At 47.4% G+C, this 71,520-nt stretch overlaps 1 protein-coding gene across 2 annotated transcripts; it reads right to left on the reverse strand.

Annotated features, from left to right (window-relative positions):
* Positions 1-15,680: 15,680 nt before the first annotated feature.
* SULT4A1 (sulfotransferase family 4A member 1) lies at positions 15,681-60,652 on the reverse strand. Of its 2 annotated transcripts, XR_008462915.1 has the most exons (8): positions 60,388-60,652; positions 34,252-34,382; positions 32,780-32,860; positions 32,512-32,638; positions 26,190-26,284; positions 22,115-22,253; positions 18,565-18,692; positions 16,857-16,967 (listed from the first exon to the last, which is right to left on the reverse strand). XR_008462915.1 is itself a non-coding variant. In XM_054173807.1 (7 exons), exons 1-7 carry the CDS (start codon positions 60,554-60,556, stop codon positions 16,855-16,857), a joined length of 855 nt encoding a protein of 284 aa, XP_054029782.1. In that variant the 5' UTR covers positions 60,557-60,651; the 3' UTR covers positions 15,681-16,854. The 2 variants fall into 2 exon arrangements, 1 of the variants encoding a protein (XP_054029782.1); XM_054173807.1 differs by lacking the exon at positions 18,565-18,692 and having other exon boundaries at positions 15,681-16,967; positions 60,388-60,651.
* Positions 60,653-71,520: the final 10,868 nt, after the last annotated feature.

Here is a 71,520-nt window from a genome sequence, read left to right on the forward strand (position 1 = left end):
GTCTCAGGCTGTGCCAGGGGAGGTTCAGGCTGGATGTTAGGAAAAGGTTCTATACAGAGAGAGTGATTGCCCATTGGAATGGGCTGCCTGGGGAGGTGGTGGAGTCACCATCACTGGAGGTGTTCAGGAGGAGGCTTGATGGGGTGCTTGGTGCCATGGGTTAGTTGTTTAGGTGGTGTTGGATTGGTTGAGGGGTTGGACACGATGATCTTGAAGGTCTCTTCCAACCTGCTCTATTCTATGTATGTATGTATATGTAAATCAAGTAAAGGAACACCCAACACCTTTCTGACACCTTAAGAGATCTTATCTTCATGTTATCAAAGTGTAACTAAGTAGACCTGAGTAGATTATCCCCATGGTGTAACAGGCAGCAAATTAAGCAGTTGCTGGGTAGTGTCCCTGGGTGTGGCAATGCCAGCGACGAGCAGTGTGAGCAACCTGGCAGTGCAGGCCTAGAGCCTGACATGGTGCTAGGCCATGCTCAGCATAAGTGCAGAGCCAGCTAGCAGTGTACCAAACAGTGCTGTGCCTGCAGCATGTAACTAAAACAGGACACTGGTAGCTATAAACACAGCAAGTTATCTTGGGACAACAGGACATGCACCTGCATCAACAAACCTCACGTGTCATCAGTAGTTGGGCCAATAATCTATAACAGTGTGATGTGTGGTCACTCACAGGGAACCAATGAGTCCATGCCAACAAGGCACTCCCAGTTTATATAAGTTGTGGAAGTTCCCTTGCTAGGCACTTCTGCCTTTCCTGTCCCTTCTCTTTCTATGCTTTACTGTGCTATACTCACACCTCAGGCCTGTGCCATAGGCTGCAATACTGGAATAAAGGATCGATACTCGATCATATTGGTCAGCTGTATTGATTCCAATCATCTCTGCCGCTGAAACCTGGGCACTGCACCTTCATTCTCCACATACTCTAATTGTTTAAATAGTTTCTGGTCCACTTTTTTTTAGCCTGCAGAAGAGAAGGCTCAGGGGTGACCTCATTGCCCTCTACAACTACCTGAAAGGTGGTTGTATCCAGGAAGGGGTTGGTCTCTTCTCCCAGGCAACCAGCACCAGAACAAGGGGACACAGTCTCAAGCTGTGCCAAGGGAAGTTTAGGCTGGAGGTGAGGAGAAAGTTCTTCACCGAGCGAGTCGTTCGTCATTGGGATGTGCTGCCCAGGGAGGTGGTGGAGTCACCGTCCCTGGAGGTGTTCAAGAGGGGATTGGATGTGGCACTTGGTGCCATGGTCTAGTCATGAGGTCTACTGAGACAGGTTGGACTTGATGATCCTTGGGGTCTCTTCCAACCTTTGTGATACTGTGATACTGTGATACTTTTGATCCAAGCCAAGCAGCTTCTTAGAGACATATCAGGAGTTAGCTTGGGTAGGAGCCATTGCCAATGGGCAGTTTGGATGCAGCCATCCTGTTACAGAGGGTGAGAAGTATTTGACAGTCTGGACATGGGCTATCCCATGCCAGTTCATCTCACTGCCAAGAGAAAGTCACAAGCACACTTAATTTACAAGCACAGCCCATCTCCAGCAGTACCCCTGGCAGATCCTCTAAGCTTTGTAGCCATCCATTAAAAGAAATCAGCCTCCAAGCATTCTTTCTCCACCATTCAGGTGGGAAACAACCTGTTCCTCTTCATCTGATACATTGATAAGCATCACCATGACTACAGCAATTTGGCTGATACAATTGCAGTGGCATCCCTGCAAATTTGGCTCCCTAGAAACTGTAAACAGGGAGGGTCCATTTCTCAGAGTCCAAGAGCTTGAGTGAATGAGTTCTGGCTGCAACATCTACTCCATCATAAATATGAGCAAATATGTAAGTATAAACATAAATATATAAATAATGTAAACACCATCACTAAGTGCATTTGAAACAAACAAATGCAAGCCACTTCTGCCATTACCTCCTCAGGCAGCACCAAGTTCTATCTCAGGTACTGGGGAGTTGATACTAAAGAGGCTGTGCCAGCTGTCTGGACCATGTCCAAGCCAGCGGGAAATTCACAGACACTTCAGAGGACACAGTCTCAGGGGAGGTTTAGGCTGGATGTCAGGAGGAAGTTCTCCACAGAGAGATTGCCCATTGGAATGGGCTGCCTGGGGAGGTGTTGGAGTCACCATCACTGGAGGTGTTCAGGAGGAGACTTGATGGGGTGCTTGGTGCCATGGGTTAGTTGTTTAAGTGGTGGTGGTTGATAGGTTGGATGCAATGATCTTGAAGGTCTCTTCCAACCTGGTCTATCCTATCCTATCCTATCCTATCCTATCCTATCCTATCCTATCCTATCCTATCCTATCCTATCCTATCCTATCCTATCCTATTCTATTCCATTCCAGTCTAGTCTAGTCTAGTCATTCCCTCAGAGCAGTGCAGAGGAATGTTGAAGGGAGGCTGCAGTCAGTCTGTCACAGCTCTTCTGTGGCACTGCTTCCTCTTAGCCTTCCGCTCCAGTGCCAGTCATCCCACATGCTACAGTCCTTCACAAACTGGTCCTGCATGGGCTCCACTCCTTGGGTCACATCTCCTACCAGGAGCCTGCTCCAGCATGAGCTCTGCATAGGCTGCATCTCCCTTCAGGGCATAGCCACCTGCTTTGATGTGCAGTGTTCTGTGGGCTGCAGTGTGGATGTCTGCTCTGGTGTGGCCCTCTCTGTGAGCTGCAGTGAAACACCCGCCTCACTGTGATTTCCTCCAGAGGCTGCCTCCTCTCCTCATTCTTCTCTGACTATGGTGGCTTCAGGACAGTTTCTCACACTTCTTTCTTTCCCATGACTTTTTCTCAACACACACTGTGCTCTGGGGGTTGTTTTGTTGTCTTTTAAATTACCTTTTCATAAATATGCTTCTACAAATGCATCACAGCTGATGTGCTCACCTGTGCCCTGCAGTGGGTCTGTTGGAGCGAGATGGAAGCAGCTGTACCCAGCAAGAAGGCAGAGGCTGCCCCTGCAGCTCCCCACTGCCAACACCTTGACACCTGCACTTGGTACACAGGGCATGTCATGCTGAAATCCAAATGACTCATTTCCCAAGGGCTTCCTGGGAAGTCAGTGTTACCTGCCACCTCACAGCTCTTCCTGGAGCTTCCTGCCTCTGAGGCATGCAGCATCTTCACCAGTGTTAGTTAGCCATGGGGAAAACTCCGGAGTACAAATGACAGAGTGTTCCCTGTAAACATAGTGTCTTATTGCCTTCCTTTGCTTACCTCCCTATCTACAGTTATGAAATCCTTCATTAATGTATTCTCAGTCTGAAGTTCTCTTTCCATGGCTTGAGAGGGAAAGCCTGAATCTAGAAATACCAGTAGCTTAGAACTAGATTTTTGCACTACTTGGATAACCAACACAGATTTCTCCTCACCTCATACAATCCAGGGAACACACCAGCAGCAGCTGCTTGGTGGAAAATACCAAACAGAAGGCATGAAAGCTCTCTCTAGAAAAAATGAACAATCACTTAGATACCATGCCTTCTCCTCACAGAACCACCAAGGTTGGAAGAGACCTCAAAGATCATCGAGTCCAACCTGTCACCACAGACCTCATGACTAGACCATGGCACCAAGTGCCACATCCAATCCCCTCTTGAACACCTCCAGGGATGGTGACTCCACCACCTCCCTGGGCAGCACATCCCAATGACAAATGACTCTCTCAGTGAAGAACTTTCTCCTCACCTCCAGCCTAAACTTCCCCTGGCACAGCTTGTGTCCTCTTGTTCTGGTGCTGGTTGCTTGAGAGGAAACCAACCCCCTCCTGGCTACAACCTCCCTTCAGGTAGTTGTAGACAGCAATGAGGTCTCCCCTGATCCTTCTCTTCTCCAGGCTAAACAATCCCAGCTCCCTCAGCCTCTCCCCATAGGGCTTGTGCTTGAGGCCTCTCCTCCATGTAAGCTGTCCTGTGTGACACACTAAGGCAGAGCTTTCTGGATTCTGCCACATACATCTTTCACACAGATAAACCACCTCCAAGGGCCTGCCCCTTAAAAGGTTTAATGCTATTCAAGTGGGTGAGCATGGTTACTTGTTCTCATGTTTATCAAACAAGGTGGCACAGCTGTAAGCACAGCCCCAGCTGATCAGGCAAGGACCTGGCACCACTCTTAGTCTCTGATACCCTTCTTGCTACAGCAGCTGATGGCTTTTCAGCAAATGTAGACATTTCCACTCCACTGAGAACAGGTAGTTCTGATTATCAGGACTTTCTTTAAGTTGGGCTATAGTGAAAGACTACTGGCCCATAAAGGTCCTGAACTACAAAGCCTCTCCACTTCAGGTACTCAGAGAAAATGTGAAAGAACTCCTGGTAGAGTTGCAGAATGACATAGATAAAGCCCAGATTCTTTTCCAGGGGCAGTTAAGGATGGCCTCCCTTCTCAGGCAGTTTCTTTTCTTTCTTTACTTGCTTTGAATGGAAGAGTGGATGATTTCCACAGCCACGCTTTCTTCTCCTCAGTTCAAAACTGCATCCCTCACCCTGGCAGAGCACAAAGTTCAAAAGCACCTTTCCTCCCACCCTTGCAGCGAGCCTCTCAGCTAGCAGTGTCCCTGACCCCAACCTTCAGGCCAGTCCAGTGCAAGCAAACCGCACAGCACTTTTGCTTTGGTTTAGGCTGTGAAAATGGAAGTGATTCATTGAAGTGATTAAAGCTCTCATGAAAGTGCCTCATTTGCTGTGCCTCAGTGGGCTGAGAGAGTGTGGCAGGGCTACAGATTTATAGAATTGTTTCAGCTGGAAAAGATCTCCAAGATCATTAAGTCCAACCATCATCTGCCTCTACCATGTCTGGTGCTAAAGCATCTTCCTTAGCACCACATCTCTGCTTCTTTTACACCTTCAGGGATGAAGATTCAACCACCTGGAGGCATCAACCGCCTGGGGAAAGGGGTCCTCAAGCCATCCCACATCAAAGCCAATGACACTAAGAGTCCCTCTGGGCCTGGAATTGGACCACAGACTGGGAAGAGAGCATTTGAAGTGCAGGGTGCGTGGCCTTCTACATCAAAGACCAACAGGAGTCCATGGAGCTCCACCAGGAATAGAAGAAGAGGTGACAGAGAGTTTATGGGTGAGGATTAAAGGGAAAGCAAGGGAAAATGGCATCATTGTGGGGGTCTGCTACAGGTCACCTGACCAAGTGGATGAGGCCCTCTATGAATACAGAGGAGCAGCTTTGTATTCACAAGCTCTGGTCCTCATGGGAGATTTCAACCACCCAGGTATCTGTTGGAAGCACAACACAGTAGGGAACCAGCAATTTAAGGGGTTCCTGGAGAGCACTGATGACAATTTCCACCTCCAAGTGGTAAAGGAACTCATACAACAAAAGGTGCTCTGCTGGACCTTGTCCTCACCAGCATGGAGGGGCTGGTGAGTGACGTGAAACTTAAGAGGCAGCCTGGACCGCAGCGACCAGGGAATGATAGAGTTTAAGATCCCCAATATGCCACAGAGAGTGCTAAGCAAACTCACTGCTCAGGACTTCAAGAGAGCAGACTTTGTCCTCTTCAGAGATCTGCTTGGCACAGTGCCATGGGATAAAGCCCTGGAGGCAAGAAGGGCCTAAGAAACCTGGTCAGTATTCAAGGACCATCTCCTCCAAGCCTAGGAGCAGTGCATCACAAAAAGGAAGAAGGCAGTCAAAAGAGTCAGGTGGCCAGCATGGATGAACAAGGTGCTCCTGGACTTACCTGGGCAAAGAAAGAGTCTATAAGCAATGGGAGCAAGAACAGGCCACAGGGGAAGACTACAAAGAGGTTGTCCAAGTAGCCAGGGGTGAGGCTAGGAAAGCAAAAGCACAGAGAGAATTAAACTTGGCTAGGGACATAAAGGGGAATCAGAAGAATTTCTTCAGGTACATCAGGAAGAAAAAGGAGGCCAGGGAAGATGTGGGGGGCTCTTCAGAAGGGAAGTGAAGACCTGGTCACGATGGATACAGAAAAGGCTGAGGTGCTCAATGCCTACTTTGCTCCAGTGTTACAGCATCACGGTATCACCAAGGTTGGAAGAGACCTCAAAGATCATGGAGTCCAACCTGTCACCACAGACCTCATGACTAGACCATGGCGCCAAGTGCCACATCCAATCCCCTCTTGAACACCTCCAGGGATGGTGACTCCACCACCTCCCTGGGCAGCACATTCCAGTGACAAACAACTCGCTCGGTGAAGAACTTTCCCTGGCACAACTTGAGACTGTGTCCCCTTGCTCTGGTGCTGGTTGCCTGGGAGAACAGACCAGCCCCCTCCTGGCTACAACCACCTTTCAGGTAGTTGTAGAGAGCAATGAGGTCTCCCCTGAGCCTCTTCTTCTCCAGGCTAAACAACCCCAGCTCCCTCAGCCTCTCCTCACAGGGCTGTGCTCAAGGCCTCTCCCCAGCCTTGTTGCCCTTCTCTGGACACCTTCAAGTGTCTCAATGTCCTTCTTAAACTGAGGGGCCCAGAACTGGACACAGGACTCAAGGTGTGGCCTAACCAATGCAGAGTCCAGGGGCACAAGGACTTCCCTGCTCCTGCTGGCCACACTATTCCTGATGCAGGCCAGGATGCCATTGGCCCTCTTGGGGACCTGGGCACACTGCTGGCTCATGTTCAGGTGGCTGTCAATCAGCACCCCCAGGTCCCTCTCTGTTTGGCAGCTCTCAGCCACTCTGACCCCAGCCTGTAGCTCTGCATGGGGTTGCTGTGGCCAAAGTGCAGCCCCTGGCACTTGGATTTGTTAAATGCCATCCTGTTGGACTCTGCCCATCTGTCCAGTCAGTCGAGGTCTCTCTGCAGAGCCTTTCAATTCTCTAACTGACCAAAATCTGCTCCCAACTTGGTATCATCTGCAAACTCGCTGATGACTGACTCAACCCCCTCATCCAGATCATCAATGAAGATGTTAAAGAGGATGGGGCCCAGCACTGATCCCTGGGGCACACCACTGGTGCCTGGCTGCCAGCTGGCTGTGGCACCATTCACCACCACTCTCTGGGCTCAGCCTCCAGCCAGTTCCTAACCCAGCACAGAGTGCTGCTGTCCAAGCCATGAGCTGACAGCTTAGCCAGCAGTTTGCTGTGGGGGATGGTGTCAAAGGCCTTGCTGAGGTCCAGGTAGACCACATCCACAGCCTGCCCCACATCCACCAGGCAGTCACCTGATCATAGAAGGAGATCAGGTTGGAGAGGCAGGACCTGCCCTCCCTAAATCCATGCTGGCTGGACCTGAGCCCTTGGCCATCCTTCAGGTGCAGAGTGGTTGCCTCCAGGATAATCTGCTCCATCACTTTCCCTGTTCACTGGCAAGGGCTCTGGCTGCACCACCCAAGCTCCAGAAAACAAAGGTGGGGAGTGAGAAAAGGACGATCCGGCCGCTGTAAGTGAAGAGCAGCTGCACCGGCCCGCGGGGCCCGAGAAGCGCCACCCATGGGTCATGAGGGAGCTGGCAGATGAAGCTGCCCTCACACTGGAAAAGTCCCTGGTGACTGCAAACAGGGAAACATGACTCCCACCTTTAAAAAGGTGAAAAAAGGAAGACCCCGGAAGCTCTCGGCCGGTCAGTCTCAGCTCTGTGCCTGGCCCCTTGTCGTTGCCGGAGGCCCGGGGCCGGCGCAGCCCCGGGGCAGCCCCGGGGCCGCTGGCGCCGCAGACGCGGTTGCCGCAGTGACGAGGCCCCGCGCGCCTGATTGGCAGAGCCAGGCCGTTGCCCTGGCAACAGCAAGGCGGAGGCCTACCGGCTGCGCTGCCGGGGCCGTGCCGAGCCGCTCCCTGCTTTGCCCAGGCCTGGCCCTGACTGGGCTGGGCCCCGCCGCGCTGGGGGCGGCGAAGCATCGGGCGCTGCCGAGCTGTGCCGACAGCTACCCTGGCTGCCGGCTGGTGGGGCTAGTGACAGTGCAGGGACCCCTGCAGCCGTCGGGAGGAGGCTGAGGCCCGGAGCGTCACGTAGGGAACCGGGGATCAGCCCCAGATGCAGCTTTAGTGTACCCGGTGGCTGCTCCCAGAACTGAGCGGCCGCTAGAGAAAGACCTGGAGGTATTGAGCTAAACGTGTCCTAGAAGGCTGCTCGTGTGGCCAAGGTGGCCAGCAGCGTGTTGGCCAGTATCAGGAACAGCGTGACCAGCAGGGCCAGGGAAGTGATTGTCGCCCTGGCCCAGCAGCGCTGAGGCTGCATCTCCAGAGAAGGGCAACGAAGCTGATGAAGGGTCTGGAGCACAGGTCTGACGAGGTGCAGCTGTGGGAGCAGGGAGTGTTCAGTCTGCAGAAAAGGAGGCTAAGGGGAGAGGTCACTGCTCTACACCTCCCCGAAAGGAGGTTGGAGCCAGGCGGGTGTTGGTCTGTTCTCCTCAGTAACAAGTGAGAGGATGAGTGGTCGTGGCCTCAGATTGCACATGGGGAGGTTTAGGTTGGCTGCTAGAAGAAACATCTTCACTGAAAGGGTTCTCAAACCCTGGAATAGGCTCCCCAGGAAGGTGGTTGAATCCCTGGAGGTGTTTGAAAGATGATGTGGTCTTACAAGACATGGTTAAGCAGCGGACTCGCAGATAGTGGTTGGACTCGATGATCTTAAAGGTCTTTTCCAGCCCCAAGGATTCTAGGAGGAGCGGCTGAGCAGGTGTTAGTACCTCCTCCCCATAGTTGGTGTATGAATGCTTTTGATTTATGATTTCATTGAGCATTTCAGGGAGAAATTGGGCTCTTTATGACTCACTATAAAATACAGACTTCTTCAGTGTGGTGACCCATATGAAGCATTGGTAGGGTGTTTTTCATCTTGATTCAAGTCCTTTTAATTCCAAAAGGACTGTATAAGTCATTGCAGTTGGACATGAGGAAACAAGCCTTATTCTCTGGCCTTCTATAAGCTTTGGTGTGTTTTTGATGTGGTGTGCTTTGGTTGGTTTGGTTTTTGTGTGGTTGGTTTTGTTTGTTTGATAAATTGAATGAGATTTGCTGAAAACTAAATTGTAGCCATTGTCTGGGAAAAAATAGTCTCTTGCACACTCCAGACACACTGGCCATGCATCAGCAGTTAACCAAGAATGCTTTCTATTTCCAAAAGTCCATGAACAAGTTTGGTAGTTCTTGATGTAGACTAATGCCTTGAGGGGTGTGTTAAAGCTTTGCATCCTACAAATACTTGTGTATGCTTACTCTAGGGACAACAACTTAAGGAAAGGCATGTAGGATTGCAGGAATGTAATGGCAGTAAGGTAGTGTTGCAGTTATTGCTAGAAGGAAAAAAAACCAAGGCAATAGTTTAAATATGATTTTCATTTAAAAGACTTCCTGTAAAATGATTCAGATTACTGAGTGGGAACAAAAAAGTGACCAACTGACCCATACTTGCATGGTTAAAACCCAGTGTTCACAGCCTGAATTGGGCCATAATGTATTTTTTTGTTCATTATCATCTTTCATCCTGTTTAGAATACACAGGGTTGCACAGATCTTCAATAATAAAACCAAAGTCAGGTCTAGTTGTGGGCTCTAATCTCAGTGGGATTTACTGAAGGAACAATGGAACTTGTCAAAAGAGGTCCAGCTGTTAAAAGGGTTCACAGTATTCACAGTATCACTAAGGTTGGAAGAGACCTCAAAGATCATCGAGTCCAACCTGTCACCACAGACCTCATGACTAGACCATGGCACCAAGTGCCACGTCCAATCCCCTCTTGAACACCTCCAGGGACGGTGACTCCACCACCTCCCTGGGCAGCACATCCCAATGACGAACGACTCGCTCAGTGAAGAACTTTCTCTTCACTTCCAGCCTAAACTTCCCCTGGCACAGCTTGAGACTGTGTCCTCTTGTTCTGGTACTGGTTGCTAGAGAAAAGAGACCAACCCCTTCCTGGCTACAACCACCTTTCAGGTAGTTGTAGAGAGCAATGAGGTCTCCCCTGAGCCTCCTCTTCTCCAGGCTAAACAACCCCAGCTCCCTCAGCCTCTCCTCACAGGGCTGTGCTCAAGGCCTCTCCCCAGCCTTGTTGCCCTTCTCTGGACATGTTCAAGTGTCTCAATGTCCTTCTTAAACTGAGGGGCCCAGAACTGGACACAGGACTCAAGGTGTGGCCTAACCAATGCAGAGTCCAGGGGCACAATGACCTCCCTGCTCCTGCTGGCCACACTATTCCTAATGCAGGCCAGGATGCCTTTGGCCTTCTTGGCCACCTGGGCACACTGCTGGCTCATGTTTAGGCAGCTGTCAATCAGCACCCCCAGGTCCCTCTCTGTTTGGCAGCTCTCAGCCACTCTGACCCCAGCCTGTAGCTCTGCATGGGGTTGTTGTGGCCAAAGTGCAGCACCTGGCACTTGGACTTGTTGAATGCCATCCTGTTGGACTCTGCCCATCTGTCCAGTCAGTCGAGGTCCCTCTGCAGAGCCCTTCTGCCCTCTAACTGACCAACAGCTGCTCCTAACTTGGTGTCATCTGCAAACTTGCTGATGACTGACTCAACCCCCTCATCCAGATCATCCTAAGCACGACTGAAGCAGTGTGGTTAAAGAATGGAACTGGTAACCCACAGTGGGTCTTTCTCTGTGAGTCTGACTGTGGCACGGTGCCAGTCCCCAGAACTGAAAATCTGTCGCAACATTTCCAGGACTATCTGTTTCAGTAGGGTGAAAACTGCCTTTTTTTGGAGGAGTTGCAGTACCAGAAGCAGTTAATGTGCAGAAGCAAACCAGAGTGGTACTTGAACGACCTGGGAAGAGTTGAAACGTGGAGCAGTGCAAGCTTTGAGTGGGGCTTGTTCATCGTCATCTTTGTTTCCCCTGTTAAATCTTTATGAATTTATTAAGCCCCAAATGTTTGATGGCGTGGTGTGTGGGCAAAAATGAAACACTGCCTTCCCAGTGGAGCTTGAAGCCTAAACATTTTCCTTGGGCTTTATGTTGTTCTGGCTGGCTCGTGCGCGCCGCGTTCCGAGAGCGCTCACGTATTTTATGGGTGACTCTCTCACGAAGCTGAGAAAGCAGATGTAAGGCCTGCGAGGGCTGAAGTCTTAGCACACTGTTACACCAGCTGTGCTACTGTTATCTGCATGCAAGGATTAAATTGTCATCTTATGTTCAGTGCTGGCAAAGGCTGAGTGTGTGACAGAGATGGTGACAGTGGATTTAACGTCTGTGTGGCAGTTACTTTGAATATCGCTCGTACCACACATATCAAGCAAGTTGGCATATTAGTGACTGTGATTGGAATCAGTCTGAGCAGTCAGATGCCATTACAGTACTGTTCTTTCTGCATCTTGCACGCTGTCACACGGCGTGTCTCATTGCGGCACTCACTCCTACAGTATCCCTTCACTCCATGTGGCAGTGTGGGTCTGTGTCTCCTTCTTGCTGAGGGACACAGTTCCACCTTCGTGGACCATCTTTCACAGGTGAGGCTCGGTCCATATGTGAAACAGACTGCTCCCAAGTAGAAATTGCCTTTGCCTGGTTGCAGACCTCTCACAGAAGAGCTGTGACAAGGGCTTGGGCATGCCAGGGCGGTACCCAAGGACGCGACTTTGCAGCTGCAGTTCACAAATCTGCCTCTCTTCTGAATCCAGCATCCAGATTATTGTAAATTAATATGCCAGCCTGTAAATTACAGTAGTTGAGGAGCCAGCACGCATTTGCTTCTGCTGCCTATCCTACATGATGGCCATTGCTGGCAGAGAGGTAGATTGGACAGCTGGAGGTGGTTGCATCTGAAACTATCCTAACATGCATTGCCAGGGCCTGTCACCTGTGCACAGTGAGGACTCCAGCAAAAGGCTTTGTGTGGCTTTGCAATTTTACCCATTGATGAAGTGTCAAACCCCAGAAAAATCATACAGGCACAGCTAGGCTCACCACAAGGGCTCACCACAAGGGCTCACCAAAAGGGCTCACCACAAGGGCTCACCACAAGGGCTCACCAAAAGAGCCTCACGGAGCTTCCTCTGTTAGCAGGGAGCACAGAGGCATCTCCTTGCTTTATTTTGAATGGTGCAGGCAGCTTCACTGTTTGTAAAATCAGTTTATGGTAGCGACTCCACTGCCAGGTGTAATCACCACATGCTGGCATCCTAAAGCACTGGAAATTGCCCTGGTTTTGTATAAACTTTTCTCAAATTCCATGACCAGCTAGCTCCTTTCAGAAGGACGCTGGATCTTACATGCACCTGTACATGGTTTGAACCTAAGAGCTAGAAAGGGTGGTTGTTCCAGTCTACCTGCTGAAATTGCCGTGCCTCTCCTGTCTTTTAGAGGAGTGATTTATATGCAGATAGTTCAGGGCAGTGGCATCAATGTTAGAAATGGAAATGGACAGTTCTGGGCCCCTCAGTACAGTTCTGGGCCCCTCAGTTTAGGAAGGACATTGAGACACTTGCCCAGAGAAGGGCAACAAGGCTGGGGAGAGGCCTTGAGCACAGCCCTGTGAGGAGAGGCTGAGGGAGCTGGGGCTGTTTAGTCTGGAGAAGAGGAGGCTCAGGGGTGACCTCATTGCTCTCTACAACTACCTGAAAGGTGGTTGTAGCCAGGAAGGGGTTGGTCTCTTCTCCCAGGCAACCAGCACCAGAACAAGAGGACACAGTCTCAAGCTGCACCAGGGGAGGTTTAGACTCGAGGTGAGGAGAAAGTTCTTCACCGAGCGAGTCGTTTGTCATTGGAATGTGCTGCCCAGGGAGGTGGTGGAGTCACCGTCCCTGGAGGTGTTCAAGAGGGGATTGGATGTGGCACTTGGTGCCATGGTCTAGTCATGAGGTCTGTGGTGACAGGTTGGACTCGATGATCGTGAACATCTCTTCCAACCTTGGTGATACTGTGATACTGTGAATAGAATCATAGGATTGTTTCAATTGGGAGAGGCCCTTCAGATTATCTAGTCCAACCATTATCTAATCACCAAGTCTGGTGCTTAACAGATTATCACAGAGGCTACTGCTCTCTTTGATAAGCATTATTTTGGCCTAACTAGCTATTCCCCCTCCACCCCCCGGTCACTGGTGTCCCTCTGCAGATTCTCAGTTGGGCAGTGCAATGTTTGTATACCTGGCTGTTAAAAAAGTGGCCTTAGAACGTTTCTTGGCTTTGGGGCGTGGGGCGTAGTCATCTGCTGTAACAAAGGAGACAGGCTGTTCCTGACAACAAGAGTAGGATGCCTTGGTGTCTTCCATAACACAAGAAACTTTGTAGGCAGTTGGTATTGCTTATACATCCTCAGACTTGAGGTCAGGAGAAAATTCTTCACCGAGCGAGTCGTTCGTCATTGGAATGTGCTGCCCGGGGAGGTGGTGGAGTCACCGTCCCTGGAGGTGTTCAAGAGGGGATTGGATGTGGCACTTGGTGCCATGGTCTAGTCATGAGGTCTGTGGCGACAGGTTGGACTCGATGATCCTCGAGGTCTCTTCCAACCTTGGTGAGACTGTGAGACTGTGATTAAATTATTTAAGTAGTTTTGGGTACTATTGAAATTTTCTTCTGACTCCGACCAGCAGGAACCATGGGGAGATTTTGTCTTCCCGTGTAGCAAGAAGGAATTGTGCTCCTCTCTTCTTCAGCTTGTGGTAGGTTGTTGGTTTTGGTCTCCTGCATGAGAGAGGAGTAGGACTTCCCAGCACGGAGTTATCTCGGCGGTGCAAGATAAAGGCGTGCAACACCTCGTGTGGATTGAGCGGTGACTGTGTGCCATCTGTCGTACCGCAAGAAGCGCGGAGCACCACACTGCACTATCTGCTGGCAAGCTCTATGCAAACCACTCTTCTTTCATACAGTGTCTATTTGGATGAACTCTCTGCCACAGGATGCTGTCAATACCAGCATGAGGGAGAAACCCTGTGGAAGGCTACAGGGTTATTGAAGAACATGCTGAGTCCTCTGCTCTTTATTTCTCTCACACACATATTTGTTACAGGCCACTCTCAGAGACCACTTACCAGGTCAGGTGGTCATCTGAGTCGATGCCATCTTTTCTGTGGCTCTTCTGTCTTAAGTTAGGAGGTGGGGTAGGGAAGAGGATCTGTGGTTTGTACAAAAACCTGTGGGTTAGGAACTGGCTGGAGGGCTGAGCCCAGAGAGTGGTGGTGAATGGTGCCACATCCAGCTGGCAGCCAGGCATCAGTGGCATCCCCAAGGGATCAGGGCCCCACCCTCTTTAATATCTTCATTGATGATCTGGATGAGGGGGTTGAATCAGTCATCAGCAAATTTGGAGATGACACCAAGCTGGGAGGAGATTTTGGTCAGTTAGAGGGCAGAAGGGATCTCCAGAGGGACCTCGACCAACTGGACAGATGGGCAGAGTCCAACAGGATGGCATTCAACAAGTCCAAGTGCCAGGTGCTGCACTTTGGCCACAGCAACCCCATGCAGAGCTACAGGCTGGGGTCAGAGTGGCTGAGAGCTCCCAAACAGAGAGGGACCTGGGGGTGCTGATTGACAGCCACCTAAACATGAGCCAGCAGTGTGCCCAGGTGGCCAAGAAGGCCAATGGCATCCTGGCCTTTATTAGGAATAGTGTGGCCAGCAGGAGCAGGGAAGTCATTGTGCCCCTGGACTCTGCATTGGTTAGGCCACACCTTGAGTCCTGTGTCCAGTTCTGGGCCCCTCAGTTTAGGAAGGACATCGAGACACTTGAACGTGTCCAGAGAAGGGCAACAAGGCTGGGGAGAGGCCTTGAGCACAGCCCTGTGAGGAGAGGCTGAGGGAGCTGGGGTTGTTTAGCCTGGAGAAGAGGAGGCTCAGGGGTGACCTCATTGCTGTCTACAACTACCTGGAAGGTGGTTGTAGCCAGGAAGGGGTTGGTCTCTTCTCTCAAGCAACCAGCACCAGAGCAAGGGGACACAGTCTCAAGCTGCACCAGGGGAAGTTTAGGCTGGAGGTGAGGAGAAAGTTCTTCACTGAGAGAGTCATTCACCATTGGAATGTGCTGCCCAGGGAGGTGGTGGAGTCACCGTCCCTGGAGGTGTTCAAGAGGGGATTGGATGTGGCACTTGGTGCCATGGTCTAGGCATGAGGTCTGTGGTGACAGGTTGGACTTGATGATCCTTGGGGTCTCTTCCAACCTTGGTGATACTGTGAGACTGTGATACCGTGATACCTGGCCTAACTGGAGGTTTTCAGGAGGAGACTTGATGGGGTGCTTGGTGCCGTGGGTTAGTTGTTTGGGCGGTGTTTGATTGGTTGATGGGTTGGACGCGATGATCTTGAAGGTCTCTTCCAACCTGGTTTATTCTATGTATTCTATTCTATGTATCTAGGAAATGAGCAAACCACAAGGCCTGGAACACATCTTTTATTCAATAAGCAAGCAAGCACAGAAGTATAATGTGTAGTGCTTAATAGTCATACAGTACTAAAAATATAAAAATAGAAATAAAATTTCACTGAAAGCATTTTCACTCACAAATATACAAAGAAAAGTGCTGTCAAGCCACATCATGCTACACCACTTGCCAGTTACTGAACTGACAGTTAGTTTCCCAACAGAACTGAAACACTAAAAATCTGCTAGTCCTTCCTCACAGCTTTGGTGAGCCTGAATATTTGACCAGCAAAAACGGGCCTCCTGCAGCTGAGAACCTAAAACACACGTACGTGTCGTTACCTAACAGAATGACAAAGCAAGTCTGCAGTTGTATAGTGAGAGTAGCCTGCTTCAGGCTGTCAGTGCACCTGTCAAAGAAAATAAATAAGTATCTTCAAAAATTGCAAAATAAACTTCACTCCTGATGATAATCCAGAGCAGTCATGGCTAACAATGACCACGTTGTATTCTGCGTGACGAGTTGTGCAATACTCCCCCCCGGTGGCCTACTGTGAAACTGTCCTGCTCCGCTGCTGCCGAGTCCTCAGCGGCCTCTCGCACTGCCATCAGTCTTTCACTTAGGTCTGGTGGGGTCCAGTAGCACAAACCGTAACCACTGCACGAACCATAACCACTGCTAAGTGCTCTTAACTTTGTAGTGGAACTAGAGGATATGCAGCACCTTATCTTCTCTTACTGTACTTAATGGGTGAAACTCACATCTACACAAGATACCGATAGGGGTCAGAGAGTGATTCCTCAAGACCCTGCACCAGATGCCTTGCTTTAAACAAAGCCCCATTTTGAGGGCCTGAATGGGAATCAGGGGTTCAAGAAGCTTTTGCTGAGCTAGCATAGCGCTGAGCTGCATCCACCAGGACGACAGCTGTGTGCTGTCATCCATGAAAGCAAGGCTGGGTCTGGGGATCGGTGACAATCGCAGCTGTATTTTCTAAGAAGGCCTGTCCTGCAGAGTATGCCAGTGCATGGAACCTACTCCAATGATATTGATAAGGGTGTGCAGAACCTAATGTGAGCCCCACTTTGATCAGGTACTATTTTGGAATGGGATTCATTTATACTTGAGAGAACCTGCTATAAAAATAAATGTGACGATTAACCCCTGAGATCATCCTAGCATACAGTTTGGGCCTGTTCACTTCTTTCCCTCTGGATTTTTCTCTTCTTTTAATTTGGTATATGGACATTTCGTTGGGTTCTAGTGAAAAGCTTTTATAAAACACATCAAATACTCAGTGTGGGGGCTGAAAAGGTGTACATTCTAATTGCATATATGGTACATACCTTATATGTATATAATACATTCCCTAACAGCTGAATATTCTAGTATTGGCTAGGAAGTTCTTGCATGTGGACAAATGATTAAAACACTAGAAGATAAACAGCTGTTTAGGGTCAGAGATACTTTTATCTGATATGGTTTACTTGGATTGTTTTTCTTCCTTTAAACCTCATTACACATAATAGCTACAGTAGTTTGTCCAGCAGGTAATAAATGAATGCATAAAGCACTTTCAGCTATATTTGGATATCATATGCATGCAGTTTTTATAAATAGAAGTCAAATGTGAGATCACATTTTCCCATCTTCTGTTTATAAACTAAATCGAATTTCTCGTTCATTGAGACGGTGAAGATGTCTTTCCATAGCCCAACTCGCCCTGAAACAGAGAGAAGGAACGCAAGTCAGAGAGCAGATACAACAGGACACCAAATATCTACAATCTAAACACTAAGGGCACCAAGCTGCTGATCAGTTTTAGCTTTCATTGCAAGCTCAGCTCAGACCTAAAGCTGTTCACTGCCTTACCTAGTTCCCTTGCTACAACCTGTGCAAAGCCTTAAAATGAACCCACACGCCCTGTCACCTGCAGCAGGTGAGTATCATACAGGGTTTTGAGAGATATTTTGCTCTAGCCTTAATTAGACATGAATACAGGGTTTGGGTTGGGTATACATTTAAAAGGGGCTTTCTCCTTTCAGTGCAAACTGTGGCTGTTTTAATAACTGCAGCAGCTAACATTTCAGAATTACATCCCCAAATTCCTGTGCCTTCAGCACACAGCGGTTAGAGAACTACCCAAAAAGCCCATGGAATACAGAATGCTAAACTGATTATTGACTTCTGATTATTGAGATGCAGCATTATCACTACTAATGTCTAGTATTTTATGTTTACAGTTGAGTTCAACAGATGAATTTACATTTCTCAATGGGGAGAGTATTATTTGTTAACTGAGTGCCTAGATGGTGCCCAGAGAAGAGAACAAGTGCCATGCCCAGCTTTATGCCATTTACAGTTTAATTTTGTACATGATGAATAGAAGCTTTTGGTAGATGGAATATGGACACCAGAGACTTACTCTTTGTATGGAGTATTCTGCTTTACTGAACTCAACTAAGTAACATAACCTGTTTAACCCACCGGTCAAAGGCTGCCACAGCCTTAACCACTGTTTCAGGAAATGTATTTAATGGGGTTTCAATTCACATTGGTGGTGAATAAGCCCCCAGGAAGGAACCAGACTGAGAGGCCAAATTCTCTTCTCATTTACACTGGATATAAAAAATAGTCAAAATCCAGGCTTGTTCAACTGGAACAATTCAAGGGCAATTCAAGGGCTAGTACTATAAGGAAGTTTAATCGTAACAGCAAGAACAAAACTACAGGCAGAGAGCTCACTTATGCATTTGATGCATAAGAAGAATACCCATTTAATTTAATTACCATTGCTTTTATGATGCAACTCTGTAATTGAATCCAAAATCAAAACTGTCCAAAACATCTACAAATTACATGTTAGCATGATGGTATAGCTTAGGCAGCAAAGGCCCTTTTATGACATCAGGATTGTCCTGTAACTCCTGAAGGCATGAGTGTTCTGGATCCAAAGACCAAAATAACCTGAAACTCACTGAAAATGCATAATTTCTTGTTTTCACCAAGTTTCTCCTGTATAAAGAAGAAAAACTGAGAAAACACTTGCAATCAAGCATCTGATTCCAATTTCGCTCTGGCAACTCTAATTGCATAAAGTACAGAATGAAACATAAAAGCCTCTATTTCTCTTTCAACAACAGTAATAAAACACGTTCTTTCTCTGCTTGGGAAAGATAAGCCTTTTAATCCTGAGCTTCCCTAACAACATTCATAGACAAATGACAAGTTTTATCAAGGACACACACAGTAGATTATTTGTAACAGGGTTTTTTTTGTGGTTGCCACATGAATCAATAGCTTGTCAAAAAGTCACCCACCTGGTATGATTTGAATCATGCAACTGTGTAAATTATGATGTGATAAGAGTCAAATACAAGTAACATATCTAATCATTGTTCTGCTTTCACAGCAGCTCAAGGTTATCTTCAGAGTAAAGATCAATGTGCTAAAAGAAAAAAAAAATGAAGAACTAAAATAAAGCAAAATAATAAAGTAAATGTAACTAATGACAAATCAAATACTTGAACCAAACTACAACAAGCTGTCACGTTACTGCCATCACTCTGTGTCACAGAAACAAACAGAGAACGACCAAAGTGCTGCTAATGAAGCTGCATTCTGAAGTAACAAAATAGTTTAAAAGCCAGAGACAGCAAACGAAAGAAATTCAAAACAAGGACATTTTTAAGCAAAAGCACACAGTGAACAAATGACAAAACATTACATCAATTGCTGTAGCTTGCTTCCTTCTCTAGTACAACATGGAGGCTTCTATGTAACAGTTTGTCAATGGTCTCAGTGAGAGGCTCTGCCCCTTGAGTGGGCTGGGGTTTGCAGGCTCCACTTCAGCACAACACGCACTAACACCATCTATGGAACACTGCATGCAGCAAAAGTGGGCATCACCCTCTCTGTCTGGACAGAGGCAAGCTGGCCAGCAGGGACAGTCTTTGACCTTTCTGCCCGTGGAAGGTCTGCTCTGCTTTCTGTTGTAGTACAACCTCACCTTTCTTGTATTGATCAGGAAGTGGAGATTAGAGCTGCGCGAAGCCAGTAAGCAGGGAGGCTGCTCCACAGATGGTGGAGGTTAAGAAGAAACCTAGGGGTTTGTGTTACAGGCAAGTCAAGAGAAAACAGAGCTCTGTTGGTTGTGAAATCTTGCACTGACAGAAACATTTCATCCTGGGCCCTCAGGATGTCTTACCAGGCTGATTATTGTTTGATCTTTTCTTCAGAGCAGGTAAGCAGGTTGCTAATCAGACAGCAGGCTGTAAGATCCCACTGCTGATGAGCTGGTCTGTTGTTCCCACTCAAGTGACAAGTTGTGCTACATGATGAATTTTCAGTTTGAAGTAATAAGGGAAGGGTAGGGTAGGAGTTGAAAGCAAGATTAACTGAGTGCAGGCAACTACGCCATTCAATGGAGACTCTGCCAGAAAGGCTAGGGAACATATTAGGTCTTTCAGTGCACTGGAATTTTACCTCAGGCCAGCAAACCTGAGATATTTATTTCAAGGACTCATAATAGTCATAAAATAAGTGAACAAGGGCAAAAAGAGGTGCCATATCAAAGAGAGGACTGCCCATATGAATGGTGTTTGCAGGTGCTGCTGTAGAAACTGGAGTGTATAGCCCCTGTAGAATGTACTGAGGACCTTTCCACATCAGATGTGCAAAGTCACAGGTACAAGCAAGGAGGTGCAACAGGTGGCTTTCTAACAAGTATGGCATTCTGAAATACTTGTGCCAACACAGAAACAGGAAACGTGGTCTGGTCACTTCCTCTGATGACAGTCTGAGCTGAGTAATGGAAAACTGGCCTGAGGCTCTGCCAAGCAAGATGCAAAAGGACTACAGAAAAGCAGGCAACCTGCTTTCATGGGAAGGCAAAGCTGGTCTCAGACAAACCTGAGCGCTGGGAAGATTACAGCTGGAGTACAGCTGAATGCAAAGTGCTTTTTAATGGAACGATGTAATGTCAACCAAATGCATGATAAATGAATAAAGAACTGGCTAACCCCACATGAAGGGAAGAAGGACTGACAATATGCTTATCTTTTTATCAGATTGGAAATGAACTTTAACCATTACAGCTGATAAAACCTGCAGATAACGAGAAAGTTAGCTGAGAGAGGGGTAGTATGGAAAGGGCTCCTAGGAACCTAGGAACAAGGTGTTCAGGTCATGCTCCCCAAGTAAGGGACAAGAACCTGCAAATGAGTTCCTCTGAAAAAGACTTTGTGGTCATGCTTCAGGTACAATGCTGTAGCAAAAAGTACCAATGTGGATGGACAAAGAAGGGGAAGTTCCAGTTAAAACTGGATTCAGTCAGTAGATAAAGTCATTTTATGTCTGGATAAAGCATTTGTAAGAGTGGCATAGAAAACGTCCAGCTGTTGTGCCACAAAGCAGCCTGCAGAAAATCATTTGAGGGAGAGTTACTGAGATTATGTTTACTGGAAGGAAGACTGAGAAAGGACTTATTTCTTGACATTGTCAAAGGACAGATGTATCAGCAGCTTAAAGGGTGCTTCAGGTTCCCAGAGAAAGACCTCACCAGAATAAACACCTAGAAGATAACAGCTGAGAGAGACAATGAAACAAAGCTCTTAAGGAAAACCACAGCTCCTTGGCATTTGATGCCTTCTGCTATTCTAGACAATCTGGTGTGCTTAAACACAAGGGCTTAAGCCAAGACAAACTGCATGAAATTGAGTGGACCTTGACTTGCCAAAGGCCTGAAGGAGCAGTGCAGTCTTTCCTGCATCTGAATAGCTTAATCAATTGAAGTAAGCCAAAGACACTAACAGTGGTTTGCATGGTCAGTATGTTCATGCCCCAGGTGAAGGAATAAAGTGCACTGTCAGCAGGTTCACTGATGATACAAAACTGTGAGAAGTGGCTGACACACCAGAAGGCTGTGCTGCCATCCAACAAATAGGCTTGAGAGTTGGGCAGAGCTGAACCTCATGAAGTTCTACAAGGGCAAGTCCTGTACCTGGGTTAGGGACTGACCTGCTGGAAAGCAGCTCCACAGAGAAGGATCTGGGAGGCCTGGTGGACAGTAAGGTGACCATGAGAAGGGCCAATGGTATCCTGGGGTGCATTAAGAATGTAACCAGCAGGTGGAGGGAGGTTCTCCTCCCTCTCTATTCTGCCCTGGTGAGGCCACACCTGGAGTATGGTGTCCAGTTCGCGGCTCCCCACGTCAAGAGAGACAGGGCAATACTGCAAAAAGCCCAACCAAGGGCCACAAAGATGATGAGGGGACTGGAACATCCATCTCATGAGGAGATGCTGAGACCTGAGGCTCTTGAGCCTGGAAAAGAGAAGACTGAGAAGCAATCTTAAGGTTGGAGGTCAAGAGGATAGTCCTGGGCTCTTTTCAGTGGTGCCCAGTGATAGGAGAAGGGGCAACAGGCACAAATGGGAAGGCAGGAGGTTTCACTTGAACACAAGGCAAAGCTTCATTATGGTGAGGCTGGTGGGGCACTGGAACAGGCTGCCCAGAGAGGTTGTAGAGTCTTTTTCTCCAGAGACTTTCAAAACCTGCCTGGATGTGTTCTCTAGGTGAACCTGCTCTGGCAGGTGGGTTGGACTAGATGATCTCCAGAGGTGCCTCCCAACCCCTGCTATTCTGTGATTTCGTGTGTTTAATACCTTGGATGTTTCCAGCCTTTTTAGTCAGTTCTACACAACATTATTATTTCAAGACAAATCACCCCCCAAATTGTACCAACAGTTACCTCCCACCACTTTTACAGCAGTATCTTGCCAACATCAGAACACATCATGGAGGTTTACTGATTTGTTAGCTCTTTCTTGCAATTTCCACAACAAGAGTTTTACTGTGGGTTTTAAACATACCCCTGCCAACAGGAAGTGCTTCTGCATTACAGCACTGATCAATTAGTTGATGACAGTGTTCCACCATGGATTCCAACTGTGCTTTGTCATAAGAAACTCCCAAGAACCTCACCAGTTGCTCAACCATTGTTGCTAGGTCCTGTAAGAGAGTATTTTAAAAAGTTGCTTTTAAATGACCCTTCTCAAAGGAGCTTAAATAGTAAAAAACAAGAAGTTATGTCTTGAGGAGTGAGACAAATACAAATGCAGGAGCTGCAGAATCACCAGTCTTAAAATATTGCCACCTTCCAACGTGGTGTAAATAAGCACATTCCAAGTAACTAGGGGAAGAGAGGCCAGCAGAGAACAAGATCTACAACTAGCCAAAAGGAGGCCGAAGCCAAGTGGGTGTTGGTCTCTTCTCCCTCCTAACAAGTGATGGGATGAGGGGAAATGGCCTCAAGTTGCACCAGGGGAGGTTGGCTGTCAGAAGAAACTTCTTAACTGAAAGGGTTCTCGAACAACAAAACCACACACTCCCCAGGGAGGAGGCTGAGACCCATCCCAAGAGGCGTTTAACAAATGCTGATGTGGTGCTGAAGGGCAGGGTTTAGCACCAGATCGGTAGATAGGGATGGGGAGCAGAATGAAGCCCCCAAGAGGAGATGGTTAGTGAACTGCTGCACCACTTAGACATACACAAATCTATGGAGCCAGATAGCAGACATCTGAGGGTACTGAGGGAGCTGGTGGACGGGCTCACCAAGGCACTTCCCATCACTTACCAGCAGTCCTGCCTAGGTGGGGAGGTCCCAGCTGACTGCAGACTAGCAAATGTGATACCCATCTACAAGAAGGGCCAAAAGGCAGACTGGGCAACTACAAACCTGTCAGTCTGACCTCTGTGCTGGGCAAGGGCACAGAGCAGGCCATCTTGAGTGCCATTACGCAGCATATGCAGGGCAACCCCATGATCAAGCCCAGCCAGCATGGGTTTCTGAAGGGCAGCTCCTGCTTAAGGACCCTCATCTCTTTCTACAACAAGGTGGCCCACTTAGTGGATAAGTAAAAGGCTGTTATTTAGTGGATGAGTAAAAGGATGTTATTTTCTTGGACTTGAGCAAAGCCTTTGACACTGTTTCCCACAGCATCCTCCTGGAGAAACTGGATGCTCATGGCTTGGATGGGTGAATGCTTTGCTGAGTTAAAAGATGGCTAGATAGCCAGGCCCAAAGAGTCAAATCCAGCTGACAGCCAGTCACTAGTGGTGTTGCCCAGGGCTCAGTATTGGGGCCAGTTCACTTTAGCATCTTTATCAATGATCTGGATGAGGGAATTGAGTGCACCCTCAGTAAGTTTGCAGATGACACTAAATTGGGTGGGAGTGTTGATCTGCTTGAGGGTAGGAAGGCTCTGCAGAGAGATCTGGACAGGCTGGGATCAATGGGCCAATGTCAATTGAATGAGGTTTAGCAAAGCCAAATGTCCTGCACATGGGTCAGTACCTCAGGCAATGCTACAGGTTTGGGGGAGAGTGGCTGGCAAGTTGCCTCGCAGAAAAGGATCTGGGGGTGTTGGTTGACAGCTGCCTGAACATGAGCCAGCAGTGTGCTCAGGTGTCTGAGAAGGCCAACAGCATCCTGGCCTGGATCAGGAATAGTGTGGCCAGCAGGAGGAGGGAATTGATCATGCCTATGTACTTGGCACAGGTGAGACTGCCCCTCCAAATACTGTGTTCACTTTTGGGCTGCTCACTACAAGAAGGACCCTCAGGTGCTGGAGTAGGTCCAGAGAAGGGCAACAAAGTTGGTAAAGGGTTTGGAGAATAATATGAGGAGCAGCTGAGGAAACTGGGATTGTTTAGTCTGGAAAAAAGGAGGCTGAGGGGAGACTTCATTGCTCTCTACAACTACCTGAAAGGAGGTTGGTGTGAGGAGGGCATCAGTCTCTTCTCCCTAGCATCAGGTGACAGGACAAGAAGAAATGGCCTGATATTGTGCCAAGGGAGGTTTAGATTGAATACTAGGAAAACAATTCTCCATGTAAAGAGTGGTCAGGCATTGGAACAGGCTGACCAGAGCAAGTTACCACCCTGAAGGCATTCCTGAAACATGTGGCCATGGAACCTGGGGATGTGGTTTAATGGCCATGGTTAGACTCAATGATCTTAGAGGTTTTTTCCAACCAAAATAATTCTATGATTCTATGGCTCAGTGATCTTAAAGGTCTTTTCTGTCAGAAAAGGTTCTGTGATCATGTCAGCTCACCTCTTCAAATATCAGAATGAGTGACAGCAAAGCGTGTTGCTTTCCACTGTAGACAGCACCACCCCCTTAAATGACCATGTTGGAGCAGTAGTGTAGTTTGGAGCAATTAAAAGCTGCATTGATTTTCATCTTGGTAAAAAAAGTTCCTCCTGCACTGTTTGCTTCTGGGACTGAATTTGTGTAGTAAGGACCTAGGGAGGTGGCCTCTGAGACTAATCAGTCATTCATCTGTACATCCAGAATTCCAGGGTTCCTCAATGTAAGAACTGAGAGGACGAGAAGGCGACCAATGTAAGGAGGGCAAAGCAGCAACCTTTATCAGGGAGCAGAAAGCCAGCTTTCCACCCCCATCAGTGAGCACAGCTAGGAACACACCACTACTCGAAACCATGGCTTTGGAATGATATTTACTAAAGGGCTGTAATGATTTTGATTGTATTACATCTTCCTGCAGCTTCCTGTTCCACCAAAAGGTTCAGTGAAGCTGAGATTATCATTTGCTCAGCTTTCTTGATGGCTGCCCTGGGGTTTGTAGGGTTAGAGATAGGAACTGGGGTTTTCCTACATCTGCATCCATTTTCCAGTCAAATAAACATCTTGAAGTATTTTCATTGATTCTAAAAAGTACATTACTGCAGCAAGAAATGAAACCCAACATCCTATGTGGTATTCCCACTGAATTTCTGATTAAAAACAAGGCGAGTTTCTTAGCCAGCATACTGGTGAGTAGTTAATACTAATTAACAATAATTATGTTTTCCTTATGCTGCATGAACATCCCTAACTGTTTTCAGTGTTGTGTCACAGAATACATTAACAGCCAAATAATCAGAATAGATGCCAAATATATAGGACAAAATCCTGGTGATACATTTTTTTCTCCTCATTGATACACCGCACACAGCAAGATATTTCTTTTAAATGAATGCCCAGGGCTGAGCATAGCAAGCACGGAGCAGTTACACATCTCTGCCCTCTCTGCAAGCAGTTTAGTGCCTGCAGATCAAGGCAGATTCTTGAGTAACTTACTAGGCTTATGGAAGGACTGAAACTCCACAGAAGCTATTGAGTGCTATCAGACATTAGGGAGTCCAAATACATGAGCCAGCAGTGTGCCCAGGTGGCCAAGAAGGCCAATGGCGTCCTGGCCTGCATTAGGAATAGTGTGGCCAGCAGGAGCAGGGAGGTCACTGTGCCCCTGGACTCTGCACTGGTTAGGTCACACCTTGAGTCCTGTGTCCAGTTCTGGGCCCCTCAGTTTAAGAAGGACATCGAGACACTTGAAGGTGTCCAGAGAAGGGCAACAAGGCTGGGGAGAGGCCTTGAGCACAGCCCTGTGAGGAGAGGCTGAGGGAGCTGGGGTTGTTTAGCCTGGAGAAGAGAAGGATCAGGGGAGACCTCATTGCCCTCTACAACTACCTGAAAGGTGGTTGTAGGCAGGAAGAGGTTGGTCTCTTCTCCCAGGCAACCAGCACCAGAACAAGGGGACACAGTCTCAAGCTGTGCCAGGGGAGGTTTAGACTCGCGGTGAGGAGAAAGTTCTTCACCGAGCGAGTCGTTCGTCATTGGAATGTGCTGCCCAGGGAGGTGGTGGAGTCACCGTCCCTGGAGGTGTTCAAGAGGGGATTGGATGTGGCACTTGGTGCCATGGTGTAGTCATGAGGTCTGTGGAGACAGGTTGGACTCGATGATCCTTGGGGTCTCTTCCAACCTTAGTTATACTGTGTGATACTGTGATACTGACACAAGAAGCAAATGTTGTAATTATGAGTTTTAAACACTACAACATAAAATGTAATTAAAACATCTTTTTGCTTCATCTAACCTACCTTATGCATATCTTCATACTTGAGAAAAAGTACATTGGCATCCATGTGGTGTTCCCAAAACTCTTGCACGTGTTCAAACCACGAACCATATCCTACTACAAAGATATTATGATAGGCGTGAGGAAAAGTAACACTTTTGTTATTAAGTCCTTTTCAAAGAGAAAAGAAAAAGGAGAAAAAGAAATTCATTGGAGCAGTTCACAGCCCCAGGAGAACAGTGTCTGGTTTTGACCCACTGCCATGCACAACAAGCATGAAAAAGAAGAGGTGTTCCCTCATGTTGGAATATTCAACAGAACTAACTTACCGTAAGTATAAAACGTGCAACGGAAAGTGCTGCTGTATTTCATGACACACTCCCTGGAGCTCAGTATTAACAAACACCTGACTGCTGAACACAAATTGAACCAACACAAACATCACACAAAAAGAACTTTACAGAAGACAAATTTCCAGTGCCTCCAACCCGTGTGAAAGCCTGCAGTTGGCATTTCATACTGTGCAGCTTCCTTCACGTAGAAGCGAGCCCTTTTGTGGGAAGCACCTTAAAGCATCCTCTGTTACAGACAAAGAATGGCTAGCAACCATTGTCCTCCCTTTATGGAGGAAAAAGACCTAGGAAAATGCTTCATGGTCATTCCCAAAATGAGAGAATATTCCATGTATCATTACATCTTCTGCCCCCTTCAACCTAAGACCTGTTCTCTTCCACTGCTATTTTCTGAACGCTTCCACGCAATTTCTAATAGACATGTCAGAAAACAAGTTTAGTTTGGCACATTACAGGTGAGGAGGAAGAGAAGTACAATGTAAGGGATACTCCCCAAATTGATGTACCAGCACTATTTGGGACTGGGTGTTGAGTGACCATAGTCAAGGGGTGGGATAAATGCTCAGCCTGCCATGTGACAGGAATGCAGGTTCATTTAGTGTGCTTTGGGAGAAAGGCTGAAATCCACTGAGGTGGCCTGCCAAGAAGCTGAAGGAGGAGGTCTAGGCTGAAATCCACTGAGGTGGCCTGCCAAGAAGCTGAAGGAGGAGGTCTAGGCTGAAATCCACTGAGGTGGCCTGCCAAGAAGCTGAAGAAGGAGGTCTTCTGAAGATAAGACAACCCTGTTTTGCCTAAAACTAATGAAGCAAGGCTAAACCAATAAAAGCATGCAGCTTTTAAACAGATTTCAGTGACTATAGTGCAGACCTTTGCCTAATTAACTGTAAACTGAATATTAAAGTTGGCACTTGGTGCCACTCGGTGCCAGTCATGGGGGCTGTGGTGACAGCTTGGACTTGATGATCTTTGAGGTCTCTCTCTTCCAACCTTGGTGATTCTGTGATTCTGTGAAAGTTGACACCTCTTAGTATGATAATGAGCCAGATTAAGAACATGCTAAATATAACATGATGATGTTACTCAACTCTCCACCCAAATCATGCTCAATGTCAAACTAGAAGACAGGAACAGCTGGGGTTAGGATATAAAATGCCATGAGAGGAGCACCTCTGTGGAGGAAAAGACTGTGCATTTAGCAGAGACAGGGTTGGTCCATGGACTGTGCTCTTTGCTCTTTTTCCTCCAACCAAGACAGGGCTGCCTTTTTTGGTAAGAACTGTGCATTCAATACATAGTTGAAACTTTTGCTAGCATTTTTATTGTCTGTTAAAGCTATTGCAAAGACTTGTGTCTCCAGCTTTGTCAGACGTTACCTGGGATGTATTAACTTCAAGCTCGACCCCTTGCAGTTAGTGCACCTATCACCAGCATTCACAGACTGGTTGCAGTGGTCACTTTAAGAAGTTGAGCCTATCAATTATTGTAACTTTCACAACCTGTGTCAGTGCAAGTTCTCAGCAGGCAAATGTTAATTTTGTCACACAGTTCCAGTGTGAGTCCTGGGGCTTTCAGACTGGCAGAAATTTGGACCTTACCTATAAAGCAACACAGTTATATTGTTACCAGTTACCTCAATTACAGAGCAAACCCAGACTACACACAGCTGCCCATGAGGTGTGGGGTACTCCTGAAATCTTAAGAGTGATGTGCACTTGCCAAGTTGTGAGCAGGCCCAGCCTTCAGGGTTGCCAGTGATGAAAAGCTTATGCCTCCTCCCTCCTGCATGCCTATCTTAGTTCCCCATATCTGCCACGTGGGCTTCAGGTCGTGAAGGGAAGCTAAGGTGCTATACTGGGAGTGTTTATGCTCCCAGCATTGCTGAGGCAGTGACTATTGGAAGCTTTAACCCTCCCCCCAAACCTTCCTCCTTTGTTTTTCATTCTCTGATAAAGTGCACTGATCTGAGTCAATTTCTGTGTCCAGCAGAGGTTCAGACACTGGTGTTCACTACCTAGAGAACGGCTTTTGCTGCCAGCATTACCAGGAAGACAACCCAAAGGGCAATGGCATTCTGTGCATTTCTTTGATGCCACTGATAAATTCCCCCAAAGTATTCCAGATAATCAAGGCTTGAGTTAAACAAATATGGTGAGCAGTTTTTCACATTCTTTCCCAATAGCTTTTGGTCAATTTTGTCTTTTCAGCATGGGAGTTATGGAAAAATATTTCACTTTTTAGTGCAGTATTTGGAAACCACCTTTTCCCTTTGAAACAGAATTGCTCCATTTTGGTAACTGGAACATTTTCAATGGATGAGGAGGTAAAATTCACAGGCAAATTATTTTAATCAACTGACTCATTTTCAGGTTTTATAAAGGTATTGGAAAAAGATGTGGGTTTGTTCTTCCCATTCCATACACATCTAAAGAGATTCATGCACAAAGCTAAGCTATCAGTCAAGCAAAAAGCATTCCCAACTGATATTAATAGTACTGGGCAAGAATTCATTAAGATTCTGCTGGCAAAGTCTACCTATGTTCTATGTAAGGAACTCCCCAGATTTGCAGATGACACCAAGCTGGGGGCAGGAGTTGATCTGCTGGAGGGTGGAGAGGCTCTGCAGAGGGACCTGGACAGGCTGGACAGATGGGCAGAGGCCAAGGGCAGGAGATTGAACACATCCAAGTGCCAGGTTCTGCACATTGGCCACAACAACCCCATGCAGAGCTACAGGCTGGGGTCAGAGTGGCTGGAGAGCAGACAGGCAGAGAGGGACCTGGGGGTGCTGGTCGATGGTAGGCTGAACATGAGCCTGCAGTGTGCCTAGGCAGCCAAGAGGGCCAATGGCATCCTGGCCTGCATCAGGAACAGTGTGGCCAGCAGGAGCAGGGAGGTCATTCTGCCCCTGTACTCTGCACTGGTTAGGCCACACCTTGAGTCCTGTGTCCAGTTCTGGGCCCCTCAGTTTAGGAAGGAGGTTGACTTGCTGGAACGAGTCCAGAGAAGAGCAACAAAGTTGGTGAGGGGTTTGGAACACAGCCCTGTGAGGAGAGACTGAGGGAGCTGAGGTTGCTTAGCCTGGAGAAGAGGAGACTCAGGGGTGACCTTATTGCTCTCTACAACTACCTGAAGGGAGGTTGTAGACAGGCAGAGGTTGGTCTCTTCTCCCAGGCAACCAGCACCAGAACAAGAGGACACAGTCTCAGGCTGCACCAGGGGAGGTTTAGGCTGGAGGTTAGGAGGAAGTTTTACACAGAGAGAGTGATTGCCCATTGGAATGGGCTGCCTGGGGAGGTGGTGGAGTCACCATCACTGGAGGTGTTCAGGAGGAGACTTGATGGGGTGCTTGGTGCCATGGGTTAGTTGTTTAGGTGGTGTTGGATTGGCTGATGAGTTGGACACGATGATCTTGAAGGTCTCTTCCAACCTGGTCTATTCTATTCTATTCTATTCTATTCTATTCTATTCTATTCTATTCTATTCTATTCTATTCTATTCTATTCTATTCTATTCTATTCTTTAGAGGCTGATGCCAAAGAATTAGCACATTCAAGACTAATTCCTGTCCAACTGTGTGCATTCAAACAGTTCAGCAAACATGCACTGAATTTGTTTCAAGATAGTGAGGTATATGGAGGGGTGAAAAGCACATTGCTTGTCACTTGGGCTCAGTGCTTCTCCCTCCAGCAGTACTTTGAATTGTTGTGAAGGGTTTTTTTTGCTGCTGCATTGCTTCCACAAAATGCACACATTTAGTTAAATGCTCAATTTCCTGCATTCCAAAAACTTTCCATTTGCACAGCTCTGGACACAGAACATGCTGTGATGCTTTACTGACTCGGGGAGGCTGTGCAGCTAGCTGCTACAATATGAAGACAGAAATAACTCCTGGGATGCTTTTATGGAAGAGTACAGAACCTTTCTCATCTCTTAGGAGACCTTCTAATGTGTCTTTCATATGTCTAGAATTTTCTGCATGTGGGCTACTGACAAACACCCCATTCTCAGGGAATGCAAAAGAAAAAGGTGAAGATGGGCTGGAATAGGAGGAGAGCATTTATCCACCCCTGCACAAACCTGCAGGAGAAAGTAGCAAAGGATTTTAATGTCTGTTGAATACCTTCCACTGACAAGCTTTTACTTTTTTCTTCCCTTCAGTATTGTGCAGCTCTTTCAGCATCAGCCCCAAATTCCATGTTGAATGGAAGCTTGCTGCACTGCATCTGGAGATCCTGCTCTCAGAGTACAAGGTACCTGGTGAATTCTTGGCATCACATTAAGGTATCACAGAGAAATAGAAGACAGCAAAATAGTTTTCTCTTTCTAGCCAGAAAGTGTGGCAACCCACTGGCAAAAAGCCCAGTGGCAGGCAGTGAGCTGAAAATGCAGGGCTTGCCCTCCCTGTAAGTTTAATGAACTAGTGCAACAGGGCTACTTAGGCACTACACAGTGGGCAGGTGCATCATGAAACAGCCTTTGCTCAAAGGAGTTACTGGGTGAGCAGGTGATGAGCTGCTGTAGAGCAGGTTATTGTAGCCTCATTATAGAGGGGTATTTTTCAGACAGTAGCCCTGTGCAACTGCCTTCTTAAAGGGGCTCCCTTCAGCTTACTGAGCAGATCAATCTCTTGGAAGTTACAGATTTCTTTTATGGTATCTTGCAAGGGACAAACCTTGATTTTTTTGATCAAACCACAGAATGTGAGGGGTTGGAAGGGACTTGCAGAGATCATCAAGTGCAATCCCGCTGCCAAAGCAGCATCAGCTAGGGCAGGCCGCACAGGAATGCATCCAGCTGGGTTCTGAAAGGCTCCAGAGACAGAGACTCCACAACCTCCCCAGGCAGCCTGCTCCAGAGCTCCAGCACCCTCACTGTAAAGAAGTTTCTCCTCATGCTGAGGTGGAACCTTCTGTGTTCCAGCTGGTACCTGCTGTGCCTTGTCCTATTACTGGGCACCACTGAAAAGAGACTGGCACCTTCACCCTTCAGATATTATAGACATTTTTAAGATCCCCTCTCAGCCTTCTCTTCTCAAGACTGAACAGCACCAGTTCTGTCTGCCTGCCTTCATAGGAGAGATATTCAAGTCCCCCAGTCATATTCATAGCTTTGTGCTGGACTATGGCACATCCCTATCTCTCTTGAACCGGGGAGTGCAAAACTGGACATGCTATTCCAGGTGTGGTCTCACCAGGGCAGAGTACAGGGCAAAAAGAACCTCCCTAGACCTGCTGGACATACTTCTCTGAATAGAAATATTAAAGGAATGACCAGGAAAAAAAACCTGCCAAGTGGCTGAGGGAACTAGGGTTGTTCAGGCTGGAGAAGAGAGAAGACTGAAGGGAAACCTCACTGCTCTCTACAACTCCCTGAAAGGAGGTTGGAGCAAGGTGGGTGTTGGTCTCTTCTCCCTAGTAACAAGCGATAGGATGAGAGGAAATGGTCTCCAGTTGCATCAGGGGAGGTTTAGGTTGGCTATTGGAAGAAACTTCCTCGCTGAAAGGACTCTCAAACCCTGGAATAGGCTCGCCAGGGAGGTGGTTGAATCCCCATCCCTGGAGGTGTTTAGAAGACACAGAGATGTGGTGCTGTGGGACACGCTTTAGCACCGTACTTGGTGGAGTTAGATACTGGTTGGACTTGATGATCTTAAAGGCCTTTTTCAACCAAAACAATTCTATGATTCCAGTGAGGAATGACTGAAATCAAGTGATGCTGGGAGTATTCACCACTTTTCACAAGGTACCTGGTACTTTGCAAACTGACTTTAGAAAAGCAGGCCAGAATTATGCCTGAATGAAGCCCTGCTGAGCCCATGGGGTCAGGTAACTCTGTAGTATTTCTAAGGCACGGACATAATTTGTCTGGAGCAGTGTCTGGAGCAACTTCCTTGCTGTATAGGCAAAACAAATGCACCTTTATCCAGTTCATTTCAGTACTTGCAGAACGAATGCAGAGATGAAAATAAATGTGCAGAGAACAGCTCCTTACACTTGTCATTCATAAACCTTCTGCAGAACTCCTGAAAGGTTCCTCTGTAGCTCATGGTCCTTAGGGAGCGGTGAAATTGGTAGTAAGACACCACCAAGTCTTTGGGGTTGCGAGCCATGTATATTACCTGTGTCAAGGTGGGGGAGAGAGGGGGGGGAAAAAAATCATGTTATTGAAAGCTTTTTCCCCACCCCATTGCCCAAAGCACTTAAATAAGTTTTGCCAACCTAGTTAAGCAAATAGCATTATGATTTGATGTCAATGTTACCTTTGAATTGCCATTATGGAGGTCTGAAGGCAAAAACCTGTATGGGAGGTGGCTTTTTATGAGGCGAGGAGATGTCAGTTCCTAAAACAAACCAGACAAAAACACCTCTTAGTGTGCATTAGTTTGTGGAACTGCCACACTTGAAGGCCTTCACTGCAGTGAGTCACATTCAGAAATTCACTCTTAAATGAATAAAGGTCTGGGAGAAGTTTGGTCAGGGAGTTCTATTTGGGTTTTGGATACCAAAAGGCTGAATAATGTGCTTGGGGTTTTGTTGCTGTCTGGCTTTTTTGCTTCATTTTTGTATTTCCTCCTTTCATTTTCAAAGTACTTCCATTTGCAGGACCTTCTCAGGAAAAGAGTGTGATAGCTGAAGATTCTTAGTGTCAAGCTAACTTTGTTTGCCGTGATGCTTCCACTAAAATTCCTTGAAAAGAACCCTACCCCTAACTTCTTCACTTCAGAACTTTACTCTGGTGATTCATTTTATCCTCAGACTTAGGTCCAGACAATCCAAAGGTTGGTCTGAGTGGGTGCACATCTTTCTAACAGAGTATTCTTCTGTAATTTGAGACTGACTTCTCTTGTGAAACAAATCATTTTCCCCTAGTTCAAAACTGCATAGTTCCACACTGGATGAAGTGGGTGGCACACAGTATAAATGTGCAATCTTAAACACATCCTCTTGCTATTGCCACCAATTATTTGCATCAAGGTAGTGCTGAGGTCTCATTGGACCAGCTGTCACCCAGATGAAAGAGAGTCCTAAATACTTTCGGACTGAAGTAGGCTGATGCTGCAGTTGTCATTGACCAGAAGCAGCTTACCTATGTCTGTGCCAGTCTTAACTAGTTCAATGTATCCAGCACTGGAGCTGTTATGGAATGGAGCCCAGCATTTTGCCTAATCATTCCAAGATACATCTAGATCAAAAGTAGTTACAGCAATGATAAGATCACACTGATATGCCAGGCCACTAGTCTCCAAGTGATTCCTAACAGTGTGGAAATCATTTCATGTGGAATATTCCAGACTCTTCAAATTACACAGGCAGTCTGTAGATCCACAGATCCTGGGTCTCCTAAGGGTTCAGATGTGTACATTCAGAGCAATGGGCCTACAGATCCATCAGTCTCTGTCTTTGTAGGTCCTCTTCTGCAAAGTCAGGGAAAGAACCAAAGCTAATTTGCCTCATTTGGTCAGCTTATGTTTACATAATCAAGGCAGGCCTGCAACTTGTATTTGGAAAACCCACTGCCAATATATTTAGGCCATGAAGAAATGTCACAAATCTTCAACAGAGTATAATAAAGCTCAGTAATTAAAATAACCTAATAATACACCCAATCATTTCAGCAAACTGAGCAAGTCCAGTGACAACAAGGACAAGGGCACAGGATGAAGTGATTAAAAATGAAACCAAGGAGGAAGATAGCCAAATGCTGAAAGACATTCTTTGCAATAAATTGTACCTTGATGATGTCCAGACCAGGCTGTGGGTACTCTAGGACTGGAAGTTGTTCATCTATATTCATTAGTCCAATCTCATCAGGATCAGCTCCCTGACTCACTAGATAGACCACTTCCTGGAGCAAGCCTGTGCCTGCAGAAACCAAACAATGAAAAAGAACAGATTTGTATTACAGTTCTTATCTAAATAGAATAGAATAGAATAGAATAGAATAGAATAGAATAGAATAGAATAGACCAGGTTGGAAGAGACCTTCAAGATCATCGTGTCCAAACTATCATCCAACACTACCCAATCAACTAAACCATGCAACCAAGCATCCTGTCAAGCCTCGCCCTGAACACCCCCAGCGACGGCGACCCCACCACCTCCTCGGGCAGCCCATTCCAGTGGGCAATCACTCTCTCTGTGTAAAACTTCCTCCTAACCTCCAGCCTAAACCTCCCCTGGTGCAGCCTGAGACTGTGTCCTCTTGTTCTGGTGCTGGTTGCCTGGGAGAAGAGACCAACCTCTGCCTGTCTACAACCTCCCTTCAGGTAGTTGTAGAGAGCAATAAGGTCACCCCTGAGTCTCCTCTTCTCCAGGCTAAGCAACCCCAGCTCCCTCAGCCTCTCCTCACAGGGCTGTGTTCCAAACCCCTCACCAACTCTGTTGCCCTTTTCTGGACACGCTCCAGCAAGTCAGCCTCCTTCCTAAACTGAGGGGCCCAGAACTGGACACAGTACTCGAGGTGTGGCCTAACCAGTGCAGTGTACAGGGGCAGAATGACCTCCCTGCTCCTGCTGGCCACACTGTTCCTGATGCAGGCCAGGATGCCATTGGCCCTCCTGGCTGCCTGGGCACACTGCAGGCTCATGTTCAGTCTACCATCAACCAGCACCCCCAGGTCCCTTTCCACCTGGCTGCTCTCCAGCCACTCTGACCCCAGCCTGTAGCTGAGGTCCAGGTAGACTACATCCACAGCCTGCCCCACATCCACCAGGCAGTCACCTGCTCATAAGAAGCACAGGAAGAGAGTCCTAGACATAGAAATAATAATGATAGCTTTGTTCTTAACAGTCTACTGTCAGCTAAGTCCAAAACCTGAAGGGGGCCTACAAGAAGGATGGAGACAGGCTGTTTTCAAGGGCCTGCAGTAATAAGGATGAGGGGCAATGGCTTCAAACTAAAGAAGACTAGATATAGATTGGATGTTAGGAACAAGTTCTGCACCGTAAGAGTAGGGGAAGAGTGGAACAGGTTGCCCAGGGAGGTGGTTTGGGCCCCACCCCTGGAGATATTCACAGTGGGGCTGGACAGGGCTCTGGGCAGCCTGATCTATTGGAGCATGCCCATGCTTACTGCAGAGGAGGTTGGACTAGATGACCCTTGGAGGTCCCTTCCAACCCAGACCATTCTGTGATGTTTTAACACCATATGTCTGCCTGATCCTTTAGTTTTATTTTAAACACATGAAGATCTCCTTTCATGTCAAAGATCTGAGATTTTTCTTCAGTAATAACTTGTTTCTCTCCCCCAGTCAGTTCACTTGCAAACTGGAAAGCACTTAAAAACAATTCTCCCATTCTTCACTGAGAGAGTCGTTCATCATTGGAATGTGCTGCCCAGGGAGGTGGTGGAGTCACCGTCCCTGGAGGTGGTTCAAGAGGGGATTGGACGTGGCACTTGGTGCCATGGTCTAGTCACGAGGTCTGTGGTGACAGGTTGGACTCAATGATCTTTGAGGGCTCTTTCAACCTTGATGACACTGTGATACTGAATGTTAGCTGTGCACAATACAGCAGTTTCTTGTAGGATTTCCATTGTAGAAGTGAAAAAAAAAAGAGAGGCAAGCAGAGCTCATCCAAGTTCACAAAGTGCTCTGGTGGCCCCTCTGGGAGACTGCCAGTGTCCTCTCTTCTAAACCTGCACATTATGGACTGAACACATCAATACACAGTGAGTTAGTCACAGGCTTTAGAAGCCTCAAATGTGTACCTCTGTCCAGTCTGAGGACATTTACAAAGCAGTCATTAGATCTTGTAGCCTTAATGCCTGCACTTAAGAAAATGAATAGGAATTCCCAATAAACTGTGAACAGGGAAGTGCTTTGAAATCACCTTCAGACATGTAGGAATCCCTAAAAAAAGGCAAACAAAAGCTAAGAGATCTTTGACAAAGGCTTAGGAAGGCATGGGCTTTGAGTAAGAGAGAGGGATGGAATGAGGGGAGATCAATGCAGTCCAGCAAGAAAAGGACCCTGCAGTTTAGACAACATTCATCTGGGCAAAGGACATTCTGGCTACTGCAATAGACAGAACAATTATGTAAGAGTTGGGAGCACTATATAAAATGAGATCATGAGTTCTTCTCTCCCATGTTGCCTAAAGGAACAACTGACCGTTCCCAAACTCTTTACATAGCCCAAGCCCACTCCAACATCCTATGCTCTTTGAAAGATCAGCTGTAAATCCTGGGATCATGGTTTTTGCTCCTGTCCTAACTTGAAAATAACTTGTAAATGGCAAGTAACCTGCAACATTCACTAGTTAATTCCTAACTACACACACTGACATTAATATGACATTTCCCATCGCTGCAGTGCTCCATGGAACCACTGCAATTGAGCCAAGTCTAGTGGGTGGCCACAAGTCTGAGCAGAGCTAGGTAAGGCCCTGGGGACTGCACTCCCTGGCCCTCACCACCTCCTTATCAGATCGACTTCGTGGGAGGATGATGTGCAACATGATGCTTCCCTGAAGTTTCAGCATACTTCTGCCTTAACCTCGTGGCCCTTCTGTATTTGGAAGCATGATGGAGATGCTGAGAACAGCTGAGTAACAAAAAGGTAGAGAGTCCTCCTGGTGTTGTTTATCCCCATAGAGTTATTCCTTTTCCTTTCATGAACTCAGTTTAGGAAGGACATCAAGACACTTGAAGGTGTCCAGAGAAGGGCAACGAGGCTGGGGAGAGGCCTTGAGCACAAGCCCTATGTGAGGAATACATAGAATACATAGAATAAACCAGGTTGGAAGAGACCTTCAAGATCACTGCGTCCAACCCATCAGCCAATCCAACACCACCTAAACAACTAACCCATGGCACCAAGCACCCCATCAAGTCTCCTCCTGAACACCTCCAATGATGGTGACTCCACCACCTCCCCAGGCAGCCCATTCCAATGGGCAATCACTCTCTCTGTGTAGAACTTCTTCCTAACATCCAGCCTGAACCTCCCCTGGCGCAGCCTGAGACTGTGTCCTCTTGTTCTGGTGCTGGCTGCCTGGGAGAAGAGACCAACATCTGTCTGTCTACAACCTCCCTTCAGGTACTTGTAGAGAGTAATAAGGTCACCCCTCAGTCTCCTCTTCTCCAGGCTAAGCAACCCCAGCTCCCTCAGCCTCTCCTCACAGGGCTGTGTTCCAAACCCCTCACCAACTTTGTTGCCCTTCTCTGGACTCGTTCCAGCAAGTCAACCTCCTTCCTAAACTGAGGAGCCCAGAACTGGACACAGGACTCGAGGTGTGGCCTAACCAGTGCTGTGTACAGGGGCAGAATGACCTCCCTGCTCCTGCTGGCCACACTGTTCCTGATGCAGGCCAGGATGCCATTCGCCCTCTTGGCTGCCTGGGCACACTGCAGGCTCATGTTCAGTCTACCATCAACCAGCACCCCCAGGTCCCTCTCAGCCTGACTGCTCTCCAGCCACTCTGACGAGGCTGAGGGAGCTGGGGTTGCTTAGCCTGGAGAAGAGAAGGCTCAGGGGTGACCTTATTGCTCTCTACAACTACCTGAAAGGTGGTTGTAGCCAGGAGGAGGTTGGTCTCTTCTCTCTAGCAACCAGCACCAGAACAAGAGGATACAGTCTCAAGCTGTGCCAGGGGAAGTTTAGGCTCGAGGTGAGGAGAGAGTTGTTTGCCATTGGAATGTGCTGCCTAGGGAGGTGGTGGAGTCACCGTCCCTGGAGGTGTTCAAGAGGGGATTGGATGTGGCACTTGGTGCCATGGTCTAGTCATGAGGTCTGTGGTGACAGGTTGGACTCAATGATCCTTGGGGTCTCTTCCAACCTTAGTGATCCTGTGATACTGTGAACAAGGTTGCTGCAGCAGCATTTTTCTCTGCAGGAGAAACTGGAGATAGAGAGATAAATTATGGAGAACAAGAATGTCTCATGCCAGAATAAATATTTAATGAGAATAAGGGCTGGGCTCACTCAAAGTCACAAAGACTGATATTGAAGGACTGTATGTATGTTAATTTTCTTTTATGAAATACATGATTGGGCTTAGAAATACACAATTAACAGCTTCACTCCAAGGATGTGTTAAGTCTTTGACAGTTGTCTGTGTGGGTGATGGTAATGTAAAGGCTCTTGCTGTTTTTTTTTCCAAGCTATTTTAATTTACTCACCAGTCAGGAGCAGAGGAATCTCCTGCAGCAAATAACCTCCTCACCTCTCTATCAGAGTTAAAACCAACTCAAGCTAAACTACAGGTACCCAAGTTCTTTTGGTTGAGAAATGATGGGTTAACCTAGCAACAGGCACATGGCAGCCCAAATTCCAGACCTAGCTCCAAGGGCAAGATTTTCCAGTCCCTAGGAACACAAGCCTGTGGGAAAGCCAAAAAGAAAATGGGGTGGTGTAGCTATGCAAGGAGAGAACCAACCCAAGACTGGAAGTAGCAGAACTCATGGAATTTGCCACCCTGGGAGATGAAAGAGACTCTTCTACTGTAGCCCTCAATTCCTCATCTAAATATAAGGAATATAAAAATTGGCCATGTGAACCAACTGATTTGGTGTTCAGAAGTGTGGATGTGCTTGAGTGCAGGAAGGCTCTACAGAGGAGCCTTAACAGGCTGGATGAATGTGCTGAGGCCAATTGTATCAGATTCAACAAGGCTAAGTGCCAGGTTCTGCACCTGGGTCACAACAATCTGATGAATGCTTCAGGTTTGGGGAAGAGTAGGTGGAAAGACAGGCAGCAGAGGAAGACTCTGGGGGGCGTTGATCAGTAGGCAGCTGTATGAGCCAACAGTGTGCCCAGGTGGCCAAGAAGACCAACAGCATCATGGCCTGCATCAAGAATAGTGTGACCAGCAGAAGGTCACTGACTGTTCCCCTGGACTCAGCACTGATGAGGCCACACCTTGAGTAATGTGTCTGCTTTTTGGTCCCTAGCTACAAGAAAGATAAGGAGGCTCTGGAGCATGTCCAGAGAAGGGAAACAAAGCTGGTCTGGAGAACAGGTCTTTTGAGGGGTGGCTGAGGGAACTGGAGAAAAGGAGGCTGAGGGGAGGTCTTCTCACAACTCCCTGAAAGGAGGCTGGAGCAAGGTGGTGCTGATCTCTTCTCCCCAATAACAACTGACAGAATGACAGGAAAGGACCTCAAGTTGCACCAGGGGAGGTTTAGGTTGATGTCATAGTTGAGATTTAATCTGCTGTTATTACAATAGAATAGAATAGAATAGAATAGAATAGAATAGAATAGAATAGAATAGAATAGAATAGAATAGAATAGAATAGAATAGACCAGGCTGGAAGAGCCCTTCAAGATCATCGTGTCCAACCCATCAACCAACACCACCTAATCAACTAAACCATGGCACCAAGCATCCTGTCAAGCCTCGTCCTGAACACCATCCTGCCTCATGCCACCCTCAAAATGAAAGTGCTGGCTGAAGCAAAGTGTTATGGGGCTTGAAGTTCAGATTGTAACATGAGAGGCTTCCTGTTCTGGTTGCTTTTGGGTCCCAGTTCTTGGGTGTTGGCTCTTTCCTGCAGGAATGGAGGCAAAACAGGTGGGAGCTGGGTAGCACACAGGGTATCTGGTTTATGCTGGGTTTTTTCTTGCATTTCACTGTGCTTTTATGGGTGGGAGCTAGAGCCACTTGCTGAAATGGAGATCTTCAATGGAGTTATGGGAATTAACTCTGATAATCCTAGTCCCTCACAAAACCTGGTCAGATCCACATCCCACAGAAATGTTCTTAATAGAAAGGAAAATCATGATACTTCTTCAAGAGAAGAAACAGATGAAGAAAAAGAAACCCCAGAATTTATCTTTATACTCCCTGGACTTCTGGTCTTGCTACCAACAATGACTTACTGTCACTTGGGGGTTACTTTTTAAGTGAAATAAAAGGATTGGGTCACTAAGTGGAAACAGCAGCATGTATACATATGAAGAAAAGGTTTTTCTTGGAGACCATGAGTGGGTCTTGTGCCTATCTGGTGTTTTCCATCACTGTCTCCTTGTGTTGCTGAATGCATGTGCATGTATGTGCATGCTTCCCTTGGGATGGTACAGAAAGAATAAACAGTCACTGACAAACATTATTAATCTGTCAGCCTTTGGGCATGAAGCACTAGATGCAACAGGAAGGAGGTTGACTTGCTGGAGTGTGTCCAGAGAAGGGCAACAAAGTTGGTGAGGGGTTTGGAGCACAGCCCTGTGAGGAGAGGCTGAGGGAGCTGGGGTTGCTTAGCCTGGAGAAGAGGAGACTCAGGGCTGACCTTATTGCTCTCTACAACTACCTGAAGGGAGGTTGTAGACAGACGGATGTTGGTCTCTTCTCCCAGGCAGCCAGCACCAGAATAAGAGGACACAGTCTCAGGCTGCACCAGGGGAGGTTTAGGCTGGAGGTTAGGAAGAAGTTCTACACAGAGAGAGTGATTGCCCACTGGAATGGGCTGCCTGGGGAGGTGTTCAGGAGGAGACTTGATAGGGTGCTTGGTGCCATGGTTTAGTTGTTTAGGTGTTGTGGGATTGATTGATAGGTTGGACACGATGATCTTGAAGGTCTCTTCCAACCTGGTCTATTCTATTCTATTCTATTCTATTCTATTCTATTCTATTCTATTCTATTCTATTCTATTCTATTCTATTCTACTCTATTCTATTCTTCAGTACCCAGCACTTCAACCCTTCCTTTTTCCAGCTGCAGCAGATCCACATTCCATCCTGGAGGAAGACCACTGACCCTTCTCACCTCCAAGGTCATACTGCCAGAAGAGATGTGTGACTCATTTATGTTTATCCAGTTCTCATTAAAATGCAGCCTGTCAGCATCTGAGTTACTTCAGTGCACTGTACCTGAGAAACACTCTTCCCTGACAAGCTTTTCAGTTTATCAAGAGAACACCTCAGGAGAAAACGGAACTTTAGGAGAGCCTTTTAAATTACCTGCATTTCTACTCTGCACATCCCAGTCCCAGCAGTTTGAAAGCTTGCTAGCTGGGCTGCACTATGCTTTCTGCAATGCCTAATGATGCACAGAAATCAGAAGTCATTAAGAATCCTATCATGCCTACACCAGCCCCTGTGATGAGTGGGAACTCACCATTTGTACTCATTTTCATGGCCAAGACCTTAGCAACAACAGCAAACTCACTTCATGGCCATACTGCCTCTGCTACAGCAGGAAGTGTAGCTGCTTGATTGTAGTGCTAGATTGCTGATTAAGATTTTAGAAGAGAAGACTCCAGGGAAACCTTATAGCTGCCTTCCAGTACCTGAAGGGATCCTACAGGAAGACTGAGGGGGACTTTTCTTACAGGTGTCTATTGACAGTACAAAGGGGAATGGTTTTAAGCTGAGGAAAAGCAGGTTCAGACTGGATCTTAGGAAGAAGTTCTTCAGTATGAAGGTGGTGAGACCACAATAGGCTGCCCAGGGATGTTGTGGATGCCTCCTCCCTGAAGGTGTTGAGTGCCAGGCTAGATGAGGCCTTTAGCAGCCAAGTCAAGAGGCATTCCTGCCCATGGTAGGGAGGTTGGAGTAGATGATCTCTAAGGTCCCTTCCAACCTAAGCCATTCTATGATCATCTATGCTGCAGCAGAAGGACCTCGACTGACTGGACAGATGGGCAGTCTAATGGCATGGCATTTAACAAGTCCAAGTGCCAGGTGCTGCACTTTGGCCACAGCAACCCCATACAGAGCTACAGGCTGGGGTCAGAGTGGCTGGAGAGCTGCCAAACAGAGAGGGACCTGGGGGTGCTGATTGACAGACGCCTAAACATGAGCCAGCAGTGTGCCCAGGTGGCCAAGAGGGCCAATGGCATCCTGACCTGCATTAGGAATAGTGTGGCCAGCAGGAGCAGGGAAGTCATTGTGCCCCTGGACTCTGCATTGGTTAGGCCACACCTTGAGTCCTGTGTCCAGTTCTGGGCCCCTCAGTTTAAGAAGGACATTGAGACACTTGAAGGTGTCCAGAGAAGGGCAACAAGGCTGGGGAGAGGCCTTGAGCACAGCCCTGTGAGGAGAGGCTGAGGGAGCTGGGATTGTTTAGCCTGGAGAAGAGGAGGCTCAGGGGAGACCTCATTGCCCTCTACAGCTACCTGAAAGGTAATTGTAGACAGGAGGGGGTTGGTCTCTTCTCCCAGGCAACCAGCACCAGAACAAGGGGACACAGTCTTAGGCTGTGCCAGGGGAAGTTTAGGCTGAAGGTGAGGAGAAAGTTCTTCACCGAGCGAGTCATTCGCCATTGGAATGTGCTGCCCAGGGAGGTGGTGGAGTCACTGTCCCTGGAGGTGTTCAAGGGGAGATTGGATGTGGCACTTGGTGCCATGGTCTAGTCGTGAGGTCTGTTGGGACAGGTTGGACTTGATGATCCTTGGGGTCTCTTCCAACCTTAGTTATACTGTGATACTGTGAGCAGCAAGCACAAAGCACTGCAAGACAGCCAAACCCTTGAAACACCACAGCTACTCCTTTCTGCTTCTGTGCATTAAATGTCTTGACGTCAAATAAACTCACTGCAGGAGGGAGAAATATTCCTTACTGCAGCTGTTCTCTGGTTCCTCTCATTAGTTTCTGGCCACTGGCACACTCCCATGCAGCCAGCAAAACTCATAGATCTGTTCAAACTGAAACAGCAAGTACAAAACTGTAACATTTCCTGTGAAATTTTGCTTCCCTACATGGTTTCTTATGTAGTTTATTTTAGTTTTCTCCCTTCCATATCAGCTAACACAGGACAAACCTGCAGCTCAAGGCTGCATAAGTCCTTGGTAATGTTTCTCATATTTACCTCTTGTTTGAAAACTATATGTCAATGGTCCATGTCCCAGTGGAGGCCAGGGACAAGCAGAGGCCCTCAGGGATCAGTTCTGGGACCAGGCTTGTTCAACATCTCTGTGGGTGCCATGGACAGTGGCATAGAGAGCACCCTCAGCAGGTTTGCTGATGACACCAAGCTGTGTGGTGCAGGCTGGAGGGAAGGGATGCCATCCAGAGGGACCTGGACAGGCTGGAGAGGTGGGCACAAGCCAACCTCAGGAGGTTCAACAAGACCAAGGGCAGGGTCCTGAAGCTGGGTGGAGGCAATCCCAGGCACAAATCCAGGCTGGGCAGTGCCTGGCTGGAAAGCAGCCCTGAGGAGAGAGACTTGGGGGTGCTGGGGGAGGAGAAGCTCAACAGGAGCTCTCAGTGTGCACTTGCAGCCCGGAAAGCCAATCAGATCCTGGGCTGCAGCAAGAGAAGTGTGGCCAGCAGGGCAAGGGAGGTGATTCTCCCCCTCTACTCAGCTCTGCTGAGACCCCACCTGGAGTACTGCCTCCAGTTCTGGAGCCCCTATTACAAGAGGGATCTGGAGGTGCTGGAAGGTGTCCAGAGAAGGGCCACGAGGATGAGCAGAGGGCTGGAGCACCTCTCCTGTGAGGACAGACTGAAGGAGTTGGGGCTGTTCAGTCTGGAGAAGAGAAGGCTCCCAGGTGACCTCATTGTGGCCTTCCAGTATCTGAAGAGGGCCTACAAGAAGGCTGGGGAGGGACTTCTCAGGATCTCAGGTAGTGATAGGACTAGGGGGAATAGAATGAAGCTGGAGGTGGGGAGATTCAGGCTGGAGGTGAGGAGGAAGTTCTTCCCCATGAGAGTGGTGAAGCCCTGGAATGGGTTGTCCAGGGAGGTGGTTGGGGCCCCGTCCCTGGAGGTGTTTAAGCCCAGGCTGGATGAGGCTGTGGGCAGCCTGATCTAGTGTGGGGTGTCCCTGCCCATGGCAGGGGGGTTGGAGCTAGATGATCCTTGTGGTCCCTTCCAACCCTGACTGATACTATGATACTATATGGAGAAATAAAGAAATACTACTGTTAGTATTCTTCTCGCACTCCCAGTTAGTTGCACCTAGTTTGATTTGCCAATGCTTGATCAAGTTTCAGACAACACAGTGCACCACACCCATTATCATTCCAGTTGTTTTAGGACATTAGTAGATGTTCATTAAAAATTATCACTCCTAAAGCTATCAGATTGGCCTAGCAACTGTTATAAAGCAAATCCCCACACAGATGTTCTAACTGCCTGCAAGCTCCTTCTGCTTTCACCAGCTTCAGTGTATATCTGCAGGTGAGCACGTTCTCCTATGTCTTGAAATTCCAACTGGCTTAAGAATGAGGATTTTCATTATTAGTTAGGGTTTTAATAATCAGAATAAATGTATAGACTGTGATATCTTATTTCCCAATTCTTCTGTTCCTAGGAGAGACTCAGGATTCAGAATAAAGGCTGATACTGTGATGTCATACTGCCAACATCACAGTATTTCCAGTAGCCTTCAATAAGCAGAATCCTGGATTTTCAGACTTATTAATCAGTCTCTTTTCCCACTTGCAACTACTGGCTTTAAACCAAACCCAGCAGTCTAAGTTCTGCTTTGTCCTTCACCAGACTTGTATCAGAGAATGCAGGCATGGGTCCATTAATGTCTGAGTCATGCTTCAGATGTGTTTCACTGGAGGCTATAGACAGCAAAGCATGAAAACTGGATTCTCTTTAGTACTAAAGTGTCCTTTCTATTTGGTAAAAAAGTTGTCACTGAGCTGTTTACCTATGTGTATTATCCACAGAGTTATTACTGCTGTGTGTCTTAAAGCACTGCTGTAATGAGCTGGTTACAAAGCAGCATTGTTTTCAGCTCATGCATTAGCACTCTTTGGAAAAAATGGCCTGAGTTCCAACTCTGCCTTACATAAGCACACCAGCTAGTCAATAGGGTGCAGAATCGACCACAGCACATCTCAGACCAGGCACTGACTGCTGAGGCATTTCCACTTCCATACAGCAAGGCAGGGGCTGCAGGACGTTTCGTGCCTGAGCACCAACAGAAGCACCTCGGCGGACAAGGCCTACTGACGCTCTTGAGCTGGAGCAACACCAGTAAATAAAACACACCAGGGCCTGTCCTGTGGGACAGCCAAACTCAGATCCACAGAGGTCAAGTTTCCAAAACAAGGCAGGCTTGTAAGAGCTTTCTGGGAACGGCCTCTGGCTCCCAGCTATCTCCCGCTCCATGCTGAGGAGCAACACTGTCTCGGAGAGAGCAAAACTGTCAGGGAAGATGGTAGCAAGGAAACAGCGTAGATGACAGCCTCTCTAGCGTACTAGTTTACTAGCACAGCCATGGTGAAGCAGGTATCTGCATTGTCTACATTGCCTGCTTCTGAATTTATAAAACCAGAAGAAAAATACCTCAAGGTTCACATACTCCTTAACCACTGCATCTAAGCTGTGGCTATCCCAATTTGTCCTAGCACACAGACTTCCACAAAGCAAGGACTCTTGTTGAAGACAGGGTCTTTCTTCCCTATCCCTCTCAGTAAGCCACAACATCCTTACATGCACTGCAGCAAAGACTAAGTAGTGAATTAACAGCTCTAAGAACTGTGAGTTGGTCCACAGATTGCTCAGAATCTATGGATTAAGAACAAGCCACGAGTTTGTCTTTATTTGCCTTCTGACTTGTGAGCCATGATTTGTGTCGTCATACTTGTCTCCACAACAAGGGTTTCATCATATCTAGGTGTCCCAGATGTTGCTATAGGCACTGTAAGACTTGACAGTTGATATTGGTTGCTAACTGGTATTTCTTGGTATCAGATATTCCAAGGGAAAAGCGTTTTACTCTTCTCTTTAAGCTTTACCTGGGCTGGTAAAACATGCCAGTGATTACCGATGTTCAGCACGTCTGCCTGCACCAGATGTCATCAGCAGCGAAACACTTGGTGGGAAGTTACTCCAATTCATTTCACCAGTTGAATTAGCTAAAGTTTCTATTTTTGGCATCAATTCACCTAACAAATTCTGCCTGGGACAAACCAGAATGCATCCACACAAAACACTCTGCAGGTGGTACGTGAAGAGAAGTAACAAGCAGCAGGTTAAGCACACTAACAGGCTGCACTAGCGCCGATACTTTTGAAAGGGGATATCTACCCTTAGATGATTTCTTTCAGTTTCTGCTCACTAATCAAACCTGCTCTCATGGTATAAGACAGCACAACACCCATCTCTCCAACTAAAAAGTTTCAAATGTATAGTGTAACGTGTCAGAAATGCGACAGTAACAGGCAAGCCTGCATGCTCCCTTACCAGCTGGCACAATGACATCCCTTTTCACCTTTCCCACGCTTACTCGAGGTTCACCAGGCCTAAAGTCAGCCCAGTCCATTCAGCTGTTACCTTTGTTCCCAGGCTCATCCCTTTGATGGGCATCCTCATGACTCAATTCCAAGGCACCACGCCTTTCATGGCAATAGCGTGAGCACGTAGAATCATGCAGTCATAACAAAGGCTTGGCCAACAAGACAGTAATTCAGGGGAGAAGAGAACTTTTATTGGCTAATGTATGCTACAGGGCAGATTCTATCTCAAACATCCTAAAACTGTCTGGCAAACTTTGGCCATATGAACTAACACTGGTACATGCTCCCCATGATGAGCAAAAGATGTACTAATGCATTTTCCAATCTCACCTCCTCTCTTGAAGCACACATACATAAGAGGTACACACCCTTACCCCAACCTTACCTCAGTGGTATCCAGCTCTCCTGTTTCTTCTGGCAGTCCTATTTTCCCAGTCTTTTAAAGCCTATATGAAAAACATACCTAAATTGCATCACACATTACTGCAGTAGGACCTCACTTGAGCACCAACAGAAAGTTCTCCCACTGCGTCTAACTCCCCTTCATTTTCATACAGGTGACACAACACTGTACCAGGAAGAGCAATGCAGAAAAGAACTTGGCTGTAATGACAAGTCATTGCTTTTCATAAAGCCACTCTCAAGGACTCCATTATTTTGAAGGGAAATGCATAGTTACCTTTAGCACTACTGATTCCCAGGACAACTCTCTCACATTGTGTTCTGTCCTGCAGAGCTGCAGCATGGCCTGTGGCCAAACGCAGAGCCTCGTAGTGAGCTCCACTGATTGAAGTGTGATCATAAAGCAGGAGACAACAGGGCATCCATATTAGAAACTTGTGTTGAGGTAGTTATTGTACCCTTTGCCATGAACATATTCTTCTCCCCATATGGTATAAGTGTACTTCAGAAAATACCTGTCCTGGCCTTTGACACCGTCCCCCATAGCAAACTCCTGGCCAAGCTGTCAGCCCATGGCTTGGATGGGAGCACACTGCGATGGGTTAGGAACTGGCTGGAGGGCCGAGCCCAGAGAGTGGTGGTGAATGGTGCCACAGCCAGCTGGCAGCCAGGCACCAGTGGTGTGCCCCAGGGATCAGTGCTGGGCCCCATGCTCTTTAACATCTTCATTGATGATCTGGATGAGGGCATTGAGTCCATCATCAGGAAATTTGCAGATGACACCAAGCTGGGGGCAGGAGTTGATCTGCTGGAGGGTAGAGAGGCTCTGCAGAGGGACCTGGACAGGCTGGACAGATGGGCAGAGTCCAAGGGCAGGAGATTGAACACATCCAAGTGCCAGGTTCTGCACATTGGCCACAGCAACCCCAGGCAGAGCTACAGGCTGGGGTCAGAGTGGCTGGAGAGCAGCCAGGCAGAGAGGGACCTGGGGGTACTGGTTGACGGTAGGCTGAACATGAGCCTGCAGTGTGCCCAGGCAGCCAAGAGGGCCAATGGCATCCTGGCCTGCATCAGGAACAGTGTGGCCAGCAGGAGCAGGGAGGTCATTCTGCCCCTGTACACTGCACTGGTTAGGCCACACCTTGAGTCCTGTGTCCAGTTCTGGGCCCCTCAGTTTAGGAAGGAGGTTGACTTGCTGGAACGAGTCCAGAGAAGGGCAACAAAGTTGGTGAGGGATTTGGAACACAGCCCTGTGAGGAGAGGCTGAGGGAGCTGGGGTTGCTTAGCCTGGAGAGGAGGAGACTCAGGGCTGACCTTATTGCTCTCTACAACTAAGGGAGGTTGGAGACAGGTGGGGGTTGGTCTCTTCTCCCAGGCAGCCAGCACCAGAACAAGAGGACACAGTCTCAGGCTGCACCAGGGGAGGTTTAGGCTGGAGGTTAGGAGGAAGTTCTACACAGAGAGAGTGATTGCCCATTGGAATGGGCTGCCTGGGGAGGTGTTCAGGAGGAGACTTAATAGGGTGCTTGGTGCCATGGTTTAGTTGTTTAGGTGTTGTGGGATTGATTGATAGGTTGGACGTGATGATCTTGAAGGTCTCTTCCAACCTGGTCTGGTCTATTCTATTCTATTCTATTCTATGCTATTCTATTCTATGCTATTCTATTCTACTCTATTCTATTCTTCAGTACCCAGCACTTCAACCCTTCCTTTTTCCAGCTGCAGCAGATCCACATTCCATCCTGGAGGAAGACCACTGACCCTTCTCACCTCCAAGGTCATACTGCCAGAAGAGATGTGTGACTCATTTATGTTTATCCAGTTCTCATTAAAATGAAGCCTGTCAGCATCTGAGTTACTTCAGTGCACTGTACCTGAGAAACACTCTTCCCTGACAAGCTTTTCTGTTTATCAAGAGAACACCTCAGGAGAAAACGGAACTTTAGGAGAGCCTTTTAAATTACCTGCATTTCTACTCTGCACATCCCAGTCCCAGCAGTTTGAAAGCTTGCTAGCTGGGCTGCACTATGCTTTCTGCAATGCCTAATGAACACAAGGCCTATGAGGAGAGACTGAGGGAGCTGGGGTTGCTGAGCCTGGAGAGGAGGAGACTCAGGGGTGACCTTATTGCTGTCTGCAACTACCTGAAAGGTGGTTGTAGTCAGGCAGAGGTTAGTCTCTTCTCCCAGGCAACCAGTACCAGAACAAGAGGACACAGCCTCAGGCTGCACCAGGGGAGGTTTAGGCTGGAGGTTAGGAAGAAGATCTACACAGAGAGAGTGATTGCCCATTGGAATGGGCTGCCTGGGGAGGTGGTGGGGTCGCCGTCGCTGGGGGTGTTCAGGGCAAGGCTTGACAGGATGCTTGGTTGCATGGTTTAGTTGGTTAGGTGGTGTTGGATTGGTTGATAGGTTGGACACGATGATCTTGAAGGTCTCTTCCAACCTGGTTTATTCTATTCTATTCTAAAATACAGTTCTGTGCCTCAGTTTCAATCCCTTCCATGAAAATGGTTAGGTAAAACCTGCCTACACATTAACATGCCTTTGCATATGTTAGGTGGTTAAATTGCAAGAAGGCAGCACACCAACAGTGTAACATGAAGCCACTGCAGATAATGCAAAAGGGGGGGGGGGAAGCATATTTTTGTTTCAAAATGTCAAGAAGCATCATTTATACACGATGCATGAAACTACACAGCCTGCTTAGTCAGCTCTTGGTTATCTAAGGTCAGGGAGAAAAGCATTTAGTCTCACACATCATCTCCTTCAAATTAAAGCTGCCCTAAGCAAAAGCATTTTTTGCAAGGTACCTATGCCCCCACCCATATTTAGCACGCTGTCATTCCCTCTATCTGCTCAACTGCAGTTCTAGGCAAACTATAGCTACTTCTACTGCTGCTCTTCAGAACTAGAAATGGATGTGACTGGGAGTACAAAAGGGGATCAGCCAATCTAGAGTACCAGAATCCTGAGGTTCTCAATATTTCAGCAAATTCCTTCAAAAGAACACACTGTTTCTGAAAGCAAGTACTGGTGATTCAACAGAAGCACTGACATTGATCATTGTGCACTTCAGCTATGTATGCACAGAGTAATCCAATTCTAGCAATGCCTGCAGCTGTTCTGTGCTACTGTGGCACCCCTGCTCAACAGCAAACAGGCTTGCAAGCGGATGGTTAACTGGGGGTTGGGATTGCCTTGCATCAACAGGACGCTGGAAAGCAGCCAACATACTGCCACATCTGGACTCCTGCATGCATAGTCAGGGGTGTGTCCTCTGAACACCCTTCTCATCTCACCTGCTTCACGTTTGTCTCATTGCCTTACATTAATGCATTACTCATGCAGCGAAGGGTTAATCCAGCACCACTGCCTCCAGCCCAGGTGATCTAATGTCATTACACATCATCTAGAACTGGCAGCCTTTTACAAGATGATGGCCTTCAAGTGGCCTTTTTAAAATTAGAGATGGGTGTTGGCATTTAGTGACAAAAATCTCATCCTGAGTTGTTTATCCAGCTGTATCTCCTACTGTACTCCTTTTGTGACCGTTTGAGGCTGTGCCTTTAAGAAAGGGACAGTGTTTGAACACTGGCTGAACACTCTGGGGTCAGAGTGGCTGGAGAGCTCCCAAACAGAGAGGGACCTGGGGGTACTGATTGACAGCTGCCTAAACATGAGCCAGCAGTGTGCCCAGGTGGCCAAGAGGGCCAATGGCATCCTGACCTGTATTAGGAATAGTGTGGCCAGCAGGAGCAGGGAGGTCATTGTGCCCCTGGACTCTGCACTGGCTAGGCCACACCTTGAGTCCTGTGTCCAGTTCTGGGCCCCTCAGTTTAAGAAGGACATTGAGACACTTGAAGGTGTCCAGAGAAGGGCAACAAGGCTGGGGAGAGGCCTTGAGCACAGCCCTGTGAGGAGAGGCTGAGGGAGCTGGGGTTGTTTAGCCTGGAGAAGAGGAGGCTCAGGGGTGACCTCATTGCCCTCTACAACTACCTGAAAGGTGGTTGTAGCCAGGAAGGGGTTGGTCTCTTCTCCCAGGCAACCAGCACCAGAGCAAGAGGACACAGTCTCAAGCTGTGCCAGGGGAAGTTTAGACTCGAAGTGAGGAGAAAGTTCTTCACCGAGCTAGTTGTTCGTCATTGGAATGTGCTGCCCAGGGAGGTGGTGGAGTCCCCATCCCTGGAGGTGTTCAAGAGGGGATTGGATGTGGCACTTGGTGCCATGGTCTAGTCATGAGGTCTGTGGTGACAGGTTGGACTCGATGATCCTTGGGGTCTCTTCCAACCTTGGTGATACTGTGAGACTGTGAAGAATGAAAAATGATGCATGCTTAATCTAATTCAGTCCAATGTTCAAGCATTTTGTTTCCTTTCATTACTACTTTCACTATCAGATGAGAATGGCTGTTGGGTTTGGCTGATTCACATTATTTTCTAATTCTGCAGTCTTTGAGGCCTTTATCATCTAGACCAGTCAACAGTGAGTTCACATGTCCAGAAAAGATATTTTACCCAGGGTAAAATTTTCTTTCCCCCCACCCTCCCCAGGCTGCTTTCAAAAAGCATGCTGCTTGAGTGTTGCACTGCTTCACAGCAGGGAAGCAATTATGTTAGTTTGCAAAAGACCCAGCAAAACCTATCAGGGAGATGGAGATTTCTTCCTCTCTGCAATCATTTGTTGTCTCTAGGAACACCTCTTCGCTGGTCTGATAAAAGGCTCATGAAAGAAACAGCATTAGGTGGATAACAAAACCAAGTTTTCCTTAACAACACATTTTTCTCCTCCAGCTTTATCTCCTGGCTGAAGCACATAAGGACCTGTTCAATTCTGCTGGCACCAAAATCAATTCAAATGCGTCAGAGGCAAACTTAACATTGTCTTCAATTACTTACTACTTCATGGTTTTATTTATCATCTCTCTGCCCAGCAGTATTTGAGTCAATACCAGAAGGTATTTTGAGCCATACATAAATAAAACAAAAGACTTTAAAAAGACTTTCAAAGCACAGGAACCCAGTGGCCCTAAATCCCAAACCCACTTGTCTACAGGTGTTGCTTTCTGCACCTAAGTGGTCCTCAGTGGAGTTGGTTTAAGCAGAGTATTTACTCGTGTCATCAGTGGAAGGAACATGACTCCAACCACCAGGAGCATGAAATCAGATTCAAATATGGGCCCTACAGGTTGGTTTGGGAAAGGACAACTCACAAAACCTATTTCCATCACCCAAAGCAGTTTGCTGCTCTCTTTGTGCGAGCTGTCTGTTCTTTCTGGCCAGCTGGTATGAGAACAGGTGCACATTCACATTGCATTACAGCCTTATAAATTATGTAAGACAAACCAAGTTACTGTGATGTTACTGGAAAGGAGAAAAAGCTAATACCATGTTCTGATTGTAAAGATATTTCCTTACTTGCTTAGCCACATTCATGAAACTAACAGTTTTCCCATGCCACAGAGAAGTGCTTCTAAGTGTGCCTAACACTGCCCCAAAAACTAGGTATCAAAGAAGAATCTGAAATGTATTTTGTGCAAAAAAAAACCAAATCAGTTGATGTTTCAAACCAACTTCATGATTTCTCAAGGCATGCCTTTGGGCTAGAAATCTCATGTTCATTCTTTAAATGAAAATGTATTAGGCTCAAGGCATGAAAATCCTGCAAAGAGAACAGGACTACAAATGCATAGCAGCAGAACCCAGCTCTTGTGCAACTGCAAAACTGTAGGTTACAAAACAATAACAAAACTCCTGGGAGGAGTTCCATATGACACATAGGAAATGAGGGCAAGCCACCTAAACAAACATCCCTGTGCGAGCTGGTGCTCACAGGGAAGCCATAAATACAGGCCATCACCATACCTCTGCAACTCACCGCAGCTGCCTCACGTCACTGCCTGACAGCTCCCAGCCTGGAAACTCCCACAGCTTAGGCACATCCTTCAGCAATCTTTCAGTCTGATTCTCCCCTCACTTGTGACTGTGCAAATCAGGACTGACTGTCAGTAGTGCTGGACCTGTGCATATCTGAGTGGTAAGAGCTGGATTCATTGTGCTGGGGCTTGGCAGTCTGTCACATCCTTCAGAGACTACTAGCACACATTAGCTAGTTAGACAGCAAGCCTAGCACACACTAGCAAGTTACTAAAAAGTACTTAAAAAGTACAACTTACCAAGCCATAAGTGGAGTATGCTTACAGGCAGGTAACAAGAGGACACAGGCACAGTGATACACTGACATAACATTAAATGGACATAGTTCTGTGCAGACCTGCCACCTACCTACTGATTGCTATGGCAGGTAACTGCAGATATGTTAGCTGATGGGTTAGACATCTACAGACAGGAAGACCCCCCTGCAAGCATAGGTCATGTGCAGCTATGTAATCTCAGTCAAGCAGTAATTGTCTTTATATTGAATAATAAAGAGTATTATTGTGCAATACAATAATCCTTAAATAACCAGAAACCAATCTGACTGGTAAACACAACCCCTCTGTCAAGAGATTTTATAGTCAGAGGAACCTATGAAGGATAGGGTTGCACAACATAAACAAAGCAAGATTTCACACAAAGCACAGTCATCCAGGTCAATTTCATTGTGGTATATCTCTTAAATCAAGACATTTTGCCAAATGTTTTTATAACAGGGTGCCACAGACAGCTAAGATTGATTGGAAGGTGAAGGTGACAAAACAAGAGCTCAGTTTCACAGCCAAAGAAAACCTCTGTGTCTACATCCCCAATGATTCAAGCCTCCCTTTGCCTTAGGTGTAATAACTTGTGAGTGCTGGGCCTGATCAAAGAATATTCTAGATGTTGACAAGCAGAAAGCTGTTAATTTTAGTGGAGAATCAAACAAGAAAAGTGGGATTTACATTACACCCTCTCTATCTGGCTCAGAGTCCGGTAGCTGTGATTGTCACTGCTTTAATGGCCAATGGATCAAACAACTGTTTCCCCATTGCAGAAGAAAACCCTGCGGCACAGAGTGTCCCTGACATTGAAAGATTACCAGGGATTAAATGGAGGGTAAAACAGTGGCATGCATGCAGTGGGAGCAGCATGCAGGATAGGAAAAGACAGGAAGCCACAATGTGTGCAGTGCACTTTGCCAACAGCTGCAATGAGGGACATGACCACATTCTGTAAAGGCAGAATCTTTTAAGCAAATAAAATAACAGACAACTCAATTTAACTTTCTTTGGCTACCTTCATATAACACCAGAGGTAAGGATTAAAGAATCTGGAAGAGGAGAACTCAGTGGTTGTACACACAGGAAAGCTGTCCCTGAGGTTATTTGCAAATCTGGGGTTGGCACTTCACTAAGCCAAAGCCATCATATTAACTGCAGGCTAATGTATAGTTATAAACATCCAGTGCTGCAATGAAGATTCAAAATGCCATCTGTAAAAAACCCACAGAACACCTCCAGGCAGGTAAAGGCCAGATCCAGCACTTGCTCTTCCGACCTTGCTGTCCAGCACTAAATGCATGAGTTCTGATGAACTGGCTGGACTGGTTGGTACTTGCCCAACAGCTGACATTTTGCACACACAGGGAACTTCAGAAAATTATTTGGCAAAACACTCACCCAGGGAATAACTCATTTCCTCAAATGACCAGGTGTGCAAAAGGCATTGCTCTGTGGGCTTTAGCCCATGAATGCAAAATGCACATTCATTCAGAACACATAAACCGTGACATTAAGAGAGCTATTGCACACCACCTATGAGTAAAGAAAAGGGATGTACAGCCAGGGGTTAGCACCACAGGACGCAAGAAAACACGAAGTGGACCTGGACTCAGTACTACACTTTAGGGCCTGATTTAATCCTGCTGAAATCACTGGCCTTAAAAGACATCTACCCTAGTTCTTGCCATTGTGACTTGAGGGAACACTGTGAAAGATTTAACACATCCAAGTGCCGGGTTCTGCACATTGGCCACAGCAACCCCAGGCAGAGCTACAGGCTGGGGTCAGAGTGGCTGAGAGCAGCCAGGCAGAGAGGGACCTGGGGGTGCTGGTTGATGGTAGGCTGAACATGAGCCTGCAGTGTGCCCGGGCAGCCAAGAGGGCCAATGGCATCCTGGCCTGCATCAGGAACAGTGTGGCCAGCAGGAGCAGGGAGGTCATTCTGCCCCTGTACACTGCACTGGTTAGGCCACACCTTGAGTCCTGTGTCCAGTTCTGGGCCCCTCAGTTTAGGAAGGAGGTTGACTTGCTGGAACGAGTCCAGAGAAGGGCAACAAAGTTGGTGAGGGGTTTGGAACACAGCCCTGTGAGGAGAGGCTGAGGGAGCTGGGGTTGCTTAGCCTGGAGAAGAGGAGACTCAGAGGTGACCTTATTGCTCTCTACAACTACCTGAAGGGAGGCTGTAGACAGGCAGAGGTTGGTCTCTTCTCCCAGGCAGCCAGTACCAGAACAAGAGGACACAGTCTCAGGCCGTGCAGGGGAGGTTTAGGTTGGAGGTTAGGAAGAAGTTCTATACAGAGAGAGTGATTGCCCATTGGAATGGGCTGCCTGGGGAGGTGGTGGAGTCGCCATCATTGGAGGTGTTCAGGAGGAGACTTGATGGGGTGCTTGGTGCCATGGGTTAGTTGTTTAGGTGGTGTTGGATTGGTTGGACACAATGATCTTGAAGGTCTCTTCCAACCTAGTTTATTCTATGTATTCTATGTAAATCTGCCTGTTCATTAATTCTGTAGTTTAAGTCCCTGCAGAAGAATTTTAATTTTCAAATAGGGTACAAAAAGCCCACAGGCCATGAGAGGGTTCAAGAAAAGCTGTGGCAGAGGCACAGGTTTCCTGTGAAGACTGCACCTCTATCTTATCTGCAAAGCAATCTGTTGCATAAGCTCCCATTATTTAATGCCATACAGAAAGGTATTCCATCTTACACTGGCAGCTACTGTCAATCCCAGCCTGGCTATTCTACACTAGAAATTACATGGAAGATGAAACTTCATTTCAAGAGCACTAGCACACCTGGCTTTCAATTATGCATCATATATGCACACTCACATATTACATGTCTAAATGACTCTCTGGATTCCAGCCACAAGCTTCTCCTAGTCCAGCAGCTCCCAAAAGCTGTTACCATTGATTAGATGCAGGTGTTAAGAATAATTAAAGGTATAAGGAGTCGCATTATTCAGGTATCCATCAGTGGAAATCACATTAAAGCAGAGTCATTTTCCATTAGGCTTATTACATTATTCCCAGTAAGGCCACTGATACATTAAATTTTCTACCATTACTGGACCAGCTTTTCCCTGGGTCACTCCCAATTTACTATTGTCTGTAACTACATCCAAGAACTATCTCCATTTCACACGTTTAGAGCTGTAGCATCTAGTCTCACAGAGTCTCCTGTCTCCAAGATGGCATACATACTACTTCACTGAAGCAGTCCTGACCCTACAAAGCACTTGTGTATGTTCTTTGCCAGATCCATCAGCATATGGTCAATAGCTGCTGATGGAGCTTTCTGCTGTTGGATGGTAGCACAGGGCTCAGTAAGAGCTCTGGCCTCTTGCACATCTAGCAGACAGAACTGTTTATGTACTTTGCAATGTGAGCAGACGGAGAGCTGGTGAAGCACTGAACAAAACAGATTTCTTTAAGATCAACAAAGAAGTTTTCCACTGGACCCATCTGACGTTACTGAGTGGTTCTGCTCTCAAAAATAGTCTCAAAATTTCGCTCCAATGTCATTTCATAATAAAACCCAGACAAGTGGTCCAAATCATGTCTTGCAGACTAACAAAACAAGCTAAAGTATTTCACCCCAAACAATTACATATCATGCATGAAATCTGTTTTGTAAATCTACTTTTTTTTGACTACAGCAATGAAAATACTGATTGAAAATACTGATTTGCCCCAGCAAAAACTTGGTCAAGGATAGCGAGACAGGAAGGTGACATTTTGTTTGTTAGGCTAGTGCAGAGGAGCCTGGGGTTCACAGATTCATAGAATTGTTTGAGTTGGAAGGGACCTTAAAGGTATCTAGTTGCAAACCACCTGGCAGGGACACCTTCCACTAGACCAGGTTGCTCAAGAACTCATTCAACCTGACCTTGAACACCTTCAGGGAGAGGGCATACATGACCTCCCCCTGGGCAACTTCCTCCAGTGTCTCACCACCCTCACTGTAAAGAATTTCTTCCTAATATCCAATCTAAATCTGCCCTCCTCAAGCTTCAATCCATTCCTTCTCATGCAATCAATACAAGCCCTTGTAAAAAGGCCCTTCCTGTCTTTCTTGGAGCCACTCTTCAGGTACTAGAAGGCCGCTATATGGCCCCCCCAGATGATATCTCTTCTGAGGCTGAACAGCCCCAACTCTCAGAGCCTATCCCCATAGGGATGGTGCTCCAGCCCTCATCTTTGTGGCTCTCTCTCCTCTGGACCCACTTCAGCAGTTCAATGTCCCTCTTATGCTGGAGGCACCAGAACTGGATGCAGTGGTCCAGGTGGGGTCTCACGAGAGCAGAGCAGAGGGAGAGAAGCACCTCCCTCATCCTGCTGGTCACACTTCTGCAAGAGTACACACACAGGCTGCAAGAGTACATTACTGGCTCATGTTGAGTGTTTCATCAACTGATACCCCCAAGGCCTTTTCCCTGAGACTTGCTCTCAAGCCACTCCTCACCCAAGCATGTATTTGTGCCTGGAATTGCCCTGACCAGGCAATAGGACCTTGCATTTGGCCTTGCTGAACTTCATGAAGTTGGCTTGGGCCCGCCTCTCAAGCCTGACCAAGTCCCTCTGGATAGCATCCCTTTCCTCCAGCATGTCAACTGGACCACGCAGTTTGGTGTGATCTGCAAACCTGCTGAGGGTACATTGAGTTCCACTGTTCATACTGCTGACAAAGATGTCAAACAGCAGCGGTCCCACTACCGGCCCCAGAGGGATGCCGCTTGTCAGCGGTCTCCAGTTGGACGTTGCCTGTCCCCAGTCAGCAGACCAGATAACTAATTCAGAAGCCCTCAATAAGGCACCAGGCTCTAAGCTGTATAGGATCAGCTAGCAAAACAAGTTCCAAGGGACTCACATTTTATGCTGCCTCGAGGTGGAGCTTGCAAACACTATCATTGAGTTCTAGAGCCTATTCCCACACAAAGACATGAGATTCCTCAAGACATAAGCATTCCCCTCCCTGGCCAAGTAAAGTACTATGACACCCATTTTGATCCCAAAGCTGCTCCTCCACACAATGCTGCACTTTCAGTTTTGGTATCCCAGTTATCAATCTTTTCCTTCTTTCATAGTGAATGGTAGTAAATATTCTTGTAGCAAGCACTAACCTCTGTAAGCAGACAGCTCTCTATCATTGGCCTCAACTAGGGTGCCAAGAGGCTTAATGTGATGTTCCTATACAAGCTGCCTTTCCACGGCCAACTCTACAGCCATCACAACTAAGCTATTGTCTAACGACATATTAGCTATAACTGTGCTTGGCTGCTGGAAATTGGGGTTAGCTGAGGATATTTAACCATCTGCCAATATGAAGTTGTGCTGCTATATGAACACAAGAACACTGTAAACTCACAGCAGCAAAACTGAAATAGTAAAAACTGAAAAATATTGAATAGTGATCTTGCTGCACACGGGAAACCTAAAGACAGTTTAAAAGAGCAATAAAGGTGCAGCTGCTCCCAAGCCTAGCATTTTAAAGGCCATCTACCTACATGCTACCCTTTATCTGATGCCTGCCTCTATCAAGCTCAAGCCAGTTTTAACAGCATCATTACTGATGAAATATTAAAAACAGAGATTTGAAACTGCTTGAGAAATGCCAACAGCAGAGATGCTGCTCTGAGGAAGATGTACACATTCGAAGAGGCACACCAAGAAACAGGAAAAAAAAGTCAGCCCCTCAAACAGTAAACAATGAAGTAAGTCAGGAACCTCCTGTACTCAAACATCATTTTACAAGGGCATTTACAGAGCTAACATCTGCTATCGCCAGTGGACTTTGGATTGGCCAGAAAGAGATCACCATATTGTCATGAAAATAGTCACTCAAGGATGCACTTAATAAGGAAGAGCCTATCTGGTTTTATCAGGTGGGTTGCAAAGCTACCATGTTGTCTGCCTCTTTGCGGGCTGCACTATATCCACATCTGGTTAAACACTTTTGCTTGGAAATGGAGAGGATAAGGAAGCAAGAAATGCTCTGTTTTCTGCAGAACAGGTCTTATAAGGAGCAGCTGAGGGAACTAGGGTCATTCAGTTTGAAGAAGGCTGAGGGAGAGACCTTGTCACTCTCTGTAACTACCAGAAAAGAGGTTGGAGCAAGGTAGTGTCAGTCTTTTCTCCCTAGTAACGGGTGATAGGACAAGAGCAAATGGCCTCAAGTTGCACCAGGGGAGGTTTAGGCAGGCTAGCATTAGAAAATTATTGACTGAAAGGGTTCCCAAACCCTGGAATAGGCTCCCCAGGGAGGTGGTTGAATCCCCACCCCAAGAGGCGTTTGAAAGATACAGAGATGTGGTGCTGAGGGACAAGGTTTAGCATCAGGCTTGGCAGTTAGAGAATGGTTGGACTCGATGATCTTAAAGGTCTTTTCTAACCAAAACGATTCTATGATTCTAAACACAGACACCCTAGCAGTATAAAACAGCCAAAGGACGCATTTACTGGAGAAATTCACACTTCCACTGCTAACGAGAGCTATTTCTGGTAATTAAGACAGTGTGGTGATGATGATGTACTTTGAGCACATGTTCTCACAGGACGATCTGGGTGGATGCCTCGGGAGCACTAAACCGAGGGCGATGGAGCAGACAGCAAACCTGCAGGTCACATCAGAAATCCACACATACGCTATCTGTGTTCCTGCTTCTCCACACGTAACGCTGAGCAACGTTTCCCTGGCCTGGAGGAGCAGCACCTTTATCCCCCAGAAGTTGTCAGCAAGCACCAGGATCCCCGAGGCGAGGAGCTCCAGCGGCAGCGCCTGGCGCCGATTTCTACCTAGCCCCGGTGGGTACGCCCCGGGCAGGTAAGCCCCACCGGTGCCTGGGCCCAGGGCGGACAGTGCCCTCAACTCCGAAGGTCTTCAGGGGGGCGCCGCTCCGAAGCGCAGCCGCTGGCCGCAGGGGCGGGTGGCGGCAGGGCGCAGGCCTCGCCCGGGCCTCCCGCGGGGGATCGCCGCCGCTGCGCACAGCCCGCCAAGGGCCCGGGGCGGACGGGGGGACGCCACCCGCCCCTCCCAGAGCCCACTGTCCTGCGAGCGGGGGAGAGAAGGCGCTCCCGCCACCCGCCGCAGGGGCAGCCCCAGCCTGGGCGGGGGAGGGGGGGCTCCGCCCGCCTACCTGATTTGGGGTAGGTGACAATCCAGACGTCGCTGTCCCTCACCGGGAAATTAGCGATCTCCTCCATCTTTCCCCGGCAGAAGGGCGGCAGCCGCACCCCATTGTACTCGAAGTACTTGCTCTCGAACTCGCCGGGCGTGCTGGGGGTCTCGGCTTCGCTCTCCGCCATGCTGCCGGCCGCCGGGGCGGTGGGGGCGGTGGCGCGGACGCTCCGGCAGGCGGGCGGGCTGGCGAGCGCGGCGAGCCCCTGCCCCCGGCACGCCCCGACGCACGGAGGAGGCGGGAGCGCGGGGCCCGCGCGCGCTGATGTCATGCGCGGCGCTGGCGCCCGGTAACGGCGGGCCGGGGAGGGGACGGCTGCCCTGCTCTGGCGGAGGCCCTCTGCTTCCCGTGCGGGCCGCCTCCCGCAGCACGGCGCGGCGAGGGACGCAGCAAGGCACCTGCCAGCCCCGCTTCCGCCTCAGCCCGCAAGGCTGCGCGGTGCTGCTGCAGAGCCGCGGCCCAGACTCGAGGAGGGCAGAGAGAGAGCCTGGGGGAGGGAAGAGACTGCAGGAAAGGGGATCTGCGTGTCCCCGGCCTTTCACTGAGCCCCGGCACAGTGCATGGAGGCGACCGGAAGATTAACGGAGTGAGTAAGGGGTCGCAGACTCCTTTCTCAGCACCACAGCTATTTTGCTCCCCGCATCAGGTTTCAACCTGATGGGATAGAGAGATACATTTACAAACAGAGACATTCCAATGTGCAGCTTGAAATAATAAAAACAAAACTAGGAATCAGCGAAGAGCACAAAAGGGAGCGATGGTGGAAAACGTTGTCTAATTGTGCTGGGCTGGGGCAGTTTGTGCCATCCCAGCAGTTTGTCTGTAATTAACAGTCTTGGCATCCTTAGCACTGAAGCCTCCTCATGCATCGTTCCTTCAGTACTGTGTCCAGTTCTGGGCCCCTCAGTTTAGGAAGGAGGTTGACTTGCTGGAAGGTGTCCAGAGAAGGGCAACGAAGTTGGTGAGGGGTTTGGAACACAGCCCTGTGAGGAGAGGCTGAGGGAGCTGGGGTTGCTTAGCCTGGAGAAGAGGAGACTCAGGGGTGACCTTATTGCTCTCTACAACTGCCTGAAGGGAGGTTGTAGACAGGCAGAGGTTGGTCTCTTCTCCCAGGCAGCCAGCATCAGAACACGAGGACACAGTCTCAGGCTGCACCAGGAGAGGTTTAGACTGGAGGTTAGGAAGAAGTTCCACACAGAGAGAGTGATTGCCCATTGGAATGGGCTGCCTGGGGAGGTGGTGGAGTCACCATCACTGGAGGTGTTCAGGAGAAGACTTGATGGGGTGCTTGGTGCCATGGGTTAGTTGATTAGGTAGTGTTGGATAATAGGTTGGACATGATGATCTTGAAGGTCTCTTCCAACCTGGTCTATTCTATTCTATTCTATTCTACTCTAGTCTATTCTATTCTATTCAACAAGGTTGCCTTTGAAGACAGCATAAACTAGGAGTAACTGGATACAGCCTAAACTTTTGAGCTTTTATAAAGTAGTGCACAGGCTTAATAGGCTCATAACTGTTAGACTGTTAACTTCTCCAACCTGGGAGATGTAAAGCCTAATTTTAATGAACATGTGATGTATAATGCAAGGAAGTAATACCTGTAAGGGGGGGACCCTGTAGTAGGTGGACCAGGCAGGCTTTACATTACAAGTACCTCATCCAGTGGGGAATGGAAGAGGGTCACTTGCAGATGGAAGGTTAGAATAAAAGGAGGCTGTGTCCTCTGGCAGTTTTAGAGACCCCACAGGGATATTCCCTGTGGACTCTCCCTTTATTCAAATAAAGTTTTCCAGGACTCCTCTGTTGCTTGTGAACGCTAACCTGCAGTGATGAAAGTTTTCCATGCAAACCCATATCTGGTTTGATTTGTTGTTGTTTATTGGTTGGCTGGATTCTTGGGTTTCTTTTTTACACAATAAGATCTTCATTCTAGTTCCCTCTTCTCATGATCTGGGATTGCAGAATCACAGAATGGTAGGGGTTGGAAGGAACCTCAGAAGATCATCTAGTCCAGCCCCCTGCTAGCACAGGATCACCTAGAGTGGATCACACAGGAAGGTGTCAGGCAGGTTTGTGATGTCTCCAGAGATTGGGACCCCACAGCCTTTCTGGGCAGCTTGTTCCAATGCTCTGCCACCCTCAAAGGGAATAATTATTTTTCCTTCTCTTTCTGTGGAACCTCCTGTATCCATTGTCCTTTGTGCTTGTCACTGGACACCACTAAGGAATGCCTGTCTTTTTGCCACCCCTCTGTATCACCTGTATCATTACTGCATGAAATATCTTGCAGTTGGACTCAGGCCTGAGCACCCAGGTACAGAGTACATCCCCCTATGCAGGTACACAGTACATCCCCCACCAATTCTGACTTGCTCCCTGGACTTCACAGGCTGGTGTCAGAGCTGACCCATAGAAGGAGAGGGAACTGTTGGAGAAAGTTCAATGCAAGGCCACAAAGATGTTGAGGAGACTGGAGCATCTCTTTTACCACAACAGACTGAGATACCTGGGGATCTTTAGCCTGGAGAAGGGAAGACTGAGAGGGGGTCTAATCAATATTTATGAATATTTAAAAGATGAATGTTAAGAGAATGGGGCCAGGCTCTTTTCAGTAGTGCCCAGTGATAGGACAAGGGGCAACAGGTACAAACTAGAACACAGGAGGTTTAAACATAAGGAGAAACTTCTTTACTGTGAGGGTCCTGGAACACTGAAACAGACTGCCCAGAGAGATTATGGAGTCTCCTTTTGTGGGGACTTTCATAGAATACACAGAATAAACCAGGTTGGAAGAGACCTTCAAGATCATCGTGTCCAACCCCTCAACCAATCCAACACTACCTAAACAACTAACCCATGGCACCAAGCACCCCATCAAGTCTCCTCCTGAACACCTCCAATGATGGTGACTCCACCACCTCCCCAGGCAGCCCATTCCAATGGGCAATCACTCTCTCTGTATAGAACTTCTTCCTAACCTCCAGCCTAAACCTCCCCTGGCGCAGCCTGAGACTGTGTCCTCTTGTTCTGGTACTGGCTGCCTGGGAGAAGAGACCAACCTCTGCCTGTCTACAACCTCCCTTCAGGTAACTGTAGACAGCAATCAGGTCACCCCTGAGTCTTCTCTTCTCCAGGCTAAGCAACCCCAGCTCCCTCAGCCTCTCCTCACAGGGCTGTGTTCCAAACCCCTCACCAACTTTGTTGCTCTTCTCTGGACACGCTCCAGCAAGTCAACCTCCTTCCTAAACTGAGGGGCCCAGAACTGGACACAGGACTCGAGGTGCAGCCTAACCAGTGCACATTCCTGTGCCACCTGATCTAGGTGATTATGCTCTAGCAGGGGGGTTGGATTAGATGAGAACTGGAGGTTCCTTCCAAACCCCTACCATTCTGTGAGTCTGTAACTTACTGTGTTTGGTGGTCATAAGGCAGCAGAAACCACCCCTATCCCAACACTGTGGGATGGAGTCTGCTTAGTGAGAGCACAGCCCTGCCAGCACGGTGACTGCTACAGCAGCTCCAGGCGCTTGACAGCACAGGTGAGGCCTGGGGCAGAACTTGAACAGTACTCCCAGCTGTTCAGGTTATTTAAGGTCTGTTGATGCCTAACCTCCTTTAAAAATCTGTTAGTGCTACAGAAATGAAGACTCTTTTGGCTGTTTGGGCTAGCACAAATGAAAAGCTAGTCACAGCTCAGTGAAATTTGCATTTCTGTTACTTCCAGAAAGGTCAGTGAAGAGTTTTGGTTTACTTTTATTAGCCTTTTAACAGCTCCTTTATTTTGTGTTTAATTATGTATGATCCTGTGATTGTGCAAAAACAGAAGTTCTTTGGAAGCTTCAGGTACAAAGTGTCTGTAGCAGATGAGCATTTGAAAGAAATGGAATAAGCACATAAGAAGTAAAGCAAGGAACAAGGTTATGATGACATGGAAAATACACATTTTAAAGTGCTAATGTCAGTTGAGTTTACTGAACTGTGAACAGCAACTAGCTGGAGTTTGTATTTTCTTGTCTAACCGTCCCCTCTGTAGGAAAAGCAACAGTGCAAACAGCTGAGGGCAGCAACTGCTTTCATCCTTTATAGTTTCATCTGCCAGCGTGTATAAATCAATGCTTTTACTGTAGTTTGCTTTGATCATATTAATAACAAACCACAGGCACTAGAACATCAAAGGTATTGTTACATTGAATAGAAATGGTTTGCTGGTATGTATGAGGTTAACAAATGAAACCCAAACAAACCCCCAAAGCCTCACAACCTGACACCTCCCACCCCTGCCAACAAACAAAAACTCTGAGAGGAAACTTCATCCCACAGTGTCAGTGTTTGGCTAGTAAGAATTGCCCTAGAAGCTGATGACGGAGGTTCAAGTCCCTGTGATACTTAGTGTTGAGTCAGCTTCTTCAAGACACTGAAATCACAATTGTCTGTTGTCACTACAAGGACTTTTCCAATTTGAAATAAACTCTTGATAAAATGTGGATTGAGAAGCATCACAAGCAGCTGGGCAGTTGCTGTTTTAAGAGAGTATTGCAAATTCAGAAGCAACTGGCATGCTAGCACTGGTGCCTGGTCTGCTCTTTCCTGTGGTATTATAAATGGCCTGGTTTCTTTCTTTCTTTGATTAACAAATCATTCAAAATGGCGATTTTCTATGGGAAGTAGAGTTGCAAGTGGCCTTTGAGGCAAAATGTATTGGCCTTTTCTGATGAAGAAAAGTGTTAAACTGTACTAGTGATAAGTACAAGAAAACAGCCAGCCTTGAATCCTAGTTTCTATTACAAGTTTTTTCTTTAGCTTTTTAAATTCCTAACTTAGTCCTTAGGCATGGATATGGTCTTTGCTCTATACATCAAGTGAAAGCACTAGAACAAGGGGACACAGTCTCAAGCTGTGCCAGGGGAAGTTTAGGTTCAAGGTGAGGAGAAAGTTCTTCACCAAGAGAGTCATTCACCATTGGAATGTGCTGCCCAGGGAGGTGGTGGAGTCACTGTCCCTGGAGGTGTTCAAGAGGGGATTGGATGTGGCACTTGGTGCCATGGTCTAGTCATGAGGTCTGTGGTGACAGATTGGACATTATGATCTTTGAGGTCTCTTCCAACATTAGTGATACTGTGATACTGTGAAAAAGCAATTGGAGCCCAATGTGGCTGGGAAACCAGGTGCCCTGGATTAACTGCTCTTGGGAAGACCATCCCTGTGTTACAGACCAAGTAAATCCTAATGTAGTGATATTGGACCTGCAGTGCACAAATTGCACAGCTGATGTATGCATGTGCACAAGCCCTATGAGGAGAGGCTGAGGGAGCTGGGGATGCTTGGCCTGGAGAGGAGGAGACTCAGGGGAGACCTTATTGCTCTCTACAGCTGCCTGAAGGGAGGTTGTAGACAGGCGGAGGTTGGTGTCTTCCCCAGGCAACCAGCACCAGAACAAGAGGACACAGACTCAAGCTGCACCAGGGGAGGTTTAGGCTGGAGGCTAGGAAGAAATTCTACACAGAGAGGGTGATTGCCCATTGGAATGGGCTGCCTGGGGAGGTGGTGGAGTCACCATCACTGGAGGTGTTCAGGAGGAGACTTGATGGGGTGCTTGGTGCCATGGGTTAGTTGATTAGGTAGTGTTGGATGATAGGTTGGATGTGATGATCTTGAAGGTCTCTTCCAACCTGGTCTGGTCTATTCTATTCTATTCTATCCTATCCTATCCTATCCTATCCTATCCTATCCTATCCTATCCTATCCTATCCTATCCTATCCTATCCTATCCTATCCCTATTCTATCCTATTCCTATTCTATTTTATTCCTATTCTGTTCTATTCTACTCTATTCTATTCTATTCGGATATTAAAGCATAGAGGGTTTGCTCCATGCCCCGTGCTTACTCAGGTGTGGCATATCTGAGACACATCAGCTTCACTGGGAGTTCAAAGACAACTGAATGACAAAATGCCTGAAAACTGTTTGTTTGGGAATTTCCTGTAAAGAGAAGGCTGCAGCCAGTGCCCTGCGCTGAGAGGCAGCTCTTCATTCACAAACAGGCTGTCTGCAGCAACAACGGTGAGGCTGCTATACCATCATTCAGTCACCCAAGGGTATAAGCAAATGACCTGAGAATGAGCCTTTGGGGTTTTTTTTTAAGCCAACTAGAAGTAAAATAGGCAGCAATAGGTGAATCATATTAGAGAGTTTAATTTACTCTTGAAGTAGGGAAGAGCTGTGGAAGGAATCGGAACCTGCAGCCTAGAAAGTGATCTGCAGATTATTTTTTTTCCTGTTTAAAAGAAAATTTTAAACAGTATCTCTCTCTGAACCCGGTCCCAGCCTTTTCTATAATACTTAGGCCATTCTCCAATGTAACTGATCCCAGCTATAGCTACTTAGTGTCCCCATGAAGCAGCAGGAAGAAACGATGATGTAAACAGACCATCGCCACAGAAATCACTGGGATCCCTTCTGGGTAAGGTGAAGAAGAATCCTGGGAAAATAGTAAGGTCTTGGAAAAAGAAAGAGGTGCAAACCTTAGGGAAATGTTGTCACTTTAAGATCTGTGAAAGGGGTATTTGACTATGGAATAGAATAGAATAGAATAGAATAGAATAGAATAGAATAGAATAGAATAGAATAGAATAGAATAGAATAGAATAGAATAGAATAGAATAGACCAGGTTGGAAGAGACCTTCAAGATCATCGTGTCCAACCTGTCATCCAACACCACCTAAACAACTAAACCATGGCACCAAGCACCCCATCAATTCTTCTCCTGAACACCTCCAGTGCTGGTAACAAGACTGTTCCTATGCTGGCTTGGTATGTCTGTGTTTCTGTGATCTGTCACTACAAAAAGCATTCATATACCTTTGAAGAGTCAGAGGGTGGCTCCTTCTCTTTGCTGTCAGATGTGCTTACTTATCAGCTGAAGATACAGTAACAAATGTCCTTTCCTTAAGATGTGTGTGTACTGTTGCACACACAGAAAATGGAGTTGCAGCTTTCAAAGCCTAGTTGATGGGAAAAAAAAAGATAACTCTGACAATGTTTTGTCTGCCTTTTTATCAAGCCACTGTAACAGCAACCTGCATCAAGGCTGGAGGAGTGTGTTCGACTGTTTGCACATGTTGAGGTGCCAACTGCAGTTTAGTTTTAGACAGGAAATCTGTAAATGCTGCCATAAGTATTACATGAAGCTGATATGGTGCTATGTTGCTAACAGAATGTGATATTGTATTACCTTGGAAAACAGCTGTGCAGTGGATTGGTGTTTATCAAACACTGCTGCCTGTTAGCCCTTTACATTTGTTCAGTGACACATGAACCTTCAGGAATGGTTTTTTCCGACTCACAGTATCACAGTATCACCAAGGTTGGAAGAGACCTCGAGGATCATCGAGTCCAACCTGTCACCACAGACCTCATGACTAGACCATGGCACCAAGTGCCACATCCAATCCCCTCTTGAACACCTCCAGGAATGGTGACTCCACCACCTCCCTGGGCAGCACATTCCAAGGGCGAACGACTCTCTCGGTGAAGAACTTTCTCCTCACCTCCAGCCTAAACTTCCCCTGGTGCATCTTGAGACTGTGTCCTCTTGTTCTGGTGCTGGTTGCCTGAGAGAAGAGACCAACCCCTTCCTGGCTACAACCTCCCTTCAGGTAGTTGTAGAGAGCAATGAGGTCACCCCTGAGTCTCCTCTTCTCCAGGCTAAACAACCCCAGCTCCCTCAGCCTCTCCTCACAGGGCTGTGCTCAAGGCCTCTCCCCAGCCTTGTTGCCCTTCTCTGGACACCTTCAAGTGTCTCAATGTCCTTCTTAAACTGAGGGGCCCAGAACTGGACACAGGACTCAAGGTGTGGCCTAACCAATGCAGAGTCCAGGGGCACAATGACCTCACTGCTCCTGCTGGCCACACTATTCCTAATGCAGGCCAGGATGCCATTGGCCTTCTTGGCCACCTGGGTACACTGATGGCTCATGTTCAGGTGGCTGTCAATCAGCACCCCCAGGTCCCTCTCTGTTTGGCAGCTCTCAGCCACTCTGACCCCAGCCTGTAGCTCTGCCTGGGGTTGCTGTGGCCAAAGTGCAGCACCTGGCACTTGGACTTGTTGAATGCCATCCTGTTGGACTCTGCCCATCTGTCCAGTCGGTCAAGGTCCCTCTGCAGAGCCCTTCTACCCTCTAACAGATCAACATCTTCTCCCAACTTGGTGTCATCTGCAAACTTGCTGATGACTGACTCAACCCCCTCATCCAGATCATCAGTGAAGATGTTAAAGAGGATGGGGCCCAGCACTGATCCCTGGGGGACACCACTGGTGACTGGCCGCCAGACTCAACCCAAATACAAGCCATAGCTCTGTCAGGTTTGAGCATGTGATCCTAACACAGCAATTAATCCTCCTGCTGAATGTGGTAGATGATCAAACTGTTTGTTGGCATTCACAATCTTTTGTCGTTGTTGTTTTTTGGTTGTTTTGTTTTTAACCTGTAACAAGGCATGAGTGCTCTGGCCTCATAGGCAAGATAGTAAAGAATCTGATCCCTTTTCACCTAGGATTTCTATGTAGCCTTAACTAATTCAGTCTCCCTGTGCTTTAATTTCCACCTGTCCAAATAGTTTAAGTACCATAATCCCCCTCATAAGGCAGCTAAATCTCTTGCCTCTCACTACCCAGGCACAAGATTCTAGGAGAGAAGAGTGATGCAAATCATGATTTGTTTGATGTGACACCGATCAATACAGTCAGAAAGCAAGGCTTTGGATAACTCTTTGAAGTGTTCATGACTGGTACCTGTAAGAGCCAGTTGTTCAGTGTCCCAGGCTGCAAAAGACCACTCAGTGTTAAATTCAGGAGCAGTGCAAATCCCTGTGTGCCAGCTTTGAGACAGGTCTTTACCATATAGTACTTATCACAGATTCAGAGTGCTCCTACAATTATACCTTAAAGCACTTCAAGTTCTGCAGACTTGGATCATATGTACATATAGAAGCCCTATATCATCTTTATCCTTAGCACTACACTTCCCAGAAGGCCTTACCACCAGCCTAAATGGTCCAAACATGTGATCACTTTGATGACACATCATATATATCACATGTGAAACAAGGGCAGGAACAGGGGGAAAAAAAAGTCAGCAAGTTGTGGTATCCCTTCCAAGGAAAAATGCAAGAGGTGCACCAATATTTTTGGTGAGTCAAAGCAAAGATCATGTACGAAGAAGATGAGCAGTAAATCAGTTAGTGTTGTGGAAGGATGGCTTTGCTTTCTTTAAAGGTAAGAACTGCAGTTTTGCAACTCCCCACCACAGACTGGGCAATGATAATTCCAGCAGACAGGACGGTGTAGGGTACATTGCATAACTTAGCTGTCAACACTGTAAATATTTCCCCAGTGGGTTGTAGATGTCTTTAGGTACCTACATGTTTTTATCTCCATTCCAGCTTCCCATGATTTGGGGTTTTTGACAGCAACTTCTATTCAAGAAAAGGGCCCTTCTTTACTCTGGGAAAAACTTGCAGTGTAACTAACTTTTGTAGCTGGGACTAAGCTATATGGGGAAAAAAATTCTAACTCAGTCTGCACTAATTTTCATTGGATATGTTCACAGTGTGGCCTTATAGGTGTCACTGAAATCAGTAATCAAACTCCTTAACATCAAATCAATCACTAATCAACCTGAGTTTTGCATTAATGAGCAGGCATTCCTCTATTACAAAGCTGAGCAAGTCTGGGCCCTGGGGGGTATTCCCACAAATCTAGCACGCCAGCTGAAATTCCTAACAAACCTGTATACAGTGAAATATAGAAGTTACACCTCATGTCAACATCTTCCTATGCAGTGGTTTGAGCCTTAACTGGGAGTTAAGAGCTCAGATGGGGGCAAGGCTGAGAATCTCTCCCCTGCTCCCCGCTCCTCCCTCCCAACAGAGAGGGAAAAGAAAAGGAAAGGAGCAAATCCACCAAGCAACAATTTGGAGTCACCTAGGGAGTAGAGAGGTAAAGAGTTTTCTTTAAACAATAACAGGTAAGGTTCACAAGGGCAAGGAACAAGGATGCAAGGAAGGGGGACAAAGAAGAAGAATACAAAACCAGTCTCTCTCTGAAGAGGCACAGAAGCAGCAGGGAGAAGGATCAGGCCCAACCATGTGGCAGAGGAGCAGGAGGGCAGCCACAGTAGCTCTCATCCAGGAGAGGCAGGAGCCAAAAAGAGGCCTAATGACTGCAATGTCCTGCTTTTTATACCCCAGCTGGGCAGGGAGGGGGGAGTGGAACAGACTCAGTTTCCCAGGGGGAAAACGCCCTGCAGGGAGGGCAAAGCACTCGCAAGCCCTCCCCCCTGTTTTTTGTTTGCAGGATGGGCACTAACTCACCACAACCTACGATCCATGGGTTAAGTTTCTTGCTCACTTTGTGTCAAAGGTGCAGCTTTTCTTGAATTGACTACACAAGCTCAGAAAGTGAGGGATTTGTTTTGAGCAGTGGCGTAGTCTCTAGGGTCTCTTACAGTATCACAGTATCACTAAGTTTGGAAGAGACCTCAAAGGTCATTGAGTCCAACCTGCCACCACAGACCTCATGACTAGACCATGGCACCAAGTGCCATGTCCAATCCCCTCTTGAACACCTCCAGAGATGGGGACTCTACCACCTCCCTGGGCAGCACATTCCAATGACAAACGACTCGCTCGGTGAAGAACTTTCTCCTCACCTCCAGCCTAAACCTCCCCTGGTGCAGCTTGAGACTGTGTCGTCTTGTTCTGGTGCTGGTTGCCTGGGAGAAGAGACCAACCCCTTCCTGGCCACAACCACCTTTCAGGTAGTTGTAGAGGGCAATGTGGTCACCCTGAGCCTCCTCTTCTCCAGGCTAAACAACCCCAGCTCCCTCAGCCTCTCCTCACAGGGCTGTGCTCAAGGCCTCTCCCCAGCCTTGTTACAGACTTTTAGGCTTGAACTTTCTTTGAACCTTTTAGTTCTTTCTTCTTATATGATCACAAGTTAGATCATGACTTTGTCAGGTCCTGGACCATATTAATTTGTTTTCACTGGTTTTGAGGGACACTTCATTAGGGAAGGGGCTTCAGTGAA

Source organism: Dryobates pubescens, chromosome 27, assembly GCF_014839835.1.
Source record: "Dryobates pubescens isolate bDryPub1 chromosome 27, bDryPub1.pri, whole genome shotgun sequence".
Taxonomy (NCBI): Eukaryota; Metazoa; Chordata; class Aves; order Piciformes; family Picidae; genus Dryobates; species Dryobates pubescens.

What these genes read in the sequence shown, in the direction of transcription:
- SULT4A1 (XM_054173807.1), bottom strand. Translation starts at nt 60,556, where the DNA reads ATGGCGGAGAGCGAAGCCGAGACCCCCAGCACGCCCGGCGAGTTCGAG. An exon ending in CTGGTCTGGACATCATCAAG is followed by an intron (nt 32,861 to 34,251) that starts GTACAATTTATT and finishes GGTTTGTTTTAG; the next exon opens with GAACTGACATCTCCTCGCCT. An exon ending in AGTATGAAGATATGCATAAG is followed by an intron (nt 22,254 to 26,189) that starts GTAGGTTAGATG and finishes ACTCTCTTACAG; the next exon opens with GACCTAGCAACAATGGTTGA.